Genomic DNA, 72089 nt, shown 5'->3' on the forward strand with positions numbered 1-72089 from the left:
CAAGTAGATAAATAGGTATCACCACAGTGGGAAGGTAACGGCATGACCATGGAAACCGTCTTCAGACAAATGCTGGCTCTATGGTTTGGAAACAAGGATAAGCACCGCCCCTTAGAGTCAGACACGACTGGACTAAATGTCAAGGGGAACTTTACCTAAGTCAGTTCTAACGTGAGCGCAGATAACACACAAACACACCTGTGTTCACTGATCATAACTGCACACACTTACTCTCAAGTAGGAGAAAAAGGTCTATGCAGCCTTACAAAACACCAGCTACTGCTTGCAGTGAGCATGCTAAGACGTATGTGAAGAAGCCTTCCAGATGAGTGAGGAGCTTCTGAAGTAAAATGAGCCTCATGTCTCAGGGCAAGAAGGCATTGCAAGGTACAAGCCACCTGGGCCTAGCAAGTTTGGAGTGTGAAACGGTCATAGGATGCCCTGGGCACACGTTGGTGCCTCAGTTTCTACAGGTGTGGGATAGAGTCACCCTAGCCTCAGCTCTTCAAGCAGAAAGGGGAGAAAAGCCATTTTGCTTAAACATTAGGAAGAATTTCTTGACAGTAAGAGCTCTTTGACAGTGGAATGGATTGCTTTGAAGACTGATAGACTCAGAAGCTTTTAAACTGTCCTCAGATTGCCACCTGTCAGGGAGGCTTTAGCTGTGGATTTTCTGCTTCAGCAGATTTTTTTTTCCAGCTCTAAAATTATGTGCTTTAAACCAAACCACTTGCCAGGAACAACTCTAGTTTCGCCTGCTGTGCTCCCATCATGCCTGTTTTTGATTTGTTTTCTTCTGACCCAACTTTGGCACTCTGTTGAACACTCTCCTGGCTACTCCCTGTTTGGATTACAACCTGATAGGGCTCTGATTTATCGCACAACCTTGACTACACTTTTCACCTACTGTAATGGCTCTGCTGGACTCAAGTTTTCTAGGAAGGATGAGCTGGAGTACCCTGCCCCACCTCACCACGACATGGGAGGGGGATTGGCTGTATCCTGCAAACCTGGGCTCCTGGGTGCCCAGAATACAAGTTACATAAGAAAGCTGCACTGTGCTTATGTCAGAATAGGAGGTTGGATTTCATGAGCTCCTGGTGAAGTGCTCAACCACAGGGCAAAACTTCAGGAAAAGAGGTCTTTTGGGATCTCTTTTAGGGAAAGCTGTCCCTCCCAATGAGGCCAGCAAACTAAATTCTGCATCTGAGCGGGGCACAGCAGCTCACTTTCTATAATTCTTAGGCTTGGACTCAGAGTTTTATTGCAGACAGCTGTCTCTTCTAGTTCCTGATTGTGCTGATTACCTGGCTGTGTATGAGAATTCTGGACCAACTTGATGCTCAGACTCTCCCCCTTGCTGTTGGTGACTATTATTTTGTTTAACTCTGGATTGCCCTTGGATTCTGACTTCATATCTCCTGCACCTGAATTTCCTGATGATCTGTTAGAGCTCTGTTTGTTAATCCCTGGGACTAATCCTCCTAGGAGCAGGACACCTTACTATCTGTTCCCCTTTGTACACGAGTTCTGCTTGGCATCTGGACTTTCTTTCAACTTCCAGAAAGACTGCCCTTTTGTTGGGTATAATAACTGTCTGGTTCAGAACTTACAGCTGGAGACCAGGGACAGAATGGCCAATGTTGATTTTATAATTATCATTAGCATTCTTTCAGTATACGATTTCCATCTGGCTACAATTCCTACCTGTTCATGGATTGCTGCCTTGTCATGGCAAAGGGGCTTGAGGAATTCAGAGAAGCTATGGGCTATGCCATGCAGGGACACCCAAGACGGACAGGTCATAGTGGAGAGTTCTGAATAAACACGATCCACCTGGAGCAGGAACTGGCAAGCCACTCCAGTATCTTTGCCAAGAAAACTCCATGGACAGAAACAAAAGGCTAACAGATATGAAACTGGAAGATGAGCCCCTCAGGTTGGAAGGCATCCAAAATGCTACTGAGGAAGAGAGGAGGACAAGTACAAGTAGCTCCAGAGCTAATGAAGTGCTTGGGCCAAAGCCGAAAGGACGCTCAGTTGCGCACGCGCCTGGAAGTGAAAGGAAAGTTCGATGCTGCAAAGAAAAATACTGCATAGGAACCTGGAATGTACGATCTATGAACCTTGGAAAGCTGGATGTGGTCAAACAGGAGATGGCAAGAATAAACACTGACATCCTGGGCGTCAGTGAACTGCAATTGATGAGAATGGGTGAATTCAGTTCAGACAATTATCATATCTACTATTGTGGGCTAGAATCCCCTAGAAGAAATGGAGTAGCCCTCATAGTCAACAAAAGAGTGGGAAAAGCTGTACTGAGATAAAATCTCAAAAAATGACAGAATGATTTTGATACAAATCCAAGGCAGACCTTTCAACATCACAGTAATCCGTTTATGCACCAACCACCAATGCTGAAATTGCCCAGTTCTTTGAAGACTTACAACACCTTCTAGAACTGAGACCAAAGAAAGATGTTTTTGTCATTATAGGGACTGGAATGCTAAAGTAAGGAGTTAAGAGATAAAAGGAACAATAGGTAAGTTTGGCCTTGGAGTTTAAAACAAAGCAGGGCAAAGGCTAATAGAGATTTGCCAAGAGAACAAGCTGGTCATCATAAATACTCTTTTCCAACAACACAAGAGGCGACTCCACAAATTGACATCACCAGATGGGCAATACTGAAATCAGATTGATTATGTTCTCTGCAGCCAAAGATGGAGAAGCTCTATACAGTCAGCAAAAACAAGACCTGGAGCTGATTGTGGCTCTGATCATCAGCTTCTCATAGCAAAATTCAAGCTTAAACTGAAGAAAGTAGGAAATACCACTTGGACAGTCAAGTATAATCTAAACCAAATCCCTTATGAAAACACAGTGGAAGGGAAGAACAGATTTAAGGAACTCAATTTGGTGGACAGAGTGCCTGAAGAACTATGGATGGAGGCTGGTAACATTGTAAAGGAGGCAGGAACAAAAACTTTCCCAAAGAAAAGGAAATGCAAGAAAGTGACTGTTCAATGAGGCCTTACAAATAGCAGAGAAGAGAAGGGAAATAAAATGCAAGGGAGACAGGGAAAGGTAAAGAAAATTGAATGCACACTTTCAAAGAATAGAAAGGAGAGGCAAGAGGGCCTTCTTAAATGAACAGTGCAAAGAAATAGAGGAAAATAATAGAAAGCGAAAAACCAGAGATCTGTTCAAAAAATTGGAGATATTAAAGCAGACCTGGGCAAAGTACGGCCCGTGGGCCACATACGGCCCCGCAAGTTGCTCCTGTCCAGCATGGCCATCACCACTGAGTGAGCCGAAGCTCCAGCTCCGGTCATCCAGCACGGCAATAAGCAAAACTCGCGAGATCTGATGCTGGGATCCTACGCATTTTGACTGTTACTCTTGAGCCACAGGCTGCCAAGCCTGCGGCTCAAGAGGCTGGAAGTGATCCTTGCACAGGCGACATGATGCGTCGCCTGCACAGAATAGAAGACAGTCGGAGAGGAACGCTGGGGGTGGAATGGAGGACAGGTGAGTTAGCTCTGTGTTGGGGTTTGTTTTCTTTCCCCTCTGCGGTGAACGAATTACAACACTCACATAGTTAACCCCCTAACACAGTTCAAATTTTTCATATAGAAATTAATTGCTCACCCCTTCTATTATCTATTAAAGGAACCTTTTGTGCAAAGATGGACATGATAAAGGACAAAAATGGTAGGGACCTCACAGAAGAAGAAGACATCAAGAAGACCTGGCAAGAATACACAGAGGAATTATACCAGAAAAATTTGGATGTCCCAGACAACCCAGATAGTGTTCTTGCTGACCTTCAGCCAGACATTCTGGAGAGTAAAGTCAAGTGGGCTTTAGAAAGCATGGCTAACAACAAGGCCAGTGGAGGTGATGGCATTCCAATTGAGCTATTTAAAACCTTAAAAGATGACACTGTTAAAGTGCTACACTCAATATGCCAGCAATTTTGGAAAACTCAGCAGTGGCCAGAGGACTGGAAAAGATCAGTCTACATCCCAGTCCCAAAAAAGGGCAGTACTAAAGAATGCTCCAGCTACTGTACAGTTGCACTCATTTCACACGCTGGCAAGGTTATCCTCAAAATCCTCCAAGGTAGGCTTCAGCAGTATGTGGACCGAGAACTCCCAGAAGTACAAGCTGGATTTCAAAGGGGCAGAGGAACTAGAGACCAAATTGCAAACATGCACTGGATTATGGAGAAAGCCAGAGAGTTCCAGAAAAACATCTACTTCTTCTTCATTGGCTACACAAAAGCCTTTGACTGTGTGGACCACAGTAAACTGTGGCAAGTTCTTAAAGAAATAGGAGTGCTTGACACCTTATCTATCTCCTGAAAAATCTATATGTGGGACAGGAAGCAACAGTTAGAACTGGATATGGAACAACAGATTGGTTCAAAATTGGGAAAGGAGTACGGCAAGTCTGTATATTGTCTCCCTGCTTATTTAACTTATATGCAGAATACATCATGTGAAAGGCTGGACTGAATCCCAAGCCGGAATTAAGATTGCCGAAAGAAATGTCAACAACCACAGATATGCGGATGATACCACTCTGGTGGCAGAAAGTGAGGAGAAATTAAAGAACCGCCTAATGAGGGTGAAAAAGAAGAGTACGAAAAAAAATGGTCTGAAGCTCAACATAAAAAAAAAACTAAGATCATGGCCACTGGTCCCATCACCTCCTGGCAAATAGAAGGGGGAGATATGGAGGCAATGACAGATTTTACCTTCTTGGGCTCCATGATCACTGCAGATGGTGAAATTAAAAGACGTCTGCTTCTTGGGAGAAAAGTGATGACAAACCTACACAGCATCTTAAAAAGCAGACACATCATCTTGCCGACAAAGGTCCGCATAGTCAAAGTGAGAGCTGGACCATAAAGAAGGCTGACCGCCAAAGAATTGGTGCTTTTGAATTGTGGTGCTGGAGGAGACTCGAGAGTCCCCTGGACTGCAAGGAGATCAAACCTATCCATTCTGAAGGAAATCAACCCTGAGTGCCCACTGGAAGGACAGACCCTGAAGCTGAGAAAGTGTGAAGGCAGGAGGAGAAGGGGACGACAGAGGATGAGATAGTTGGACAGTGTCATCGAAGCTACTAATATGAATTTGACCCAACTCCGGGAAGCAGTGGAAGATAAGAGGGCCTGGCATGCTCTGGTCCATGAGGTCACAAAGAGTCAGACACATCTTAACGACTAAACAACAACAATTCCTAACTCCAAAAAACATGTTTACATACACAAAACTCCAAATAAGCTGTAGCAGGTCTTAAAATAAACTACCAAAAAACAAATTTTTTGACTAAAAATATAAAGAAGATGTTGAAAAATTAATATTGAAAAAATTGAAATATCTAGGAGTCATTATTACCCCCCCAAAAAAACCCAAACAATTTGATGAAAAAAAATCTTTCTGTCCAGGGCACTTTAGAATTTATTTTGATAATTATTTGAGTTTATTACAACACTTCAAAGTAGCTGAGTGCTGCATTTGTTTCTTCTTTCAATTACACAGTTCTACAACATTGTGCAGCTTCCGGGACTGCCTAGTCTGAAAAAAGCCCTGTGGAATGCAGCACCTTATTCCATCTTTCTGGACTTTAATTGAAGTTTGAGAAGCTGAGGAGAGGCACTGTTGCCACAGAGACCGCTATACAATACAGAAAGACAAGACATAAACACACACTTTCCAGCCACCATACGGAAGGTCAGCATAAGAGTCCTGAATCTCACCCATGAGAATTTCTCTGACATTTCTCTTCCTTTGAAATACTTTTCAAAGGAAATTTCTTTTTCTATCAAATTGAATGCGAATGATCGAAATTCTCATGGGGTAAATTTTTGGCATAGACGATTGAATATACCGAAGTAAGTATTTCATCCCAGCTGTAGTCTTGAATGAAACACAGCTGAGTAACTGTTGGGAAAGCAAAGGTATATTTTCCAATATTCAGAGTAAAGAAACAAAACAAAAATAGACAAAATCAGATTGTGGGAGAAGCGATTGCCAAACTCTAGGTCACATTTCCATACACATCTGCAGCATCTAATAGACACCATACTAGAATTTCAAATATAACCAAACCCCTTCTAGCCACCTGTGTATTTGATGGGGTTTGGTTATTACTAATTGTACACAAACAGGACTGTAATTGCTTTTTTCCACATTGCATTGATTTTATGTACTTGCACTTATCTGATGAGTGAGAAAGATTTATGTTGAGAGGAAAGAAAATGGGCAGGACTGTGATATAAAAATGAACATAAAACAGATGCTTGGGGTTAAGGCTGTAAAGTCCACAGTTAAGCTTTGGTCTGTCAATTTCATCATGCAGACCTGGGAATTTGCTATTCCCACTTCCGGCCTTAGGTTTTAAAAAAAGTGCTTCGTTAAGATCACCCTTATACAGTATAACAGAAATACACAGGGGGTTGTGGGATTTTATGTGAGTTACAGTACAACTAAAATTCTTTGGGCTTTCAAAGAAAATGAATACTATTGGCTGTAGAACTAACTGTATAAAGATTTGTATTCTTGAGTTTTACAAGAAAACAGGAACAATACAAACTAACTGGATAGTATATATAAACATCTCCCTAGAGTTCAATGCATCAAAAAAAGAGAGAGAGAAAAGAAAAGAAAAAAGAAAAACACTCCTGCAATAAATTGCTTGAAAAAGCATCCTTCAAAGCTTTTACACTTCCAAAGTTATTCATTAACAAAACAAGCACAATATCTTCTTTTATGTGGTCCGGATCACAAAAGACAATAATTCCAACTGCAAAGACCAGAAAACACTTGAGTGAAGTATAACAACAACGCATAACACTATTACAAATCATCTGCCCTTCCATCCTCCCTTCCTTTGCACATGTAATCAGAAAGGTTGTTACTTAAATGAAGATGATTAGAGTCTAATTCCTGCTCCCTGGGAAACGGCATCTCCATTTTTTTCTGTGTATTTTCCTCCTAGACTCAACCTTTAAGGGCATAAGCCCTTTCTTCAGGATTCCTCACCCACTGAGTTGCACCAATTAGTCTGCAAGGGTTACGTGGCCAGTGAACACACAGTTTGCTTGATTTTGGTGCTTAATTTGCTCTAAGTATCATTCAGCCCAACTGTGTGGTTAAAGCCATATTGCACATCCACTTCTGCTGCTCACTGGGAATGCTTTCTTGCAAGACTGATGCACACCTAGCAGCAATGAGTCATCTGAATTGCTCCCCATCAGCACAAGTTGCTAAGTGTCCACAGCAACAGCTTAGCTCACCATTGTAAGGCTGCTGGTGGAATGCAGATTCATGAGTTCTGTTCATGGCAGCTGACTCAGACAAGAGTATCTCATCCAAAATGGAAAACAGCTCATCTGATCAAAAGTGTGTTTCAGTTCATGCAAGCAAACAGCTCCTCAAGATGACATGAAAAAGACCAAGACTGCTATACTATTAACAGATGAGCAGAAGAAACTACTTTGACAGGTACGACTACAAATTATGATGCAAACTACATTTGCTTGAAGTCCCTCTTCTATGCAACTATTAAAGACAAGACTGACTGGGTAGTTCAGTGGTTTAGTTATCTAGCTGTAGAGCCTGAGTTTGGAAGTTTGATTCCCCACTGTGTCTTGTGGGAGAAGATCCAGCCTGCATGGCCTTGGGCAAGATGCACAGACCCAGGGCACTCCCAGAAGAATGGTAAATCACTTCTGAGTACTCTCTACTTGGAAAATTCGGAAAAGCGTCACCCTAAGTAAGAATTGACTTTACAGCACATGATATGATTGTTGCTGTTAAAGGCATGGAAGTCCTATACTCTTTTTCAGGTGGTGACCCTGAGCACCTGAATCAAGCCAAAAGGACTATGGGCACTGCTCCTTTATATTAATTACTCTTCAGAGAGGCTTTTAATTGCAACCTTGTATGAACTTTTGCCTCCTGCCCTATCAATTTATTATGAAATGTTGTACCATCTCCATTTGTATCTTGTTATGGTTTTATTGATTGCTAACCACCCAGAATACTGCATTGCACTAGGGGAGCAATATATAAATTAATGGAATAAATTGTTCAGGTCTGAAATGAAAGAGTTATCCTAGTGGTGAATCCTTAGCATCCCCAGCATTTTGTTGTGCAATAGACATTAAAGTTTACCTATAGGGTGAACTAACAGAGGACAAATCTCTTGTACCTGCATGAAATGCAAATGAGAGGCAATTTGGCAAGTGCAGATTTTCTCAGCTATTTAACTCTCTGACATGGTAATCAATCACTAGCCACCTCCTCTTAGGATTGTTAAACAGTACAAACCCCTAAGGACGGTTGGGTTAGTATGTTCTGGGTCCATGTCTTTGCCTTGTAATGCTCAATCACAAATCCATTCTATTCTGTGTTTGCTATTTTAAAAAATAAAAAGGAAGAATTTAGATGTTTATTTTTTAATATCTTTTCTTACAAAATATGCATTTCTAAATGTATTTTATCTTTAAAGATGAAATTTACAAGATGTTTTCTTATTTCTTAAAGCTGGTAAATCATAATTTTGAACTGCTTGTAATTTACCATCATCCCATTTGCTCTGTAGCTACTTATAATAATGGTAGAAATTGTGGGTCACAATTTTACCAAGTGATTTAATTATAGGTAAATCAGATCTGTTTCCTGGCAGTCATCTTCAGTGAATGAAAGAAATGTAATGGTATTACACCAGCCAGAAGTTCTACAAGGTTGGACAGTGACATCACAGCTTTTGATACAATTATCTGTAAAACAGCAAGAGGAATAACAAAAAACAATAACAACAGACCCTTTCACCCTGTATAAGATCATTTTATGTAGCCTTTGTTTTCAAGGATGTCCTAAAATCCCTGAAGGACAGATAAATCCCAAAACAGCCAAATCAGAGAGCAATGTGGAAACGAGAACAATGTATTTAAAATAATCCTGTCTTCCTGAATAAAAACAACAACAAACCACACAAACTCAACACAGATGTTATACAAGTAATTATTATGATAATTCATATAACTAGGAATAAAATAAAGCATACTTGTTTACTGCTGCCTGTTATCCCCAGACACTGTAAGAAATGAGAAGGGAATTTTCAGAGGCTGTACTCTTGGTTAGATTTTTTTTCTTCCTATAACCAGGAGTAAACACAGAAATAAATACATATGGCACACAAGATGCATGTAAATGTTTTACATATTCTTTCTTAGCCAAGTCACCACAGGCTATGGAGCTGTTTGGGGGAAGATAACATTGAATTTCATCTCTGCTTTCTAGAGAGAAAAAGCTGGTAACAAAGAGCACAAGCTAAACTACTAAAAAGGTCCCTTGTAGGAACCCCATCCCAATGCTGCACAAGAGCTGGGTAACCTCCATTCATTTCAAAATCAGAAGGACACATCCTTCTGGTAAGGGAATAGGATATCATATCAACTTTACTGTGCAGAAATACATATCAGTCCTAAGCAGGGACTAGATCTTTAGGATTGGAGTGAGAAAGGGAGGGAGAACTTCAGTCTTTCTACTTGTATCAAGGTTGTCTTCTTCAGTGATTTCAGTCATCCATAGCAACATTAGTACAATTGTCATTAAGAAATCCCTATTCATTCTCTGGTTTTATCTAAAAGAAATCTGCTTTGCAGGAAATGGAAAGAGCAATTGACCAAACTCTGACATTCAGTATCTATCCAGAAGGTAGTGAATGCTGATAGTTGTTGTGGGTTTTTCGGGCTCTTTGGCCGTGTTCTGAAGGTTGTTCTTCCTGATGTTTCGCCAGTTTCTGTGGCTGGCATTTTCACAGGACTGCAGTAGGATCTCTGTCCATGCTCTGTTGCTGTTTGTTGAATAGCTGACTATTTATAGCTGTGGGAACAGCTTTTATTCTTTTCAGGAGATAGGGTGATGGTGGTGATCAGCATGTTTTTATTGTGGATGTATTGTTGTGATAAGGGGGAGAGATTATCTGACACTGTGATTGATGGGTGTCTTTAGCTGGTCTTTTTTGTGCAATGATTCCTGGTCCTTGTGGCTGGTTAGAGTTTGTTGACCTTTTGCAGGCTGTATTTTGCAGCAATCATTATGTTAGATTGCACAGGGAAGCCACTGAAATCCAAAAACACCAGCAGAGCTTCAACAAAAAAGAGGAAAGTCTAAAACTGAACAAGGTCTGGCTTCCAACACTGAAAAATGCAGCCTGCAAAAGGTCAACAAACTGGTGAAATGTCAGGAAGAACAACCTTCAGAACACTGCCAAAGAGCTTGAAAAACCCACAACAACCATCAGATCCTGCCCATGAAAGCCTTTGAGAATACATAGTGAACATTGTTTGTCAGTGGCACTGGATGTATTATGCACTGTGAAAGAGGATTAAAAGTAATTATGGATGCCTTTATCTAATGGTAAACTACATCAATCTCTACATAACCATTTGTTAAACCAACCACCTGAGCTCCTTGCCAAGGCCTAGCACTTGTTGCTTTGGATTTTTCAGCCAATGCCATAAGTTCTTACTGATGTTGGGTAACCTTCCTGTCATAAGAAACTGTGAGGTTACTACCTGAGACAGCATCCTTTGGGTAGGTAAAGGTAAAGGTTCCCCTTGACATTTAGTCCAGTCGTGTCCGACTCTAGCGCATGGTGCTCATCCCTATTTCTAAGCCATAGAGCCAGCATTTGTTTGAAGATAGTTTCCATGGTCACGTGGCTAGCGCGACTAGACACAGAATGCCGTTGCCTTCCCACTGAGGTGGTACCTATTTATCTACTCGCATTTTTACATGCTTTTGAACTGCTAGGTTAGCAGGAGCTGGGACAAGCGATGGGAGCTCACTCCATCACGTGGATTCGATCTTACGACTGCTGGTCTTCTGACCTTGCAGCTCAGAAGCTTCTGCAGTTTAACCCGCCGTGCTACCATGTACTTCTTCCTTTGGGTACCATGCAGCAAATGTTTAGGTATTTAATACATTGTGAGTATGGCTAAGATCCAACAGTGCACAACTACTGATAAAAGCTATTCCATCAGTGGAACCAAAAGAGGGATATTTTTGCACCCTATGCAGCCACTGTGCAACCTGAAAATACATGTTGAAGGACTGGAAAACTCTTCAGAGCAGAGTTTTCAGTACTGTGAAGAGCTGAGAGGGAACAAGAAGACGTATCAAGGGTGGCAATGGAAAGATCTCATCCTAGTTCCATTGATAAAACTGCTGCCACCAGTGGGTATATTTTAATTTTAACTGCCAGAAAGATAGTATGTGCTTGTGAGATATTCTTCTTCAGGTGCCAAAACAACATCACTTTCATTCGCTCTGGGAGTGGGAATGCCATGCACTGTTCTGTCTCAAGTAACAAAATGTGTTGAACCCACCTTGACAATGCAAGTGACAAACCTATCAAGAGGTGACATGGTTGCCCCTTGGAAATTTGTCCTCTATACATGGCATATTTTTGACAAGGAAATATTATCACAGGACACCGTTCTCCTCTCAACAGTCATGTCGTACAAATGCAAAGCATCACATCTTGAACATTTTTTAAAACACAAATGATTTTTTTCAGGATGTTTTAGTTTACCATCTCCACAAGGTACTTTCACCTTGCCGTGTCATGTTACCGTGTGACCACTGAAGGGAAATGTCACCTAGCAAGCTCTGAGTGATGAAAGAGAATGTTACAGCATGTTTAAAAACAAACCTGGAACAGTAGAGATTTAATCGGATAAGCAGTTCATTAGGCGGTTCTCTTCCTTTTTTCCGATAGAGAGGGCTAATTTATTACAGTGATTCCACTTGCTTGATAAAAGTCTGGATTTGGTTTACTTTGATGAGTAAAGATTCCAGAAAATTGATTTTACTGTAAGCAACATTAAACCCAAGGGAATATAAACGGTGTATGTAATACACATATTTTTTTAGTTATTACTCAGTGGATCACTGGGGAAATTATTTGTTTACCATGAAGAAGGGTTACGGCTTACATTCACTGTCTTGGGCAAGTCCCAGCCTATCTCTCATGGAGAAATAAAACAAAAATGTTAAGGTTCTGACTCAATATTTAACTTGTCCTCATGTTGCCTTTGGTATACAAATGTTCAGTTGCTTGGTAGCAGCTTGATTTAAATAACAATTCGGATTCCTCTTTTTTCACATTCCTTCTTTTTTTTTTTTAACAAAAGGTAAATATAATTGTTCCAAAGGCTACACTTAGATATCAAGGCTGTGGAGGCTAGTGGTTACTTCAGTTTAGGAGATTTATTTATTTATTTATTTATTGGATTTATATACCGCCCCATAGCGCTACAAGCACTCTCCGGGCGGTTTACAATTTTAATTATAAAGGCTACACATTGCCCCCCCAGCAAGCTGGGTACTCATTTTACCGACCTCGGAAGGATGGAAGGCTGAGTCAACCTTGAGCCGGCTACCTGGGATTTGAACCCCAGGTCGTGAGCACAGTTTTAGCTGCAGTACAGCGTTTTAACCACTGCGCCACGAGGCACTGCGCCACGATGCTGTGAATGCCCTCTGGTTTTCAATCTGTATTTTACAAGACCTATTTAAAGTGCTGAGCCCTATCCCTTATACCTACCTAATACACAAACTTAACTTGTCACACACATACCAAATGCTGCTTTTAAAGTGATGCAGCACATATTTATCTCTTTCCCCACTTCCTCAACCCCTCCACGTGTCCTCTGATAATCCTCAGAAAGAGCTCAGGATTGTTATGGGATCCTGAAGGTCAGGCTCCTCATGACAGCCACTCTAGCATGCTTCCTCCTGCAGGCAGAAGGAAGGTTATAATTCCTGACTGGGATCCTTCTACCTCCAGTACACTTTTAGCCTGTGAGACAGTGAATGCTCCAAGGGGTTCAATACTCAGAACATTTGTTCGGCTGTCACTAGTTCCCTCAAAACCAATATTAATAATTTAATAATAATAATAATAATCTTAAAACTGGAATGCTCAACGGGTCTTATGGATCATCAAGTCCAGCTCCTGTGGAGGAAGCAGAATGGGAAATCAAACTCCCAACTTCTGGCTCTGCGACCAGATATCTAAAACACTGAGATATCTAGCAGTTCAATTTCAGTAGCTTGGACAAAGCTAAGGACTGGATAGTACCATATCAATCCTTGGTCACCTTCCAGACAGTGGAAGATACCTTAGCCACATCACAATACTGTATTGGGAAATTAAACAGTTCCTCTGCTCCTCCCTGAAAGGGCAGAGGAAGGAATTTAAAAAAAAACAAACAAAGTTTATTATGACAATACTAATGCACTATAACACTTAGAAAAAAGTTTTAAAAACTGAAAACTTCCTCCTGGAAGTGGGAAGAGAGAGGAGGGAGCATGGAGGAGAGTAGAGGATTTTTTTTATTTATTTCAACAGGAAGGTGCACAAAATAGCATATCTGACCTCTACCTGACCTTAAGCCGACCCTATTTAGCCTGATCCCGCCCACTCTAATTGAGCCTGTGTAGACAAGCCCTTACTATGTTAAGGAACATAATTTCAGTCAGTGTCTACATTAAAGCCTAATCCTTGTACACTGGAATTTTCCAGATATGAGGATACAAAATTCACTCAGCGCAGGTGTTTGTTTTTCTTTAAAAAAAATACTGGTGGACAAGGGTTAATATAATGATTGATCATTTTTTGTAAACAGTGGGAGGGAAAATATTTATGACAATCATGGGGCTGGCATAAGTTCTCCCTCCACAAACTGGTGGCAAAGACTAGATAAAAATATACTGAGGTCCAAAGCTATGTCATATTTAAGAAGCCCCAGGTTGTACTTAACCTGAATTAGTACAATACAGTATGCACATATGTGTGTATTTGAAGAATTAGAGGCTGTAAGCTATTGCTTAGTTGGCTTGGATGTAAATCTGGTACTGTTGAGGGGCATGTTCTGGGATCAGAAGGTCTTGGGATCCTGTGGATCCAAGGCCTTTTTAAATTTGTACATGTATATATTTTGTCTTCTCTTTAGATCATATAAATCTTGCCCAATTTGTCCACAACCCATTGCCTATTTTTGATGATAAAGTTCCCGTATCAGGGAAGCAAGAGCTGCAGGATGTTTCACAGAGGCAGGGAGAGGGGATTTGAGGTTGGATCTCTCCATCCAAGGATGGATCACTGACTCTTACTCCAGATGAAAAGATCCAGCACATCCGATAACTGTAAGGATGCTGTCTGATGGGCCATAGGGTTACAGTTGTATTCATTGCAACATATTCCAAGGAAATATAGAACTAGCTGTGAAGGGGAGAAGGAATCACTGTTTTTATTTCTATTCAGGAGTTATGCAAAAAATAAATAAATTATTTTTGGGTAGCTAAACAAATTATGCAAAATTATAAACCATGAATATTTTATGTTTAGAACCCGAAAGCCTTTGACATTCTGCAACAACCTGCATCATACCCAGATGAATTAAGCAGAAGATAACTTTCTTTCTTTTTTTTTTCTGAAACTTCACTCCTGGCTGTTTTCCCCTCTTCAGGTTTTTTAGAGGCGCCTTTCCTCTACAATATTAATAAGAATGTCTCAGAGGGCTTATGCAATACAGAAAAATAGTTCCTGCAATTGGTTTTTTTCCCCTAGTTTTGTAGAACACTGGGAAGTTATTCCCTGTATAGTTTTTGATTTGATTTTGAAATTCTTATAATAACATGAAGTGAATTGATGTGTGCAAATGCAGGGATACATCAAAATTTATACAGTCTTCAGGGATACATCAAAATTTATACAATCCAAGGTATCTGTGGTTGTTAATTCTGAAAGACTTTCCTATAAGATACTGTGTTCTTTAAGAACATGGCCTGTTTTCCTCTCTCTGCTATCAGTGGTTAGTACTATGAAATTGTTATGATGGCTGCTGCAATGCTGGCATCCTCAGAAGGGTGTTCTAGGGGCCACGTGGCAGTTCAAATTTCTCTTCTCAAGGTAAAATGTGTGCCTATGGGGTTGTGCTTAGAGAGGGATTATATCTCAGATGCTCCTGAGGGTTCTGTAGAAAGTGTTCCTGAAGGCACTATGACTCTTATGAAGGACCACAACACCTCTGTTTTTTTTTTTTTTTAAATTAACTGTAGAGAAAAAAAGCTGCAGAATCAAACGCAACATCTGTGGTAAGCCCTTCTCTCTATATATGTGTTAAGTTAGAACTGACATATAGTCACCCTAGGAGGCCTTTCAATGTAAGTGAGATATTTAAGGAGTAGTTTTACCAGTTCCACTCCCCCACTGAGTTTCCACAGCTGAGTGGGTATTTGAACCCAGTTCTCCAGCATCCTAACCCATCACTCGATCCACTACACCATACTGACAATCACTAAGCTCTTCTCTAGGAATGAAATCTATGGGCCTGCTGCTTTGTGTCTATTGGCTGGAACTCTCAGAATTCTGCTGAGGAATTCTTGGAGAATTGTGGGTACAAAACAAGAAAGTGCACACCTTCAGATGTGAATTTTGTTTGGGAAGTGTCTTAATGGAAAGCTCTCTTTAACAAATGGGAATTCTGTTTTTAGAAAACAAGCCTCAGAAAGGGACAAAAAGTTATGGAAAGTTATGGATTTTGACACTGTTTAAACCACGATAAGCTTTATGTTGTGGGATGGCAACCGACACTGAATCAGGTACAATATGGTGAACTAATGTTCCATCTGGAAAATTGTTTCACAAGATTTTATGGTTCACATTGATTCACAGGGTGAAAACGCAGATGGGCTTGATTTACAGACATATTTCATACAGATGTATTTCAAATTCCAGGCAGCATGTATTCAAAAACCAGATACATGGATACTCTTGTTAACTGCTAATGTATTTTGATAAAAGCTTACCATCTGCCAGCAAGTCAACCGTGAACTAATCTTGTACTGTTCAAAGGATGCTTTTTCATCATTTAACAATTTTCAGGAGCATGTTTCATTGAACATTTCCAACTTTATTAATGTTCTATTAGCTGGTTCAGGAAATCATTTTGATGTCGCCACCATATTTCCTTGCATCAAGAACCTAGTGAGAGCAAACTATACTTTACAGATAAAGAGGTATGATACACATATTTTTATTGTGTTTATTTCAGAATTATTTGGTTAGTATTATTTTGACTCAGAGAGCCCAAGAGCCTTGCTATTCAGCCTTTACTTGCTATTCAGCCTTTACCTCATGTAGGCAAGTAAAATACTTTGAATTCATCCACTATATAAGGGGAGCAAATCTCAATATATTATATTGGATACATTTTGGTGTGGGTTGTTGCACTATAGTTTCATTTGTTTCCAGTACATGCAATTCCTGGGAATGGACTAAAATTGAGCCTTGCATCTGTCAAAGCTGCCAAGGCTCCTTCTTGTGTCAATTACTGGCATTGTGAAGTGGCTTAATAAGCAAGCTACTTCATGATATTGGCAAATTGAAAACTTCCCTTGCTTTTCTGTGGAGGGGCATAGGAAGAGATTTTTTTATTTTTCTGCTAGACTATTGCTGTTGCACTGAATCACTTAGATTAATTTTTGAAAAAAAAACTTGGCTTTTGTTTGTAGAGCCAATCGAAACTGTGACATCTTCTCAATTCACACTACACAGGAGGCAAAGAAACAATTTTTAAAGCTTAATCTAAGTGATTTACTGCATCAGTGATGGTATAGCACAGGAACAATAATAATTTCACTTTCTCTGTCCCTCCAAAGAGAAACAAGGGAAGTGATCAATTGACAGTGGAAGTGGGTCATTTGAGGTTGATATGCCATTTGGATGTGAGGATCAGCATGCTGCTCCTTCCCTTGACCTCAAGCACCCCTATTTAGTCTGCACCAAAAGGGCCAGTGAAGTTGCATCCTAAGTCTGATTCCTCCCTAATGCTTCTGTGTTGGCATGCCAAGGCTGGATTTTGAGCTTTACTAGGGCAGGGTTTCAGCTGTCACTCACAATCTCCTTTGGCACCAGCTGTTCAGCCTACTATATGTTGCTTTTGATTTTCCCTTTCCTCATTTCAGGTCACTGACCATTGTTTAACCCTACAAATTCAAATGGGATACAGAGGATCTTTTATGATGTTGCTGTACCCTGGAGGAGTGTGGGGTGGCAAAATGCAGGTCTTTGCTCTGCTTTATACCTGCCATTGACTCATACATATTCTCAATTCAGGGGATATTCTCTTCACATTTGACTGAAGGCAATGTAGATGTCTGCTCTTAAATATTTTCACAACAATAATATTAATGTTAAGAGTATTTACATAATAAACAGCATTTACTTATTATTTCAGAGCATTATTTGGGGTGGAGATATTTTGGGTTCTTTGTTATAATTTTTGCTAATTCTTTTTTTAACTAATGTTGAGAGCATAATGTGTTGTGTTACATAACTTCCTGTTCTACAGTACAGCAATGGGTAGAAAATAAAATGTTACTCTTGAAAAGCAGTGACTATTGTTGCTTTATTTTTATTGCTTTATTTACTTATTTTGACTAACAGTTTCTTTCAGTCTCTGCTCCTGAGCAACACAGAGACCACCTCAGTATCTGTATATAGAGCCTTACTTGAACAGCTAGCACAGCCGTTCTATCTGACTGTTTACTGGTCTGATAGTAGTCGGGGAAAAGTGAGGAGCAGAAGATTACTAACAGTAGTAGACTGGGAACTGCATAGATTTATTTTGATGGTCCCCATAGCTGCACTGTGAAGGAGAGTGGGAAAATGCAGGCAGCTGCCTTCATTTCTGTCACCAAACCAGTTTTTGCAGTGTTCATTTCCAGCTGTAGCTGGTTGTTTGTAATGCTAGCGGCGCTTAACTGCTCATTCATAATCAGCTATTCCTAAAATATATGGCATTCCAATGGGGAAAACCTCCAGCAATATGTTGTTTGGGGAATTCGGTTGCCACCATCTATCAGTCCCAACTCTCAGCTTCAGTGAGGACTGCAGCTCAGAAGGAAGAGGATGTTAGGAGGGGTAGGCTCACAGTTGGCATGAGTCCCTAGTGATTTAAAAAAAAACAGTTCTGGCACTCTGTCTTGCAAGCCCTGTCCCCACTACGCTACTGATGAAGAATGTGTGAATGCTTTCTTTCTAGGTCAGCCTGATTTCCAGTTTTATTTTCTTTGATGGGCAGCCACTCACCAAGGTTTCCTCTGCCATCTGATCCTTTTAACCTGAACCCAGAACCTCCTGCAAAGCTTTTTCTCCTTTGTTCCCTGTCCCTCATACTGATCCCATCCAGAAATAGGATCTCGTGTCACATCCCTGCAACAACGCAAGCCACAATTTCCATTTAATGCCATTGAATTTTATCCATGCTATGGAGAGTCTGATGCATAATGCTGTAATATAGTAAAGGTGAATAACAGAATTAATTATTTTTTTCAACCTCTTGCTGCTGTTTCTTTTTTTAAAAGCAACTTGCAGTTGATCTTCTATGTTTCCCTTGTTTATATGAATTGGCATAATCTTGTTTGGAGAATCTCAATTACTTTTCTGATTCTTTGTGCCACTGTAATAACTTGGATTATTATTAAGGACCGTCTTGTACTGACAACTCTTGATACTGCTGTATATAAAGCACCAGCAGCAGGCATAATATACAATACTTGTTGAATCTACTCAACTAGTTGTGTTGGGTAGCTTACAATCTGAACACCCTTTTGTTTCCATATTAGGTAAAATCCAAATTTTATTTCTTTGGATTTTGCCTGGTATGTCTGCACAGACTAACACGGCTACCTCTTCTAAAACTACAACTTTGATTTCCACAAAGCAATCTCCTTCTCTGAACTGCAGAGGAAAATCTTTGCAGTTAAAAGTGTTTTGGAGCAAATAGCAAAGGCCTGCTGGCTCAGCAAAAGTCCAGTTGATGGCTTCAAAACCAATAGATAAGATTTGATCTCCAAAAACAAATCTTATTTCCTTGTGAATATTTAAGCCTACCTGCCCAGTAATATAGCTGTTGCTTTCCCACCATGACATTCCAAACGTAAGAAATACCTGCATGCAAAATAGATAAGAAGCTACAGAACTATGGTCAGCTCTCATGGTGCTCTCATAGTTTTTTTTTCCTCACGTGTTTTAATCGAGACCTGCCCACTGATTGGATTGGTACCAATATACCTGGGATGTGGAAATAATGCAGCAATAACTCAAGTGCCCTCAGACACATTCTTATAGTAAGACATAATCTTCAGCAACTACAGATCTTTACAAAATGTTTTTCCCCTCACCACACTGCATGAAAGAAAAAGACAACACATGACAGATGTTATTCACACAGTTTAATGCACTGCTGGGAGCTAGAAGGAGAGTATATTAATTAATTGAGGGCCAGAGAAGAAACTGCACAAAGCAGGTTGCCCTGAAAACTTACATTTAGGGAGCATTATTGGTTAGGGCATAATAATTAGTTATCATTTATGTGAAGAATTTTGGCTACACATGTGTGGCAGGTTCATTAGTATGTTTCCAGAAGGGGAAACAAAATGCAAAATATACTGGCAGGACTATATTTTAAAATGCATTAGTTTTTGCATTTAGTTTTCCACACACTAACTTGCATATCAGTAATATCTTTAGGTGAGAGTTTTTTTTCTTTTCTTTGGTTTAAGTATCTGGGCAATTCTTGCAAAGAAATTTGCATATGCGTTATTTATTACTTTCATAACCCCAGAGGCAGATGTAATGTTAGTATCTAATCCATAAAACATTAGTTGCTTACACTGAATTATTAATTATTATTACTACCAGTATATTATAAGCCCAAGACCTGTTAATGGAACTAAAAGTAGAACTATATGATTTGCAAAATACAGCTTTTGCAGTTAGACATTAATAGAAATTAATTAAAAGCCCCCAATCTCCTTCTGAATTTGGAGAACTGCAATTAAATTGGTTCTAAGTTCAAGATAGATCAAATAGATTCAATTCACAGTTACCAGTATTGTTTCCGATATGGAAATAATATCTCTGTATACATGTGCACATAGTATGCTTGTGATAAAGAGGAAAAAAAGATTGGGTAAGGAAATACAGAGGACTAGAACTCACATTACATGCAACAGCTAGCTGAGGACCACAAACCGTAAGAGCACCAGATTGAAAAAGAAGTTATGTGCATACATGCATGCATGATTGCATATGTTATTTATTATTCTTATATGATCCTATCTTTCAACTGAAAATGGAATTCAACATGGCTCACAAACCTCTTAAATACCCTGTTTCTCCGAAAATAAGACCTAACCTGAAAATAAGCCCTAGTACGATTTTTCAGGATATATAGTCTCACACCCAAAATAAGCCCCAGTTAAGTGAAACCCTGCCCTCCACTATTGTGCAGCAACCAGAAAAAGATGACATGGCTGTATTTGAATAAATGTAGATTGTTGTACATGAAAAAAATTAAACATCCCCTGAAAATAAGCCCTAATGTGTTTTTGTAGCAAAAATTAATATAAGACCCTGTCTTATTTTGGGGGGAACATGGTAATAAAAACAGATACAACTACATTTACTAGTATACAACTACCATAAAACCATTAACACCAAGTAAATATGTTAAAAGTATTAAAATTGACAAAGGATTCAGTTAAAAACAACACAGCAGGGCAGTCTAAAAAGATGTGTTTTTACTCCTTACTTAAAATCAGCCAAAGAGGAAACAAATCACAAATGAGAAGGGAGTGCATTCATAGTTTAAGACCCACACAGAAGATGCCCCTGTTAGTCCATCACAAACTGCTGGTGAAAATTTTTGATGAAAGCAACAGAAACAGAGAGGGTGGCAGAAACTGGATGAATGCATGAGGTTGTCAGACCCTTTGTCTCTGCAATACTACTGCGCCTATCAATGTTGGATGATCTCTTTGCTCCATCTCCATGTTGGATATGGAAGCAACGTGTAAAGGAGCTGCAAGGAAGGTAGGCAACCCCATAGAGGAATTGCTGGATCACAGCTGTGAAGCATGCCATAGGTCTTGTTTTCAGTCTGTTTGGCACAAGAAATGACATCAGAGACAGCTGCTGCCACCTAGGTGCTCTCCCATAGCCCCCGCCTGAGATTTAAACTAGACATGAAAAACAAATGTAAATTCCCTGGGATTAGAATGTTCTTCCTCCGACAGGATGATCTTCACAGAGATCAAAGTTTGAGCAATATGACTTGCAAAAACAGAGAGAGCCCATGTTCACCTTCTAATGACCAATCACACAGTCAACTAGCTGGATTGAAAGGCGTGGAGTTGAGTGGAAATACGCGCTTAGACAGACAGATGTGTTTCACCACTTAAGTACCAACCATAATGACTCATCCACTGCATCATCCAGTTTGACCCCCCAAACTCCTCGTGCCCCTCTTGGGAAGAAAATGTGACAACATTTTATCCTCCTCCTGATCAGAGTTGCAATGATGTGTGCAACTGCATCTTTTTCAGATAATCAAGCTGTGCTTCTGCAAGGCAAAAGAAGTCACAGATGTTTAGATAGCAATAGCAGTAATGGGAGTGATGAAGCACGTCACCTTCCATAATAGAGAGCTTAGCACTATGTGGGACTTTATGGCCAGTTGCACATTACAGAATATCATTCACAGTTCTCTTCTGTTTGGGGATGCTGCCAGTTACTAAGAAAGGAAGGCTAAGTTCTCTATTGCAACTTGGCTAGGACATCCTGGACAGAATTATGGCAGAAGGAGATAATGCCAGAAATATACAGTATTCAATCTTTGGGCACAGTGTCCTGTTTCCTCCTTTTGCTTACTTGTTCAGGATGGATTAACTTTGCTTCCCCAATTTGGTATACAGAATATTCATTTCATTTCATTCATTGCTCTTTTTATGGGGAGTCTTTCATGGCATATCTATAAGTAGAGTCATATATTAAGATGGGCAACAATTGCTTTAACCCATGGTGATAAAATTTGAGGGTGAGAAATTTGCTGCTGGAAGGGTGTGACCCTAGCCTTTGATATTTCTTGATGGACTCCTGCCCCACAGAAATATGTCATCACCAGCTACTCCTCCCTGGAAAAAAGAAGACACAAAACAAGGCTCAGCATGGAACTAGTATGGCTATCATGAACTCCATCATCTGCACATGTGCCAAACTCATGTGTTTCATGCTTAAGCAACAGGGCAGTGAAACCCTAGGTGCCAAAAATGCTATTTACTGCTAATATGTGGTGGAGAGAATGAAGGAATGGGAAGGTATGCCAGGTCTAGCCCTACTGAGGCATTTGATAATTGTGAATAGTGCATGTGTGAAGAAGCTACAGATAATGAATGGAGCTACTCCCACCTCTCAACACTGCCATGTGTACCAGCTACACTCCCAAAGTAAGGCACTCAGTTTGAAGAGGGTTGCTCCTACCTATATAGGTTTTCCTGACCAGGATTTCTGTCCTCATGAACAAAATCCTACAGAAGGAATACATTGTAGATCTATGCTGATGTCTTGGGTAGGAGTGTGTGGCCAGAGCATGTGAACAGGTGAAGAGCCTTGTGGCACAGTGGATAAACTGCTGTACTGCAGCTAAAACTGTGCTCATGATCTGGGGTTCAATCTCAGATAGCTGGCTCAAGGTTGACTCAGCCTTCTATCTTTCTGAGGTCGGTAAAATGAGTACCCAGCTCGCTGGGGGGGCAATGTGTAGCCTGCATAATTAACTTGTAAACCACCCAGAGAGTGCTTGAAGTGCTATGCGGCGGTATATAAGCAGCACGCTTTGCTTTGCTTTAACATCAGAAACCTGAGTAGTCCTACAGAGTCCTTCAGAGTACTAAACATCTGAATAAGGGCTCTTCTTACTCAAGCAAAACTCCGTTGGCACAAGAGACCTTTCTACCCTTTTTCATAGAGCACAGAGTTTAGATTCAGATTATTAGATTAAAACTTTTGTGCTAGTTAGTTGGTTTTCTACCTGAACATGAACCTGGAAGCTTGCAATGGCTGATATTTACTCATGATAGGGACTCTGGGGAAAGACAGTAGTGTCAAATGGTATTCTTTAGAATCATAAAGGAACACATGATTATTTATTTATTTGGAATAATTTGAAGTTCCCTTTGCTTAATGAGTGGCCAACGCAATTTCAAATAAAACTGCAAACAAAACAAAGCATATTTGCTCCAGACAAAAGCTGAAACAGAAATGATAAAATGGAGAACAATAAAACTGATGAACCTTCTAAGATCATACTAGGAGGTTCCACAGCAAAAGACTACAAAACAACTTATAAAGCTACCTAGGCAGCTTTATATGTCAAAACCCATTCCATGAATTGTGGTAAGAAAGTGGGAACTGATTCAGAAACTGAAACAGTGGTTTAATGTGTTTTGGTGACTCACCTTCATCAAGCGGAGGCGGTGGGTTTACCACATTTTGCACCACCTGAAGCTTTAACACTCACCAAGGGCAGCTCCACACAGAGTTAAACCTTCAAATTCATATAGGGAATTAGAGATTAGTAATGTATTCTGAATACAGCCTCTTTACACAGCAAGAGTTCTTCCAGTATAAAGTCCTGTTGCTAAGAAACTGTAATTACAAAATGTCAAGACGAAGTATTTTTAAATAGGAAAATGTTTACTGTTGGAGGTACTTACCTTTGAGATTTTTGCCAAAAGCAAACTACAGCTTCCATTGCCCAGTTCTTTCACACAGTTATACATACTTCTCTGGAAGAGCCAAAAAATCTTTGTTGTACACTTTTAGAGAACACCAATCATGCATTCAACTATCCTGTGGCTTCAAAACTTTCAGATCTTCCAGGGTGGGGTACATTTATACACATAAATAAAACATTTCCAAAGCCATTTAGAAGCTACAAAATAAATCTCAGATGTTAGTGGGAGAAAAATATTTTTTTATGCAGGGCCCTCCTATTTACTGTGACCTTTTAGCAATCTTATGAGCTGGGTCATTTGCCCAGAGACTAAAGCCGTATTCCAGTGGTCCAAATAATGGTGACTGCCATTCATGTAATGGTAGGGATGGAATAGAATTTCTTGACCCCAATTTCATTGGAATCGACAAAAGTAGCCTTTCCTCTTCAGCTCCTCAGGTTTGTGACAAAATCCCTAAAAACGTATTATTTTGTGATGTGTCTCACAAATACGTTGTATCCTCAAATGCTCACAACTGAAATAAATGTTTTTGTCTCAAAAGCGTCACAATCGTTTTTGTTTTATTTTTGCTGCTATCACTAGTAGGCATAACTTCATGGCTTTGAATGATTAGTTTGGTATATGTAAAAAACATGGTGCGTTCTATTCTCACTCCTGCATTGGAAGGACATTTCAGTCCTGTAGTCTAGAGCAGTGGTTCCCACTCTTGAATTCCCAGATATTCTTGGACTACAACTCCCTGAAATGTTGGGAACAGTGGTGAAGGTTTCTGGGAGTTTTAGTCCAAGGACATTTGGGACCCAGTGCTGGTACATTGGAGACACTGGAGAAACCTGTTTCATGGTCAAAGGCCCATAAAAGGAGACAAATTACAATCTGTTGCAAGACAGCTCATTGACTAAGTCCCAAGTCTATCAGACAGTTACTTTAATCAAAGCAGTTATTACTGTGCAGCAGAACAAATCAACTTTCTGCAAAGCAATTCTAAAAATGGAGGAAGCCCACACAAAACATTTTAACTTTGAAACTTCAGATCAGCACCTAATTTGGCACAGCTGGAGCAGGCAGGCCACCCTTGCCCTGTACCAAATTTGTGGCTATTTGGACAAAAGGTTTTCAAGTTATTTTTTTTAAAGTAAAACTGTCTTCCAACCTCATTTAGAAATAGGTGACCCAAAATATCCCCAGATTTAAAACAGCTCATATAAATTGAAAAGACTAATCTTGCTGACTTTGAAGGAGAATGGTTGGTCCCACCTGCTTTTTTTAATTTGGAAAGATTTCGGGCTGCAGGGACTGAAATATTAATTATTAATATTAAATATTAATATTAAAAGAGGTATTTCAAAAGGGAAAAACAGTGACTTTGTTATAAACTGTGTGGTCCATGCTTGTCAGGCAATGATGCAATCTAATTAATCAAAACAACTTCCGGTTTTTGAATGTGGGCTATTGTGCTTCTCTTCCATGATTCAGTGGCCTGATATTGCTACACAATCACATGCCCACATTACCAGCAGAAAAAAGGATGCCAACCTTTACACAGAAAAACCAAAGGGCAGACTGAATGTTGACAACCCCAATGGCAGCAATCAATAGGTTCTACAAGATATCCCCTACCATTCAAAAAGTGACACAAAGCAAGGGAAAATCCCAAAAACTATATGAGTTAACAATCTTCAAAATGCTTTATCATTAACACTTCTGCTCATATCTTGTAAAACAACAACATCTCATGTTAGGTTGTTCTTTCTTCTTACTGCCCCCCCCTTCCAACAAGTTCTTCTCAGATTTTGCAAACTGAGAGCCACAGCTTCCCTTATTGATACAATCTATTTCCAGTTAGGTCTTCCTCTCTTCCTAATGCCCCCTCACCTGACCTTCCCCAGCAATATTGTCATTTTCTGGTCAGTTCTGTTTTCATTATACTGTATGTGCATGGTAGGATAGCCTCAGTTTACTCATTTTGCTCTAGTGGGAGTTCAGCCTTGACTTGATTGAGCACTCACTTTTCAGCCTCTCTGGCTGGCTGTGACATCTTTAAGGCTGTCCTACAACACCACACTTCAAATGAATTGACTTCTTTTTTACCTCGTATAGATAATTTTAACTTTAGTTTCTAGTGACAATTTTTGCTGACTCTGAGCTGCCACTGTTTTTTTATTTCAAACAGTGGAGTAACTTCTTTTGGATAACATGCACATAACAAGTTCATAGAGCTTTTGGTTTGATATAGCTTTTCTTCCTCAGTTTGCCTACTCCAAGGAAAGGGTTCAGAAACTGGAACATTGCTTTTTGGTCTACTTTTTGCAGAGTGGGGACAGCAACATTAGGTTATCTGAGAGGTTAAGGGGTATATATGTCATTAAGTGTTGCACTTATACTTTTGCTTCACCATTTCATTAAATCCAAAAAAGATCTTCACAATATTTGGCGCACAGAAGGAATATAGTCACATCCCAGGTTTTTTTGTTTTTGTACTCTCTCAGCAACTGTAATACAGTGGTGCCTCAACTTACGAACTTAATTAGTTCCGGAACTCTGGTCGTAACTCGAAATGGTCGTAGGTCGAAGGACCATTTTCCATTGAAATGCATTAAAATGCAATTAATCCGTTCCAGCCAAAGAAAAAAATACAAAAAAACCCACCAAAACCAACAACTCCACTTCAAGACCCATCAGAAACGCGATTGATCCCTTCTAGCCAAGGGGGGGGGGGAAGCAATCAAGCATGCAAGACCCATCGGAAATGCAAAGAAAGCAAAAAGCAAGGGAAGCATGCAAGACCCATTAGAAATGGGGGGGAAACCAAAAAGCAACCAAACCCCCAAGACCCATTGGAAATGGGAGGAAACCCCAAAAAAACAAACAACCCCCAAGACCAATTGGAAATGGGAAAAAACAATCCAAAAAGTAAACTAACCCCCAAAGACCCATCGGAAATGGGAAAAAACCCACCAAAAAGCAAACAACCCCCCCCCAGACCCATCACAGTACAGGAACAGAACCCACCAGCCCAAAAACACGTTGCAAAACCCACCTGCTTTTAGAAAGCAGAAAGCAGCACCTTACCTTACCAGGCAGTCCAAAGCCTCCTCCGATCACACACTCTCTAACTGCTGGGGCGAAAGAGCTACAAAGAAGCAGCCTCTTTGCCACCAATGGTTAGGAATTTGAATTTCCCACCTTTCCCCCCTGCCTTTTTGTGTTCGTAACTGGAAAATCTGGCCGCAAGCCGAAGCAAAATTTTCCAGCCTGAGGTGGTCGTAACTCGAAATGGTTGTATGTCGGGATGTTTGTAAGTCGAGGCACCACTGTACAGATAATGTGCTGATCTTAGGGGATCCTCTAGCACTAGATATGTGTACATGAAGGAAGTTACTCTTAGAATTTGTGTGTAGTATAGATATACTTAAACTTCCATTTTTAAAAAGCCAGGAAATGCAGTTCTTCAAAACTGGGGAAAATAAATCAAAATGTTGCTACGTTTTTATTTAGCACATCAAGAATTGGCAAAGAAACCAAAAAATAAAAAATAAAAAACCAAAAAACTGCAAGTTAGTTGAAAGAATTCGAAAGGATAAGTGGTTGGACAGGATTTGGGAAGTGGTGTTGCTTGAAAAGCTCTCCTGTAAAAACGATAGAGAGAGAGAGAGGCAAATATATCAATATATCCGAGGGAAGAAGTATGAAGGCAAGATATTAGCTTACAAACATAGTTGCTGAAATCCTGTTGCTTAATGCACTAGAGTAGACCCATTGAATCAGTGGAGATTTGGTGGGTCACCTCCTCCATAAGTGCCACTGATTCAAATGGGCCTACTCTAGTTGCAACTTATTACACTAAAGTAAGTTTCAACCAGAGTAGGCCCACTTAAATCAATGGAACTAATGGAGAAGTTGACTCCCCAAATCCCCACTGATTTAGTGGGTCTACTCTACTATGACCTATTACAGCACCAGGATTTCAGGCAGCATTCTATTTTTCTGTTCAGTGGCTGCTGTTTACAGTTTGTGTCCTTTATGTTTTAGTATAATGTGAATATAGTTCAGTGGTTTAGGTATCTGGTTACCAGTAGCTTCGTGTGGCATCCCAGCACCCAAGGCAAGTACTGTGCCCCCTAACCTCCTCCATTCCTTATAGGAGTGCCCCTAAGGCACTCTCCTCTTCCTCCATCATCATCTCTCCTTTCCTCATCTTCGCACAGCTTCTCCTTGCCTACCTCACACTGGGTTCAGTCAGGGTGTGGAGGGGGCTATGTTTCTTAAGAGAGAAAAAACTGCCTCAACAAATTTATTGCTTTTTGTCACTGAGCTAACAACAGAACCTCTTGGCTCATCCTTCCACTCCAAGAAGCATCATTGGGTTGCTTCTGACATGGACAAAGAAGAAGAATGGAAACAGCTTAGCAAATGCTACATTTATTTCTTGTTACAACCTTAGCTGGTCATGTAAACTGGTCCCCTGAGAAGTTGAAATTGTCTTCAACATTCTATTAATAATAATACATTCTACACGTGTGTGTGTGTGTGTGTGTGTGTGTGTGTGTTGATAACAGCTAGAATATCCTATTTCCCCTGTTCTTCAGCTTGAAAGGAAGATTAGTGTGTAGCCCTCATAGCTCCTAGACAAAGACAAAAAGCAGTACTCTGTGATCTTGGGGGTGTACCTCAGCAGAGTCTACAGATGAAATCAGTGTCTGCTAAGTTGGCTACCTGCTCAGTCACTAAAATCAGTCTCAACTATTAGAATTGCCTTCTGTGAAAGGTTGAATTATATTCTCTGTGTTCTTTTCTCTTATTGCAGTTTGCTTGGAGTTGTTGTGGAGCTGTGGGTTTTTAAAAGAGATTCAAAGAAACTGATGGATTTATTACTTCGATCAATCTATTTGGTATTGGAACTGAGTGTTAAGCAGTTTCCCTATTTATTTTGTTTGGTGTATCTAAAATATTCTTACTAGAAGGTGGACTATTTATAAAAGCCTTTTCGGGATAATTCACAATACTTGAAATCCAGTTGCTTAGCACAGTAAGTCAGAACTAAAGTAGGCCCATTTGAATCAATGGATCTTGTGGAGAATTGACTCACCAAATTTCCACTAATTCAATTGCTCCACTCTCAGGCAATTAACTGCACTCATTGATAGGATTTTGGCCATTATCAGATAAAAACATTTACTGTAAACAGGAAGAATCCATCTTGTGGAGAGTGGTTCATAATGCTGTGTATGTTTGTGTGTATGAATGTGTGATACAAGACTGTGGAGTCTGAAACCACTGCGAAGATGAACTTGAGTCACGTAGCTTTCCTGTCTTTCTCCTTTGGGTCACTGCTGCAGGAGAGTGTAGCAATGATCTTGTGCTGCCAGAGCAAATCAATACTCTGCAAGGTAATTCTAAAATGTAGGAAGCCCAAACAAAAATTATAACTATTCATCTGGGCTTCAGATCAGCGCAATGGGATATCAGTGTAGACCATCTTGACCATCAAGACATGGGTCTTGTCAGCATTCAGGCTGCCCTTTGCTATGTAAAATTTGATATCCTTTTTTCTTCTGGCAACACAAATATGATATTGTGCAGCAATATCAGGCAATTTCCTGGCATTCTGAATCTTGGATACAGAAGCACAATATCCTATATTCATAATCTGGAGGTTTTCTGAGGAGTTCATTTACTTTCTTTGGCTTCTGTTTTCTTTTCAACTTCATGTTCCAGCATTTGTACTGACCCCTTTTCCCCACCACACAACCCCAGCGGCTCCACTGCCAAACAGACAGTCTTAGCTGGTGGAAACTGACTCATCTGTTCTGGCTTGTTTAATTTCTGATGCAGGCTGTCTCAGTGAAACATCCTAAATCTCAAGATGTTCAACGCTATTGAAAAAGCTACATCTTTCTCCTAGTCACTGTCAGCTCTTGCCTTTATTTTGCCTACTACACAGCAGCAGAGCTAACACAGGTGTTTGTGGTAGTGGGTGCTTTCCCTCCTGAATCTCAAATTTATTATTTTGATATATGTAGACAAACATACAGTACTGAAATCCTGTTGCTTAGTATAAGAAACTGTGATTTTCAGTCTACCCCTACCATTGGGAATGGTAGCAGAAATACTACCCTAAAGTGTTCCTGCTGCCATTCTCAAGGGCACACTTGCTCAGTACATGCACACATGCCCCCAAGAATCACAGTGGGGACTTTTTAATCTGCTGGTTTGGGATTTTTTATGCTAAAGAATGGGATTTCAGCCATTATGTTATAGTGGCATACACTTTGTGCAAGACTTCAGGCAACACACCAACATGTAACTTCCATCCCCACCGCAAATAAATTCTTCAGCCATTATTATTGACAGAATCACAGGGGCACCAGAGGGGAATAATTTTTTAAAAGCTAAGGGAGTTGGGCATGATTTTGATAAACTGGGAAGAGTCAGGGAATGGAGCTTGTGAATTTGCAGAACAGAGCTTGAAAAGTTTCAGGACTCCTCGGTTTTTGTTCTGGTTGTTCTTGGTGTACTACAACTCCTAGAGCTAGCTCAAGAGCTATAGACCAAAATAATTATTCCAAGATCTGGCCTCTGTCTTTCCTCTCATAATTTGAGCCTGCCTACATATGCCCTAAAATTATCGCCATACGTGCTGCAGATGTAAACAAACTGCTTGTGTGCAAACTGTCTATATTCTATTTCATGGCATCTTTAATATGGAGGACTCCAACTTTGCTTGTTATACTTGTTCCTGTGTTTGAAACAGAATGGCATTAACATTTCTAGAAACATGATATGGAGTGGATGTTGTTGGGGGGGCTACTCTCCTCTGTGCTCACTACTGGCTATGGATTAGGATTATGGGAACTGTAGCTAAACAACTCTCAAAAGGATTAGGATTATGGGAACAGTAGCTAAACAACTCTCAAAAGGCCACATCTTTCCACTTCATACTTCTGCTTTAAAATGTGCCATGCAAAAATCAAAGGAAAACAATGCCCTGATTCATTTTTAATAATAAATATAACATAAGCATTAATTTGATCCTTAATTTGATCCTTTCAAGTGTACATTCCAGATGGAAGCAATGGCATGGAATCCCTGTGCTGTGAAGATTATAAGTATCTAATTGGAAATATGCTGAGATCATTGCTCATTCCATACTTTTAAGAATGTTGTTATGATGGATATTGCCAACAGTGAGGCTTAACTTCATACAGCAGGAGGCATCTTAGCTTTGTGACTTGTCAGAAGCACAAGGGTCAAGTGAAGTCATTGGAAAGAGGGGGGAAATTATTTAAAAGTTGACACAAGATTTGGTCCACATCACTGGATGTTCTAAATGTACAAGGTACTGAAAGGTAATGTAAAACCTGGCACAGCAGTGCATAATTTACTCTAAAAACAGCAGAAGAGCTAGCCTTTGATGAAGCATGAAACCTTCCCAGAATGGAATAAAGTGCAAAATGAAACAATTAACGGTTCTAAGGAAAAAAAATAACACAATACGTTATTATGGCCTTGTCTAGAAATACTAAACTTTTTCCATCTCAAACAATAAAGCAATATATAACCTTGCCGGTTAATAACTGCAAATGTTACACAAGTGAGAGCATCTTGATTAAATTTATTACAAAAGTGTTACCAGCATTTTAAGAAACAAAACATTTATCACAAAAGGATGATTTCTTCAATTAAGCTCATTAGGAAATCACACATCAATTCAGGCATAATTACAGAGGAATCTCTGCCACTCACTACAAGCCATTACCATATTAGCTTAAAGTTGAGTTAATTAATCTGTGATTTCAGAAAAGGTGGTATCCTAAATAGGAAGAATTAGCTTATACAAATGATGAGACTATCAATACCACTTCAAAAGACTTTCCCCCTCTCAGACAAAGGTGCATCTTTTAACGCTTTTGCATGAAAAGCCTGCTCTTTTCAATGAGCACTAAAGCTTTTCTTCCCATGTCAGAATCCCATATTATGGATCCAGTGCCAGGTACTTAATGAATAGTTGATAGTCCAGGCACGTTTGCTTGCGCCAGACATACTCATTGTTTTTAATGATCGTTGCCGTTTGAGATTGAATTGAAAGAGAGGAGGGCGGTAAAGCGAGGAGGAGGAAGCAAGTTCTGAAACTACTGAAAAACTCAATCCTCAGCAGCAAAAGCAGAAAATGAGATGGAGTAAAATGTTTTTTTGTACTAGTGTTAAAGCTCACCAGCCTTGCCATTATAAGAAAGGGTGCATGGTAGCAGAGGGACTTTCAGTCCCGTTCTTTTCTTTTCTTTTCCCAAAATTTACATTTCCAGCAAAAAAGTCTGACACTCTCTTAGCAGAAGGTCAGCATTCACAATGGCCAGGTCACTAGAAAACGTGAGGGTTTTGCCCTCTTTAACCTACCGAAGGATGTCTGAGTATATGCATATAGTGGAATACTAAGTCTGTGTGCAAACGTGAGACTTGTCTGTGCATATCTTGTAGTATGTGTGTGGAGAATCACTGCCTGCTGTCAATTTATTCCCTATTCTAAGCCCCAAAGGAATGTTTGCAAGCTCCCTGCAAAACAGAAAGGACAGTACTATTAAAAAGCTGCAATAATTAACTACAGCTTCTGTAAACTTACCAAAGTTTTCCCTGCTTTCTCTAAGGGAAGGGAAGGGAACAAAGGTAACTCTCTGCTACTAACCTAGGAGGCTGTTTGCCACAATATTTGTTTGGTACTGCTCAGAGATTTGGAGGAATTACTCTCTGGACGATATCTCCCAGAATCCCCCAGCCAGGAATCCCCTGGTACTGCTAGCTGGGGCATTCTGGGACGTGCAGACCAAAACATTTTTTCCAAACTCTGGCAGGGTCATGGATCTTTAAGGAAACCTCTTAGGCCCTTCTAAGCAACCTGGAGGTTCTGGATAGATTTGAGGATGCCAGTCACTTCTCATGTCTCCCAAGGAACTAAACCTCACCCATAGTGTTATGGTCAGATTCGACATCTGGAAGCTGCTAGTACATTTGTCTACATTTGTCTTCCAGTAACAGGATTTCGTCAGTGTGAACTACCAGTTTTGCAATTTAAACTTATGTTTCTCTCCTGATGACCAGTCATAAAATAAAGCTATCAAATTTGCATGGTGAAGCTAAGAAAAACTTGTGCTCAGAGAAGCAGATACAGTGGACCCTCGACTTACAGACTTTTCGAGTTACAGACTTCTGTATCTTTTACCACTTAAAGAAAGCTGTGCTCCCAAATGTGAGCTGAGTTTCTCCTCTTATTTGGCCCTTCTTTAAGGGCCTCGGTAGCTCTTCCCATGATTGCTATCTAGCTTGACCCCCTGCATGTTGTCTTTCCAGCAGCAGGCAAACCATATTATATTCAAGGATGTATTTGCTGGCTTGCTGCAAAAGGACTTTTCCTTGCTGTTGATTAGTCGTTTAGTCATGTCTCTTCGTGACCCCATGGACCAGAGCATGCCAGGCCCTCCTGTCTTCCACTGCCTCCCGGAGTTGGGTCAAATTCATGTTGGTAGCTTCGATGACATTGTCCAACCATCTTGTCCTGTCGTCCCCGTCTCCTCTTGCCTTCACACTTTCCTAACATCAAGGTCTTTTCAAGGGAGTCTTTTCTTCTCATGAGATGGCCAAAGTATTGGAGCCTCAGTTTCAGGATCTGTCCATCCAGTGAGCACTCAGGGTTGATTTCCTTCAGAATGGATAGATTTGTTCTCCTTGCAGTCCAGGGGATTCTCAAGAGCCTCCTCCAGCACCACAATTCAAAGGCATCAATTCTTCGGCGGTCAGCTTTCTTTATAGCCCAGCTCTCACTTCCACACATCACTACAGGAAAAACCATAGCTTTGACTATGCGGACTTTTCCTAGGTTGCTACAAAAAGGCTTTTAACCAGTTGGGTGTTGGGTTCCTGTAAATTACTGTTGATATATTCTGAATAGCATTTTGCATTAATCTGTCTTATGGTTCAGCTCTGCCGCTTTTATTAACCTATATTGTTATCATTGTTATTGTTTTGTATTGTTATTAAATCTTATTGCTAGAGTATGCACATATGTCTTGCTTATTTTACTTTCTTTCAGAGCAACTTTGTTGTAACAATCATTTTGACTGACCTAGATGCTGAAGCGTTATCAGTCATTTTCTTCACATTGCCTAGACTGGTACGTGGTGGTATGAGAGATTACTGTACATTTTTCTTTGCATCTTCATGAATATACAGTAGAAAAAATATAATAAAATTCACCCCCTTGTAACATTTCAATGTTAAGTGATTAATTGCTTAATCCTTTAACAGATTCCAATAAAATCTTAAATGTCTTGTCAAAGGCACAGAAATATGTAATTTTCCTCACTGATAAATCTCAAGCTCAACACAAAAAACTAAGTCCCATATATTTTAACAAAGGACTATCCTTTAAAAACCACCTTTAGACACATAAAGAGACGAGATATAAATGCATAAATACATAAATGGTTATGCACTGCAATAACTGCACAATGTGCTCAGTAATCCCAACAGCTTTATCCAGGATGTTATATCTATAAATCTAATAAATACAGCTGTATCACTTACTGCCACGATGGGCACATGCAGATAATTAGATTCCATCAAGTCAATTCTGATTTATGATGACCTTTTCCCAGGGTTTTCCAGATGTAGAGTGCACAGAAGTGGTTGACCATTCCTTTTTTCTGGGGGTGCCCTGGGACTATTCAGCTTGCTCAAGGCAACATGGGCTGGGTTTTCCCTTACAAGGTCTATTAGGGAATCAAACATCGGACTTCTGGTACCATGGCAAGATTCTCAACTCATTGATTTATTCTACTGTTAAGGAAATCACTATTGGATGCTAGATACAGTTCTGCCAGTATCAAGTTAGCTCAGCAGGGCTGTATTAGTGGTTTTGTATAATGTTTTTCCATCTGATCTTTTAGCTTAAAGGGACTTGGGAGATGCGGAAGCAGAATAAAACCGAATTCAAACCATGCCAGGTTAAATTGTGATGATCAGTAGTGAGTGGAGCCAGAGCCACTCCTCTCTCCCTCCCTCAAACAGTATATAAATGTGAGGGAAGTGTGGCTCTGGCCCCATCCACTACTAAAATAAATTAAAAAATTAAGGCCAAATAAAGATATTGGCACTAATGTATCACTTAACTTATCAGTTATGTTGACCATTTGCAAATGGGAGTAAACCATTTAATTAGTGTTTGAGTTAACTTGGTGGGTTTTTTGTTTCATTGGTATGTTTTAAACTAATATTTCTACATTAGTACTATTGCTACACAGCCATGGTAAGGTTCAGGGAAAGAAAGCTCTTGGCAGGCAACTGGATCAATAATGAGCTCAATTTAAACAAACAAACAAACAAACAAACAAACACCCTCACCAGCTATTCTGGAATGTTACCAAACCAGTTTCATCATCAGAGAGGAGGAATGATAGGTCTCCCCAAATAAGGATTTCTATAGCCTGGATACAACGTAAGGGTCTTTGATAACACACCATGGGATCTTAAGACCTCTCATCATTGTTCCTTGTGGCCTTTTTTTGAAAAGGGTGTCTTTATTGTTTGATTACTTCTTTAAATGTTCGATTTCATGTAGATAATTCATTGCATGGCATTTTGACAATTTTGCCTATAGGTAGTTTACCTCTTTTAATAGGAAAGCCTATGTGCATTAGTGAACCACTTGATATATTAGTTAGGTAAAATGGAGAAAGAAGGTTAATAAAATCAGCCATGTTCACTTATAACTCAGGTTTCTAACCAATGTATGCTGGTGCCATTAAAGAATAAAACAAATAATCTGTTTTTGTGTGTACATATCAACTTCATGTAACTTTTTTTACTGGCAATCTTTTCTGCTCTTTGTCAACCTATTCAACACCTTCCCTACTCTAACGATCCTCCCTGCCTTTAATATAACAATTTGCTCATGGTCAACTTTGTTAGTGCATAGAATCGAATTTAACCCCTGGCCACGTTGCATCTCGCCTTTGTGCTATAAATGTGCTTCATTTATCAATGTTCCAATGGCAACATGTATTTGACAAAACTGCAAAGGGAAGCAATACACCCTGCAACAGAGGATGATATGTTTAACAGGAGAGGGGCAAGTTTGGGCACAGGTGAAGAAAATGTGATGATTAAAAAAAAAAATACAATGCCACAAAAGAGGCAGTTCACTACTTTGTATTGAAATGAATTGGCTTTGCATAATTGATTCCAACATACTGGTAGCCTGAGGTCTGAGCTGTTCAAACCCAGAACGTATTAGCCATGCTGCAAAGACTGAAGAAATCGGTGCCATCTGTTGAAGGTTAAGGAGAGAATAACATTACTGATACACCACAGGCTCTAAAAGTAGAGCAGAACCACTGAAGTGTAGAACCCTATTATATATGTACGGCCACTTGCCTATCTCTTTCATATTTGCCTTCTAAATTGCTCTTCAGAGCAGTCTGGATGATACCGAATACTAAGCAGTATAATCGTTACATTTCATCTTCCCATTATAAGGATAGCTCAGCACCGACGGACTAGCAGGGCCCATAGTGAGGGCTGATGTTGCTAACATTCCTTCACAAAAACTGAGCTACGATTGTAACATAAATAGCATACAGCTTGCATACTCACTTGCTAGTTGCCAGTAATTATTTAGAATTTGTGCAATTCTTCAGCAATATCTGCATTTTTTGACGTTATAGGAATAACTTAAATGCTGCCCCCCACTCCCACTGCAAACACAATCATCACAATTGCTACTGAAAAATCAGCATTCAGAAGTGGGCTTCTATACATACTCCTTTCTCTGCTAAGGAAGCTGAACTGGCCAGCCAGACATAACACATAAATTTAGCTTTCAAACTGAAGATGCCCAGCTGAGGTATCCATATCAGCACATTATCGAACATTTAGGCTAGTATCTTGGTCAGATACTTGGCAGTGGATCCCAAACATTTTGGTCTTGTGGCTCTCTTCATTTATTCACCACTGGCTGCAGGACCCCTTGCTCGGAGGGGCCATCAGGGGTCTCACTGTAACCAGGAGCAGGATCTTGAGACCCCTCCCCAACCATCCCATCTTCTCTCCCCCCCCCCCAATATCCCACCTTCTTCCAGGTCCTGATGCAGAAAACTCACTAGGCCACCCAGCAAGTGCCTCCACTGGGGACCATAGAGATGAGACAAGGAGAGGAAGGCATACAACCTCCACTTGCAGTTCTTGTTTGATATAGAGCTATGAACAGGTCCTCTAATATCTATCTATCTATCTATCTATCTATCTATCTATCTATCTATCTATCTATCTATCTATCTATCTATCTATCTATCTATCTGTCTGTCTGTCTGTCTGTCTGTCTGTCTGTCTGTCTGTCTGTCTGTCTGTCTGTCTGTCTGTCTGTCTGTCTGTCTGTCTGTCTATCTATCTATCTATCTATCTATCTATCTATTTATTTATTTATTTATATGCCGCCCACTCTACCCAGAGGTCTCTGAGCTATGAAGAGCTCCTCTGCAGCCTTCACAGCTCTATGTTCCATCACTTTTCTCATGACACCCATGGCTCGGATCCCAGGTGCCCCACAGAGCCATGGGGCACAGTTTGGGAACCCCCTAGTGTAAGGGAACTTCCCTGCTCTGACAGACTTCTGTCACAAAACTGATCACGCACCTGCTTGTGGACCCAATCATACAACCAGAGAATGGGGTCCCTGCCAGAGCATGGGAACACTTACATGATTTCCCTTCCATGATCACATAATGCAACCGGATACGGGTCATAATAATAGCCAATTCTTATAATTATCACCATGTTATGTTACGTGCTGTCAAGTCAGAACTGATTTATAGCAACAGTAACAGGACTTTCACGGTGAGTTTTTTAAGGAGCAGCTTTACCAATTCACCTTCTCCGGTGAGCTTCCATGGCTGAGCAGGGATTCAAATCCAGGCTTCCTGAGTCCCTAGTCTGTCACTCTGTCCACTCTATCTCACTGAGTATCTATGTTATCACCATATCCCTGCCTAACCATGTCCCTGCGAACTACCAAACTAATTATAAGACTGCTATTCACAAGAATCAGTCGTGCAAAAAGGCACCCAAGAAGGGATGTGATTTCAAAGGCTGTTTTTTCCCTGGAGTTCAACCTTGAAAGAACTGCAAAGGTTGCTGAAACAATCAACATCATCTTGTAACAGGGAATCTCCTCAGAAAGACAATGTGATGACTCACCGCTTTTTTTCCGTTTAGTTTTTAAACCACTTAAGCTTGCAATATCTCATACAACTAAGAAATTAAACAATGCCTCACGAGGCCCTTTTCTGATAGATTTATCGATCGAAAGGACCCATATATATTTTTTTAAAAAATTGTCTTGCCTGCCCTAGTAAAGCCCCCAATTTACTCCCAACGTTGAGTCATGATTTTCCATATATATGCTGACAATGTTGAAGGGGAAAAAATAGAGGCCAGCTATGAGAACCTTTAAAACCATCTAGATATCGCTCTTCAGAGTGTCTTGTAGAAGCCGGGCATGTGGCAGCTCGGTTTGCCTTTCACAGCAGGTTTGACAGATAGTCAGCTGAAATTACTGTTAATAACAGCAATCATGACACAGTGTTAGAGGACCAGGTAGGAGATGGCAGTTCGTTCGGTCTGATTTCAGGAAGGAAGGAAGGAATGGAGAGTGAGGGAGGGAAAAGCAAGATGCATTTGCTAGTTAGCTAACTTTCCCCTTCCTCTTTTGGAGAGAGTGGGGAAAGGTACAGATATTGGGTTCTTTTTAAGAAAGGCGAGTTAGTAAACAAACAAACAAACATAAAATTTCTATGAAAAGAGGTCACTGTTAATAAAATTGCATCCAGTAAAACTGTGTTACTGTAACAGTTCACCATGGATTAATAATTTCAGAATTTTGGCTGGAAATAAGAAATTCATTTTTACCCCACATTGAAATACTTTACAACTGCTTTCCTGTTAGTTTCTCCCTGGTCAAAGAAAAGTATCCAAAACTGGGTGACAGTATTGATTGCTGCATCAGCATGGCTATATTCGCAGGGCTTATAAACCAAAGTAGGTTGTGGCATCAAACTGTTGTTGCAGTTCTCTAATCATCTGGAAGACCTTGGAATTCATGAGAGTAGCAGGCTTAGGCTATCTCGCCAAGTCTCCAATGCCCCTTTCATTTGGGTTTTCTTTGTGGTGGGATACTTGCCTGAAGAACTGACTGGGGGAAATATAGGACAGACAGTTTATGCAGTATTAGGCAGAGGAAAGCTAGATGAGGAAGAGAGAAAGATATTTTCTGATAGCCAGTGCAAACAGGTCCTGCCTGTCCTATTGTCTCCTTTCCAACCTAGTCTATAGATTCTGAAAGGCCAGCAAAGGTCTTTTGTTGCTGTTGAATCTGAGATCTCTAATAAACAAAACACATATTATCCACTTTCTAATTATAGATTATCTCTTGTTTCTGAAAATCTATTACAGTACTAGATAAGCAACTCAATAGAGCATCATTCTAGGGTTGGATCTGTGGGCCTAGGAAGTAAATACTTGAAGACATCTGGTGCCTAATGTATTAGGAATGTGCATTCCATGTCAGAGAGGTTAGGCTGGGAATTTTATTAAGTTTCTTGGCCATTGATCTGCACAACAGATTGCCGGAACAAGCTGGTTGAACTGATCTCAGAAGAGCTGTGTGTTGAATTCCATAACAAAACCTACTGTGCTTGAACTGTGAAAGTGGAAGAAAAATGACGTTCATCTCAAGCTTTGAAATGCTACCTGTTTTTGGACTGCAACTCATCTCCCAGCCAGCTATGTAGAGCTGTAGTTTAAAAAGTAATATTTCTGAGCAATGGCTGAACCTCAAGAAGTTGTTTTACAGTAATGGGCTACAATAATGGGTTACAAAAAGATTATGCATTCAGGGTTTCTCCTTTGCATTAACACAGCTTCTTTCAGCCTTGCTGTACTGGTGAAATCTTAATCATGGATGAGAGCTTGAAGTTCCCTTTCATGCAAGAAGAGCCAGTTTTTAAGGAAGCCTTGGGCAAGCTGCCCAATGCCAGAGTGCCCCCAGATGAAGAAGTGACTACTCTGCACCTAGAAAACCTTTGGACAAGCCATCATAGGTTGAAATTGGTTGCTGACGTGTAATTATTACTGTTACATACAGCACTGATGTTACCTGTCTGTCATGGGTTTGGAGGGAAAGTTCCAGCCTATGGGGAGTGGAAGGCGGGACATCAGGAGGAGGGGCTGTACTGTATATATATGTGAAGCCTGTGTGGAGAAGCAGAAGAAGCTGGAGAAGAGCTGAGAGAAGAAGCTTGAGTGGGAGTCTGTGTGTCAGACAGGGTACTACTGTGTGTCAGTCAGTACCAACCTGATAGGTTCAGGTGTCTGTATGGTTAGCCAGGACTGATAGGTTCAGGGTCTGTGCTTCAAGTTAAGTGTTCTGTGTGAACCAAACTGTGTGTATGTATGATTGAGACTAAGCCACGTTACTGTATCTTATTCACTTGATCCTTTTATTTTTCCCTGTGTGTTATTTAATAAACCTTGTTCTTTTATTTGTTTAAAAATCCATCCCTGGTCTGTGTGACTTCTTATAGGGAATGGTTGGTGGCAGCTTAGTGAAACTGTGGCATGTCCCAGTAGGTCTGGGTTTGTCACATTGATTGGTGTCCAGCGTGTGGGATACGACTGGTCCAGTTGTCCAGTGGTCCAGCAAAGCCTTGGCAAGTGTGCCCAGAGCAAGGGGGGGTCTAGTTAGGGACAATCTGAGAGCGCGTAGGTAATCTTCTAGGTGTGCCTCACGGGGAGGTGCGCTAGTAGAAGAACGTGTAACCTCAGATTGGGGACTAGATTAGGGAGCTCTGAGGCAGCCTGTTTTGGCGGGAAAAAAGCTGAGGCAAAACTGTGTAGTAGCAGTGATCTAGCCTGCCTGCTGAGAGGCCTAGCAGAGGGGGGTAGACTCTGGCTCGCAACTGTTGCAAGTTAGTGCTGAAGAACAGCAGTAATCTATAGAAAGCTGGTTCTGAGGCAAAAGAAGAAGAAAAAAAAAGTGGTCGCTTTATTTTGAGGCTTGACTTTTGAAAGCAGCCTGTTCTGGGGGGGGATTATGCCCTTGACTCGAAGCCAAATGGCAGAAATGGGTGAAGTGAAAGACCCCCAGGTTGACCAAGGTTCTGAGGATGAATTTGGCTCAGTGCAAGGTGACAGCACGGGAGAACAGAACCCAGAACTCAGGAAAATGCTCATAGCCCAACAGCATGAACTGAGGAAGAGGCAATTTGAAATGGAGGAAAGGGAAAGAGAGAAACAAAGACAATTTGAATTGGCATTGGAGAGAGAGAAAATGGCGTTTGAGTTAAGAAAACTGGAACTGATGAACCAGAACAATAATAACAATAGGGATTCTGAGGGAGGCCAATTGTCTAAAGCTGACCTGAAGAAATTCCCTGTGTACCACAAGGGAGATTGTCCTGAGGTGTTCTTTTCCCTAGTGGAAAGAGCGTTTGTGGACTTCTCAGTAAGGGAAACTGAGAAGATGACCATCATGCGATCTTTAATCAGTGGCAGCCTTGCAGAAGTCTATGCAGAGATGCCACAGGAACTGATGAAAGATTTTGCAGAGTTTAAAAAACTGGTGTTTGCCAGACATGGGATAAATGCGGAACAGCTGAGGCAAAGATTCAGGTCAATCACCAAGAAACCAGAGCAGACTTTTACCCAAGTGGGGGCCCAATTGGTGAGGCTGCTAGAGAAATGGCTATCTCAGGAGGGGACAGAGACCTTTCAGCAGCTCAAAGACTTGATAGCGCTGGAACAGTTCTATTCAGTCCTGCATGGGGAACTGAAATTCCAGGTGAGGGAAAGGAAACCTAGATCTGTGGCCGAAGCGGCAGAGATCACAGATTTTATTTACCAGATAAGAAAGCCCTTGGGTGAGGGGAAATCGATGGGGAAACCTAAAGAAACCTACAGCAAGTACTCTCAGGGACCAGGGAAAAGCCAGCAAGGGGGAGGGACCCATGGGGAAGGGAAGCCCTCAGACATGAAACCAAGACCTCAGATTTTGGAGGGAAAACCAAAACAAGATGAGAAAGACTCAAAATATAGCAGAAAATGTTATTTCTGTCAGGGAAAGGGCCATCTAATCTCAGAGTGTGAGAAATTAAAGCAGCTAAAAGGAATTGTGCCTCAGGATTCGAGTGGAACCAAGCCAAAAGCTGTGTTCTGTGTCCAGAAAGAGCAAAGCTCCTTGTCACTGAGGGAGCCTGTTGCCATGGCTACTCAATCTGGAACAGTTACATCTGCTGATCAGGCTGAGGAAAATGGTCCTCTTGTGGAGGTCAAGCGCTGCTTGCTCGTGAGAACAGATTCTCAGTTGTTTGAAACCGCAGGGGTGGACGTAGGAATACTTGACCATCAGTATCGGGGGCTGAGGGACACTTGTTCCCAGGTGACCCTGTGCCATCCAGATATTATTCCTAGGGAATATGTAATCCCAAATGAGAGCATGAAGGTGGCAGGGATTGAGGGGCAGGTGATCTCACTGCCAGTAGCGGAGGTACCTGTGAACTTTCAAGGCTGGAGGGGAGTTTGGCGGCTAGCGATTTCATCGACTCTGCCAGCAGCCGTGCTCGTGGGAAATGACCTGGCTGAACATGTGAAACGGGTGCTAGTGATTACACGTTCACAAGCCACCGCGGGGACAGTTCAGGGGGGTACTGATGAGCCAGAGACGGAAGCAGAGGGGAGTTCAGAAGCTGTGGTGGAAACCTTAACCACAGACAGCCGATTTGGCCAAGAGCAAAAGGCAGACGCCACTCTCCAAAAGTGTTTTGAGCAGGTGACTGACGCCCAGCTAACACCTGAAACCCCAGTGAGATTTCTAGAGAAAAAGGGGATTTTGTATAGAGAGACCCTGAGGAATATCTCAAAAGGGGGAGATGGGATCCGAAGTCAGCTAGTGGTACCTGAAAAGTATCGCCCCATGATCTTACAAAGGGGGCACTCTGACATGTTTGCTGCGCACTTAGGGGTGAACAAAACACAGCAGAGAATCACACAGAATTTTTACTGGCCTGACATAGGGAAGCAGATCAGGGAGTTCTGTAAACAATGTGATGTGTGTCAAAGGCAGGGGAATAGCCGCGACAGGACCAAAGCAAAGTTGTGCCCTTTGCCTGTGATTGACACTCCATTCAAATGCATAGGGGTGGATATTGTGGGACCTTTGCCCAAGGCCACAAAGAGGGGGAACAGGTTCATCCTCACCATTGTGGACCATGCCACGAGGTACCCTGAAGCCATTCCCTTGACTAACATTGAAACTAACACAGTGGCAGATGCCTTGGTGGGGTATATGTCCAGGATGGGATTTGCCTCAGAAATAATCACAGATTTGGGCGCATCGTTCACTTCGAAGCTCATGAAACGGTTATGGCAAATCTGTGGAATTAAGCACAAGGAAACCACTGCCTATCACCCTGAAAGTAATGGGTTAACTGAGAAGTTCAATGGGACTCTAATGCGCATGATTAGGGCTTACTTGGCAGAGAATCCAAACAATTGGGACCAGAAGCTGCAATCCCTTTTGTTTGCTTATCGATCAGTGCCACAAGCCAGTACCGGGTTCAGTCCGTTTGAACTCTTGTTTGGGAGAAGGGTGAAAGGGCCCCTTGATTTGATCAAACAAAATTGGGAGCAGATCACCCAGGATGACCCACAAGACGTTGTGACATATATAGACTCTTTAAGGAAGGACCTAAAGAGAAACCTAGAGCTAGCAGCAGAGACCCTGCAAGCTCAAAAGGTCAGAAAGAAAGCTTGGGATGACCACAAAGCTAGAGAGAGGCACTTTGACCCAGGGGAGGAAGTGCTTTGGCCTAGGCCCTGCAAAAAGAGCAAACTGCAGCTGGGTAGCCCAGAAATAAAATATTTGGGTCACATAGTAGGGGGAGGAGTGATCAAACCCTTAGAGGCCAAGATAGAAGCAGTTCGTGATTGGCCTAGACCCAACACCAAGAAAAAAGTCAAATCATTTCTTGGGTTGGTGGGCTACTACCGAAAGTTCATCCCGAGGTTTAGCGAGATTGCGGCTCCGCTGACCGATTTGACGAGGAAGACGACTGATGACCGCATCCCATGGACCAGCGACTGTGAGGAGGCGTTCCAGAGGTTGAAGGAGGCGCTCATCAACTATCCAGTGCTGCGTGCTCCAGACTTCGACCGGGAGTTCATCATCTACACCGATGCGTCTAACAGCGGGGTAGGAGCAGTTCTTTGCCAGGAGGATGAAAATGGTGACCAGCATCCAGTGTCCTACCTAAGTAGGAAACTCCAGAAAGGTGAGAGACATTTGGCAACCGTGGGAAAAGAGTGCCTGGCCATAGTCTACGCGATCCAGAAGGCCAAGCCTTACATCTGGGGAAGACATTTTATTCTGTGCACTGACCATTCACCACTGCAATGGTTAAAGACAATGAAAACCCACAATAGTAAACTTATGAGGTGGGCTTTAAACCTGCAGGACTATGACTTTGAAGTGAAGGTGGTCAGAGGGTCAGTGAACTGTGTTGCTGACGCCTTATCAAGAAGACCCGAAGAATGAAGACGGCGAAAGAAACATGGACTATGTATATATTTTGGTGACCAAAAGTCAAATGTGTCTGTTTATTAAACATGTTGGTTTGTATGAATAAAGGTAACTTGATGTATTGTTAATGGTAAATGTTTAAATGCCTAATAGAGTGTAAGTATAAGTAAGTATGGTATTGTATGTTATTATATGGCTGTTTTTGTTTGTTTTGGGTCCAGGTTGTTTTTTGGTGAAAAGCACCTTAGCTTTCCCCCTACAAAACAACTTATAAAGAGGGGAGGTGTTACATACAGCACTGATGTTACCTGTCTGTCATGGGTTTGGAGGGAAAGTTCCAGCCTATGGGGAGTGGAAGGCGGGACATCAGGAGGAGGGGCTGTACTGTATATATATGTGAAGCCTGTGTGGAGAAGCAGAAGAAGCTGGAGAAGAGCTGAGAGAAGAAGCTTGAGTGGGAGTCTGTGTGTCAGACAGGGTACTACTGTGTGTCAGTCAGTACCAACCTGATAGGTTCAGGTGTCTGTATGGTTAGCCAGGACTGATAGGTTCAGGGTCTGTGCTTCAAGTTAAGTGTTCTGTGTGAACCAAACTGTGTGTATGTATGATTGAGACTAAGCCACGTTACTGTATCTTATTCACTTGATCCTTTTATTTTTCCCTGTGTGTTATTTAATAAACCTTGTTCTTTTATTTGTTTAAAAATCCATCCCTGGTCTGTGTGACTTCTTATAGGGAATGGTTGGTGGCAGCTTAGTGAAACTGTGGCATGTCCCAGTAGGTCTGGGTTTGTCACAATTACTATTATGATTATCTCTTTACATGGATAAAATGCCACACAGAATAATCTCAAAGCAACAACACATTATATAACTTCAAATGAAATAAGTGTTTGTGTTGGGCATTTTGGCTGTGTTTGGTCAATTAGCACATGATGCAACATAGAACAGGACGGCGGTGTTCCTATGAACTGAAGGGAGGAAAGCCTGTGGCAAATACTCTAATTGATAAACTAAACACAAACCAGAATAATAAACAATTATTAATGCTTTAGTTTACTGAAACTAAAGCGTAAGCCACTATGGAGCATTGATTAGATTGTTGGACTACAATGGGGAGACTTGAGTTCAATTCCCCACTCTGCCAGGAAAGTCACTGCATTACCTTGAGCCCATTACAGTCTCTTACCCTGATTTACATACCTCAGGAGGTCATCAAGACAAAATGACAAGGAGGAGAGCCATGTGATTGCCCTTGAGTTCTCTGGAGGTAGGATATAAATGAAACAAATAATATTTTAGAAATCAAAAGTGGACAAGAAATTTAGATAAGGAGAATTAGGGAAGCATACCTTAACCTCAACATGTTTTAGGCTATGATGCTATTAACCATGGATGGGGTATTTGTAGCCTCCCAGAACATGCTGAACTATACCGTGCATTAATTCTGACCATGGATTATACTGGCTGAGGCTGATGGAAGACTGTCAACAAAGACCATAGGTTTCCACCTGCTGTACCCATTCATGTGGGACCACCCCTATTTAGCTCATGTTTCTCTTGAATCTGTCAACGATCTGCTCTTGCTCAAAGTCTTGGGTAATTGCTCTGAGATGATTTGGCCTGCACTCTCACTCAGTTACAGATCTGAATTCGATGTTTGTTATAAGATAGTTTTGTCCACAGCAATGGTAACTGAAATATTATTTACACAACCAATTATGCTAAGGTGAAAACAGATGCAAAGAAAGGGTTTGATTTAACACATTTTCTTCCCCACCTTCTTAAAAGTAGAATTTGGAATGTTTCATGTTAAACAAGTTCTTAGAATTAATACATAAAAACTCTTTCATACTCCAGGGAGAGAGAGAGAGCAGCTATCCTTTCAGATTTTTATTCACTTGTGGATTAATTTTTCCTGAAGGGATGTTTCTCAACCCTATAATTATATTTTTTTTTACTGAATTTTTTTTTAAAAGTTTTGCTTGGCCCGTTTCAAAAATAGAGGTTTTTTTGTGGGTTTTGCACTGAGAGAGAAAGCTGAGCTTAGATTCAGACCCAGCCTCCCAAGGTCAGTGCCAGAATTTGTAATTAGGCAGCTCTTGTAAAGAATTGTTTGGGAGTTTAAAAGAACTTCTCCCTTGCTGTTAGCTGAATACCACAACAGACAGAGTTCCCTGGCAGCAGCTGTGCCATTATTATCTGTTATTCATCTTCCTTCTTATTATTTCCCTCTTACTCAATGCTAACTCTCACCAAAGGCATCTTACCTCCAGCAAAGAGAGCCAAATACCACAGCTTACTCTACTCACTACACTGTCTTGAGAAAGATCAGACAGGGATTGCTGCAAAAACAACACAACTGGATGGTCTTTCACACTCTCTCCTTCATATGTATGTTTGCATGTGCGTGTGGTTTTTTAAAAAACTCCTGATTGAAAAAAATCATCTTGCTTTCAAGTACCAACTGGTCAAGAACCTGGAGAATTAATTTTGCACCTGGGAGGACACAAAAACACAAACAGACAAACACAGTCAGCATGTGGCACCACCTGCTGGATACTTCTGGGGTCTAGGATTACCTCTCATTTCTGTAAGACAAGAGATATTTCCTATTAGCAGGAATTAAAACGGTACCACCTGGAATGCACCAGTTTCATCTGATTTTGGAAACTAGGGAAAATGAGGCTTGGATATTACTTGGGTGGGAGATCATCAAAGTATAGCACACATATTGTTGTTTAGTCGTTAAGTTGTGTCCGACTCTTCGTGACTCCATAGCACACATAGATCTATTTTATTCAGAAAACAGGTAAAGGAGTGGTTTCCCCTTTCAGGAATAATTGGTGATGGTTCTGAGTTTATCTAATATATCAAGATTTAGGACTGGGGGATTCTAAGAGTTGTAATTGGCACAGTTGCACTCAACATTTTTCAAGTACTCAAAATGGCAGATCCATGTCTCTATGAGTAATCCAGAAATGTAGGCAGCTATGAACAAATTAGTCATAGCAGTTTTAATCTCCACCAATTGCACGTCTTTTGTAAAATTAATAAATCTCAATTGTCAATCCACATATCCACAAATACCCTGATAATACAAAATTTCAACTCTGTAAACCCTAGCTCCACTACACTTCTAGCTGTAGTTCAACATGTCGGATGGGCACCAAAATTGGGAAACGGAGGGTTTGTTTACATGGACTCATTTGGAGCAGGCTGGGGTGGGTTGTTTATGTTCAGTATGCCATTTGGTACAATCTCTGCATCCAAATGGCATAAACACCTCAAGCAATCCTATTTGGTCTGGCTCCTTCCTTTTTCAGTTTCCAAGATCATGAAGTGGCTAAATAAGACAGCCATTTCATAATAGCTGAAAATTAAACTTTTCATCTGCTCTGTGAGCAGAGGAAGTAGAGGGTGTTTTTTTTTTAATTGGATCATTTATTTTAAAAAAATGAAATAATTGAAAACTTCCTCCCGGAAGCTGGAGGAGATAGGAGGGGGCAATAAGGCATTTTTTTCTTTGTTTCTCTTGTCTTAAAGGTCCAGTCAAGAACATGCAGCTCAATCCACCACAAAAAAGTCACAAAGAAAAGAAAATATCCCTCTCCTTGCCCCATCCTGTTTCCCCCCACTTCCAGAAGGAAGTTTTAAATTTGCTTTAAGGGACATCAGTCCTGCCCTAATATATTATTTTAAAAAAACCTTTTACTTCTTCTGCATGGAGCAGAGGAAGTGTTTAAGTTCACAATATCATGAAGTGGCTCTTTTCTTAAGAGGCAGTTTGACAGCTCTAGAGCTCATGTTGTTTCATTTCCAGAGACTGTACACACTGGAAACAAACCAAAACCAGCATGATCTTACCCACAGTGAAAAAGTAAAAGCCCGTGGCAGGGATCCAGAAAGATATGGGTAGGAACATTCTGCGGATGGACTAGATTGCTCCAATTAATTACATCATGTGATTGTCAGAAAAAGGAGTGAACCAGCACATCCCCACAGTGGATAAAACAGCAGAACAAATGCCCATCTGATTGCAACCTGAGTTATGGAAACCATTCTTTCAACAGTATATTAATTATTCTTTTGCAATGAAAATAACTGCTGCATAGCTCAGTGGTTTAGGTATCAAAGTGTGGAGCCAGAGGTTGGGAGTTCAATTCCTCTCTGTGCCTCCTTGACAGGGGCTGCACTTGATTCATAGGATCCATTCCAGTTCTGCTGTTTTAAGATAATTATTATTAAAATTAGGTTGCAAACCTCCTCAACACTGCAGCTGAGGAAGTTTGCAACCTAATTGGCAGTAAAATGTCTATGAAACACTTTCCATAATTAAGCTTGCCTGCCCCCAACATAATTATTCTTTCAATACTCAGTTGTGATGGTCTTGTACTCTGAAATTTTTGATGGGATGTGATTGGCTGATTTTCTGTTAATATCACCACTATGTCAATTGATTATCCTATTGATCTGTTGTTCTGGGAGGGAGATAGGGAGATGTAGTTTAACAATGTAAAACATTGTTAAACTGTGTGTGTGTTTAGTCATTTACTCGTGTCCGACTCTTCGTGACCCCATGGACCAGAGCACGCCAGGCCCTCCTGTCTTCCACTGCCTCCCGGAGTTGTGTCAAATTCATCTTGGTTGCTTTGCAGACACTGTCCAGCCATCTCATCCTCGGTCGTCCCCTTCTCCTCTTGCCGTCACACTTTCCTAACATCAAGGTTTTTTCCAAGGAGTCTTTTCTTCTCATGAGATGGCCAAAGTACTGGAGCCTCAGCTTCAGGATCTGTCCTTCCAGTGAGCACTCAGGGTTGATTTCCTTCAGAATGGATATGTTTGATCTCCTTGCAGCCCAGGGGACTCTCAAGAGTCTCCTCCAGCACCACAATTCAAAAGCATCATTTCTTTGGTGGTCAGCCCTCTTTATGGTCCAGCTCTCACTTCCATACATCACCACAGGGAAAACCATAGCTTTGACTATGCAGACCATTGTTGGCAATGTGATGTCTCTGCTTTTTAAAATGGTGTGTAGGTTTGTCATCGCTTTCCTCCCAAGAAGCAGGTGTTTTTTAATTTTGTGGCTGCTGTCATCATCTGCAGTGATCATGGAGCCCAAGAAGGTAAAATCTGTCACTGCCTCCATACTTTCCCCTTCTATTTGTCAGGAGGTCATGGGACCAGTGGCCATGATCTTAGGGTTGTTTTTTTTTTTTATGTTGAGCTTCAGACCATTTTTTGCACTCTCCTCTTTCATGCTCATTAAGAGGTTCTTTAATTCCTCATCACTTTCTGCCATCAGAGTGATATCATCTGTATATCAGAGGTTATTGATATTTCTTCTGGCAATCTTAATTCCAGCTTCAGATTCATCCATTCTAGCTTTTCACATTATGTATTCTGCAAATAAGTTAAATAAGCAGGGAGACAATATACAGCACTGTCGTACTCCTTGCCCAATTTTGAACCAATTAGTTGTTCCATATCCAGTTCTAACTGTTGCTTCCTGTCCCACATATAGGTTTCTCAGGAGAAAGATAAAGTGGTCAGGCACTCCCATTTCTTTAAGAACTTGCCACAGTCTGCTGTAGTCCATACAGTCAAAGGTTTTTGTGTAGTCAATGAAGCAGATGTTTTTCTGGAACTCTCTGGCTTTCTCCATAATCCAGCGCATGTTAGCAATTTGGTCTCTAGTTCCTCTGCCCCTTTGAAATCCAGCATGTATTTCTGGGAGTTCTCGGTCCACATACTGCCCAAGCCTACCTTGTAGGATTTGAGCATAACCTTGCTAGTGTGTGAATGAGTACAATTGTATGGTAGTTGGAGCATTCTTTGGGATTGGGGTGTAGACTGATCTTTTCCAATCCCTGGCCACTGCTGAGTTTTCCAAACTTGCTGGCATATTGAGTGTAGCACCTTAACAGTGTCATCTTTTTAGGTTTTAAACATTTCAACTGGAATGCCATCACCTCCACTGGCCTTGTTGTTAGCCATGCTTTCTAAAGCCCACTTGACCTTACTCTCCAGAATGTCTGGCTCAAGGTCAGCAAGCACACTCTCTGGGTTGTCCTGGACATCCAGATCTTTCGAGTATAATTCCTCTGTGTATTCTTGCCATCTCTTCTTGATGTCTTCTGCTTCTGTTAGGTCCCTACCATTTATGTCCTTTGTCATGTCCATCTTTGCACAAAATGTTCCTTTAATAGCTCCAGTTTTCTTGAAGAGATCTTTGGTTTTTCCCTTTCTATTCTTTTCCTCTATATCTTTGCACTGTTCATTTACGAAGGCCCTCTTGTCTCTCCTTGCTATTCTCTGGAAGTCTGCATTCAATTTTCTGTAACTTTCCGTATCTCCCTTGCATTTTGTTTCCCTTCTCTTCTCTGCTATTTGTAAGGCCTCACACTTATTTCTCAGTACTGCTGGTGCCAGGGGTGGGCCAAAGGGTCAAGCCTAAACATTAGCAGTCAAGCCCTAAAAAACTGTGGGTGAAGTGACATGTTTGCAAAATCAGAAAACAAATTAGCTCCTGGTAGCAATTGCTCTAAATTTGTAATCAATAATTACATTGCAGTCATTCCAATTATTTTGGAATGATTCCAGTTGCTGAAGTTAGGAAAGGGAGGATAACCTTATCTTGTGCCATATGCTTTTAATTTCTTGCCTTAGTGTTTGTACTTTCAGAACTTTGGAGTTTGCTTGTTGATGGAACTCCAACTTCTATATGCTGCTTATCCAGAAGTACAATATCTAACTTCTTAAAATCAACTGCTGGTGGTGATAGTGGTGGTAGTAGTCAAGATTTATATCCCTACAGGTAAACCTTGGTCATAAAATGGCTAATCATTTGTCTTTTTTTTATGGTGGAAAAACCTAAGGGAAAATAGAGGCGGAAGCCATGGTATTCATAATAAGTGTCCCCACTTTGTTTTTCATCAATTGTGTGGGATTTTAACTTGAAGTACAATTCTTTAGACACCAATGGAAAGAGCCTGAAGCAAAGAATGAGTGCACAATTGGTTTTTTTAGACAGTACATTCCTGTGAGCACAGCACAAACAGGTGAACAAAGTGGGAACATTCGTATCATATATTAATTTTCTTAGATCCATTACAATGAGCCATTATGCTCCAAGAGGCATGCAAAGATCCATTCATCTGAAAGATCTTTAATTATATACTTTCATAAATGCATTCCCCAGCTTCAGAGTAGCAAATAATTTTCCGTGCTTCCTAAAAAGCATTCTTCCAGAATCATTTTTCATTGTTAAATCAAATTTGTATAATGCAGCTTCCACATATAATGGAAAAAGGTTCTTGGCAAAGAATATTACTGCAGGATGTAAATGTATTGATTTGGACTGGAATTTTGAAACTACATTGAGTTGTAATGTAGGACTGTTGGAAAACCTAAATCTTTTTCTCATAAGAGCACAGACTGACTCACTTCCTTCTCTGCAGATACTGTATATTTTTTAAATGTACTTTCAGATAAAGCTGAGATTCCACAGCTGAATCTCTTAGTCTGGCAAATGTGTTGTTACATGCCATTTAGTTGCTTCTGATTTATAATGACCTGAGTAAAATTTTTGTGGTATGTAAAATGTTCAAGGAGTGGTTCAGCATTGCCACACATACACACTAGTGAGTTCTCTGAGTCCTAGCTTGACACACTTTCCACGACTACACCACACTGACTCTCACAATTTAGTATGTGGCGAGTCTCAAAATATAATTTCCACAGTCAAAATAAGTCATAACCCATTTCAGATTTACAAAGACTCCTAGGATACATGACTAACCCTCAAAATGGCTTGCATGTTAGTTCTCGGTCAGTCCCTCTCCCTTCCTGGCCTTTTACAATCAGTGTGAGGCAGATGTGATGATTGTGAACATGTGATGTGAGCAGTGACAGGAGACAGTCCAGTTCACTAATCAACAGGCTACTCTGTTCACCTGACTATCTAACTGCTGACATTAAACTACAGCACCCTTGATCCTGGCAGGAAATGGTCATTCTGCATGTGCTCATAAGAATCATTTGAACTTCTGTTGTTCAGTTGGGCAGGCAGGCAAAATGGTCAATCTGTAATAAACAAGCATTACTTCCTCATGCTAGTTCAGGGGTATCAAACATGCAGCCTGGGGGCCATTTGCGGTCCGCCGGATGATAGTTTGTGGCCCCTGCCTTGCCTGCCCCTCCAAAGTGCCCACGTGGCCTCTGCTGTCAAGAGTAAAAAAAAGCCTCGCCTCACTCACCGGCTCTCCCAAGACAGCTTGTGTGCTCCTCCTCCTCCTTCTCCTCCTTGGAGCCCCAGCCAGGCTAAGGAAACTCCTGGGCAGCTTCCTCAGGCTTTTGCTCCACTTCGCAGAAAATCTGATGCGGCCCAGCCTCACCCAGCCTCTGCCTCCAGCAGCCCCCAAGTAAATTGAGTTTGAGACCCCTGTACTAGTTGGTCTTACTCTTGTAACTGTACTTTCTTCCCCCTTTTACACAATGAACTGAACATTGGTAGGAGTGGAAAGCCTTTGGGTCAAAGTGGCCAAGACATGGCACACAGACTGAAGGCAGTCCCCATCCATTTTTGCAGACCAGAATTATCACAGATCCTTCTAGGTGTTTCCTCAGAATTATAAATACAGGTCAAGAGAAGATGTGACAGTCTGAGAATCTCTGGGAGCAATAATCATTTTTGAAGCAAGGGACACAGTCTTGCTCTAGATAAAAAACAGTGTTTTAAATATTTTGTTTAAACATTGGAACCTGAAAGTGAACTTCCAGTCACTTTTGATTTAAAAAGAGAAAATACAGGATTTCTAGCCCATGGTTGATCTCAGAGAGAAGGACTGGTCCCTGAATCTGGCAGTGTTGCACATCCTTGCTTTTTAGACTAAAGAAAAAAAAACTAATTTGATTAGAAGTTGATGCAATTTATTCTTTAATTAGGAGTAGAGATGAGCATGAACACCTGCTTCATCAGTTCATGCCAATTCATTTTTCAGCTGAAGAGAGGTTAGGCAGTTGCCAGCCTCGCCTCCTCTGGTGGGCACCCACTCAGAGGCAGTGCCCAAAGGAGGTGGGGCAGTGAAGCCAGGGCACTGCCTCTGAATGGACGTCTGCCAAAGGAGGTGGGGCTGAGAACCACCAAATACATGTTCAGCTGAAAAGTGAACCAGCATGAACTGCTGAACTGGCGGTTTGTGCCCACCTCTAGTTAGGAGTAATAATGGTAGCAGACCCATTGTTGTATAGTGGAGAGAGTAATGGACTAGGACTCTGGAGAGCAGGGTTAGCCATGTAAACTCAATGGGGAAGTGGAACTGTAAAAACACTCCTTAAATATCTCACTTACTTTGAAAGGCCTCTTAGGGTCACTATAAGTCAGTTCTGACTTGATTGCACATATCTAAGTAATAGTAGCAGTGGTTCCAGTGTGAAAGCCACTAAAACTTATTTTCGGTTTTCAAACAGCATATTCAAATAGATCAAGAATGAAAACTAACTCAAGCTGCCCAGAGACCTTTAGGTAGAGTGGGCGGCATATAAGTTAAATAAATAAATAAATAAATAAATAAATAAATAAATAAACAAATAAATAAATAAATAAATAAATAAATAAATAAATAAATAAATAAATAAATAAATAAGATTGGCATGGTAAATATTTATAGACAGTATCTTACGCCCGCTTTCACCCCTCTAATTTCAGTAGATGTGAATATAAGGAAGACACAAAAAATTGTCTCATTTTAACAGTTAATAGTAAAATGCTGAAATACGAGAAGAGGAAGGGAAGAAGATTACATTATTAATCTAGATGAGGAAGAACTTGATTGTAAAGTCTCATCTTCTTCAAGCTAAAAATAATATGACTATCAGGAGTACAAGCTTTCCAGCATGGTCTGGCAAGAAGATTTTTGTATAGTATAAAAAGGTGAATGTGAATCTCAGCTATAAATCCTATTTAACAAAAAACAAGTATTGCTAGAAGAGAAGTAGTTAAATAAAGAAATGAGTATCCTGTTGCCAGCTCAACAGAGTCCTGATTGATAGGTATCAATGGATGTGTTGGGGAATAATATACAGTGATGATAGAGTATAGGTTGCTCCCAGCTTAGCAGAAAGCAAAGATTACAGAGAATAGTGCCTCGAGGAACAGCGACCTGAAACCTTAGCTCTTTAATTACTGTATGTGCATAGCACAGTGTAAGAGGGAAAATGATTAGTAGGATCAAAGGCAAAAATCAGCTCTTAATTGTATTTTGGTTTCCTGGGGTTATGTAAAATGAATTATCAGATTTCACTGATCATGAGATCAAAGTGTTGCTGCTTGGTCCCTTTCATTAAGAGTGAGTGATTCACTCAGTGCTTTAGCATCTTTAGTTTTAACTCTGCACCCCAACACCACGTTTCCCAATGTATCACTGCACACATAGAATGCCTGTTTATACATAGCATTTATATCTCACAATCTAGGGGATAAACTATGGTTATGAATGTCAGCAGTGACCAGATATATAACTGCTTATTTTTAGAGAGCTATATGCTATCATGTACAGAATCTAGAAAAGATACTGTCCTGAACTACAAGTCCCAGAATCATCCAATCAGGTTTCTGATTATGCTCAGGAACCTCATGCATATGTGGGGTTTTCATAACGAAGAGTAGCAAGGATGGAATTTCCAAATTGTCTGGACTACAAATATCATAATTCTCCATCTTGGGAGTTCTAGGCACCTTCTACTCACCAGACAGTGAGGCTTAGCTAGCTCAAGCTCTACCCAAGCTTCCTTCTCAGAAACAAAGTTCCCAGCTAGCATCAGGGCACAAACAGAAAGCTTGGCCTAGCTAAGCCTCAGAGCCTTCTAGTTTACGTCTTTCTCGTACCCTGTTTCCTCAAAACTAAGACCTAACCTAGTATGATTTTTCAGAATTCTCGTAATATAAACCCTACCCCAAAAATAAGCCCATATTAAGTGAAATCTTGCCCTCCACCATTGTGCAGCAACCAGAAGATGACATGACTGTATTTGAATAAATATAAATTGTTATACATGAAAAAAAAATCCCCTGAAAATAAGCCCTAATGCGTTTTTTGGAGCAAAAATTAATATAAGATCCTTTCTTATTTTCGGGAAAACATGGTAGTTGCATCAATCACACTGAGTAATTTGTAAGATGGCTCCTAGGTGGGTAGAACTCCCAGAATAGTGAGTTGTGGTATCTGTAATTGAGAAAATCCAAAAACTGAATCACTAAAGGGTAGTGTCTGTGAACAAAGTTGTCTGTGCCAACAAAGTTGTGTGTGCCAACTGTGGATACCATGGAGAGTTCCTAAAGTAGTAAAAAAAACAACAGCAAAACTATTGAGAAAAATCAATTAAGATGAAATTTTAATTAAGAATGACTTCCAGTAAAAGGAAAATAAATAAACCATGAGTGGCATGAAATATGCAAACTATGAATGTACAAGCAGAGCCTGCAAGAAAATGCTGCAATATAGAGTAGTCCTGTCCATGGCTGTAGTCAATCGTACTTTATAGCAAGTCACTTAATGGCATACTTCCGTCTTCTATTTTATTTTATTTTCCCTAGGCTGCTCTAGAGTTTCCCAACATTTTAATTTCAAGTTTGAAGTGAGTGTTTCTACAAACTGAGGGTTTCTCCAGTACCTAGCTCTGTCTTCTTCGTAGATTGTGCTGCTTTCGGTACATAAAAGAACAGTCCTTGGAAACTTGAGTTTACTATTAGTATACTATATGCAGATCAACTCAACCTTTACACTGCATGTTCACAGAAATTTAATATGCCGTGATCAGAAAGATCTACCTTGGGAAATTGATCCCTCAACTACTGTAGGACGTTCAGCATGCATGGAGAAATGGATAAGAAACTGCATTTGCCTACTTGCATTTAAAAGATCTCATTGGAACTCTTGGTGAAGCATCAGCTCTGGTTGCTGCTGAAATAAATGTATGGGGTTCCCAGGTGGCACAGACAAACAGTCAAGTCTTCACAAGGATAACGAGAGTTTAACTTATTCATAAGTGGTTAAGTTATTCCTGTCACTGATATTAAGATGATACAAGTCATGAAATGAACTGGAAGCAGGATGATATTTCATTTAACCATGGTGGAATTTCCTTTAGGCTCCTTGGTCAAAATGCTCACCCAATGCATTATGGTATCTTCTTTTCTAATAAGTTACCCCACCCTCACAGGATTCTCAGTTGGCTCATTCCATTTGCTGTTCTGTTAGCGTCAGCTGTAATGGGATTGTAGTGTTTGTTCTTGTACAAAGAGGGATTGAATTGTCTCCCAGGAAAGGCAATTCCATTGATGCATGGTGAGATATTTTGAATTAATTCTGACAAGAGAGTTCCAGTTTTGTTGGCTGAGTTCAGCAAAGGAGAGATCAGAAGGCAAAAAAAGAGGAAGAAAAGCCACACAAAAAAACTTAACCACAATTTGCTTGACTTGGGAACACAGACGTGGGATGAATTTTTTTTCATTTCTCAGTGCTGAGACTACTCCTGAATTCTCAGTCTAGTCATTCTTTTCCTGAAAAATTACAACTTTTTTCTTAGCCTTGTGTCTCCTTGCCTTCATAGTTTTTCACATTGCTTTTGGAGTCAGACTTCAGCCATCTATATTAAATTGATTTAGGTCACTAGAAGAGAAACAGGTATCTGTACTAGAACAATTTGTGCTTCCACAGAATGCCTCAGGCCTTCTGGTTGCAACTGATTACAGCTAGTATGCGGCAATAATGAGTCTCCTTGTCCAGATCTCCCAGATGTCTTGCACATATCCTGTGAGATATTCATATTTATTTATGTATACTGTATATCAAATGTATTTTAACAAACCTTTCATCCTGACGTATCAGAGCAGTATGAAAAAAATGCAAGCTACAGTATAATACAATAAAATCATGAATGATCAAATAATCAAAACAAACTAGACATATGATATAGTAGGGCAAGCTAAACAAACCAGCACAGTGTTTTAAAGTGAAGTATTATTAAAATGAAGATAGCTTAGTGGTTTAGGTATCAGCTGAGAGTTTGATTCCCCACTGTGCCTCCTGGAGGAAGAGCCAGCCCGTGTGGCCTTGGGCAAGTTGCACAGTCCCAAGGTGCCCCCCAGAAGAACGGGATGGCAAACCACTTTTGTGTACTGTATTCTCTACTTAAAAAACCCTGAAAAGGGCTGCCATAAGTTGAAACTGACTTGATGGCACACAATTATTAATATGTACACTGAAACGAAGAACCTCCTCTGAACATCTTAAAAGGGAGGCAGGTACAGTGGGGTCTCTACTTAAGAACTTAATCCGTATTGGAAGGTGGTTCTCAAGTTGAAAAGTTCTTATGTTGAATCTGCATTTCCCATAGGAATGCACTGAAAACCATTTAATCCGTATCTGCTCTTTTCCATCCATAGAAACTACAGTGGAACCTCTACTTAAGAACTTAATCCGTTTTGGAATGGTGTTCTTAAGTTGAAACGTTCTTAAGTTGAAGCAAAATTTCCCATAGGAATGGACTGAAAACCAATTAATCCGTTCTGGCTGTCTTTTTGTTATGTAGAGGTGCGTTCATACATTGAAGCATGAGTTCCCATAGGAACTAATGCAAAGCTGGTTAATACGTACTCTACCACTAGGGGGAGAATTTTTTTTAACCTAAGATGACCTAAGGCCTAAGATGACCCAAGGTTAAAAAAAGAGCAGGAAAGGTTTTTTTTCCTGTTCTTATCTTGGATTTCTGTTCTCAAGTAGAAGCAAAATTTAGCAAATGGAGCTGTTCTTAAGTTGGATTGTTCTTAAGTAGAGACGTTCTTAAGTAGAGACCCCACTGTATTCCAAGAAAAAGACATGCTTTTCTGTTGAATCAGAAGAACCTCTCGTCTGTTGTTGTTTTGACTTAAATAACAGCCTGTAATGCTATGGCTGTTTACAACACAGCTATACAAGCAACACTTTGCCTCCCAGTGAGCTGAATACTCAATTTACCAACCTCAGAAGGATGGACGACCGAGTCAACTGTGAGCCGTCTACCTGAATCTGCTGGGATCGAACTCAAGTCATGAGCAGAGGCTTGACGGCAGTACTGCTGTTTAAGCACTGCACCATGGGCCATCACAGAGAAATCTGTGTGGGGCAAATTTTTTTAATTTTAAACACCACTGTTTTGATAATAACAGCTACCAAATCAGAGGTATCAGGTACAATTATAATCTGTCTGTGTATTTAAGATCTGTGATTTAATGTTTAAAAATGCTCATTTTATCCCTTGAGTCCAACTCATTTGCTTTGGTGAGTGGGTATGATTTCTCTCTGTAGTTTTATTCAGTACCTGCTTTGTCGTTTAAAGAATGACTTCTCTCTCTGGCCTCAAAGCACACCAGTTGCTACTCATCATATAGTGAATGTTTATCATATCTGCAGATACTCATAGCAGGAAGGAAATTCTACATGGTGTTAGAGTAGGCCTGCATCTTTATCAAACCTATAGCAGTTTTCACAGAGGGCGTGTAGCTGAGGGTAGACACTGCTGGGAGCAGTCTTTCAAGCCTCTTGGAGTTGGTCTTGACTACCAATTTGGGAGAGAATTGAAGGAAATTGGAGCAAAAGCTTCTTCACATGTAAGCAGTGAATCAGAAGATGATAGAACACGTCCTATTGCACTGCATTGGTGATAAAGCCTTGGAAATGTATTATGATGTGCAGAATGTATATGCAAGCTGAATGAAGAAAACCCTGGTAGAAGGTCTCAAAACCTTTGAAGATATGACTGTGAACCTAGGAAAAATCCTGTTTTTGGGCCTTATCAATTTTGGCAATTTAGATTTAATGAGGCAGAGGAATTGTTTCATCACACAATTGAAATGCAAAGCTGAAGACTGGGAGTTTGGATCAGCGGATGACATGTATAGGGACAAAACAGCCTTTCACATTCCTGACTGTCTGTTGAAAGAAAACTTCTTGAATATGCTGATCCTACACTTGCTCAAGCAGTAGATAGTTGCAAAGCCAAAGCCCTACTTATACACAAATGCTTGTTACTATTAATTTGTGACTTTTCCAAGCTTTTAGTTATCTGGTTCACTGACTATATGGTCCTTTACACCTGCCTGGAAATAAGTTCTACCGAACTCAATGGGGCCTATTTCTCATTAGATACAACAGGGTTCTACTAGGAGTCATGCCAATTCCCTATAGAGGCTACACAAGGGTCAGATACCATGATATTCTTACCCAATTTATCCTTAACTATAAAAAGGTGCAGAAGACTCCAGCTCACCTTCCTTACAGTATCATCACACATACACAACCAACACACACCCATTTTTTTAAACAAGCACCATCATTTGACATTGTGCAGATTTTCTAAACTGCCATTCACTTCTGTTTCCTTTCAAATACTCTTTCGTTTGTTGCAAACTATCTCTCTCTTCCTTGAAATGCATAACGAAAATAGTCTATGCGAGGGGACCTTACCACAGCACACTGACTATAAATTCAACGTGGGGGAAATAAATAATGTCAACTATTTGAACATGTGATTTTATTTGGACAGTTCAATGTGTAAGTTAAAAAAGTGAATACAAATTAGTCATAAAATTTGCTCATCTATTATTCACTGAATTTTCTGTGCTGTCATGAACTGAAATATGTTTTTTATGGAGTAAGAGCTTTTGCAGCAGGGGTGATGTTAAAGCTTACACTTTGCTCTGTTCCTTCAAAGGTCTTTGATTTGCCACTCTTGATACTATTAAAAAGCTGTGGGTCAGCACTGAAAAGTGTATCTCATAAAACAAGTTGAGATGGCAGACCATGTTCACTTACTAACTTATTTTCCCAGCATTCTTCCTTGCTTGTTCGCCATAGATACTTCACAGGTAGGTCTCAGTCTTCTGAAGAATAGTCTTGATAGCTGTATTGCTCTCAGCAATATCTGTAATTTATGAATATAAAAAAATCCACAATGTCTCTCATTGTCTTTCCGGCACAGATGTGCTTTAGGGCAAGGGAGATGCTTGGATAATGGAAAGGCAGAGTGCTAATAAATCTCCCAGCTATGAAAGCGATGCTTACATCTTCCCTTTAAAATAAATTCAACACTTAAATTCTAAATCACATCTTTAGAGATCACTGAGGCTGTTATTGCTATTGTTGTATCAAATGTTTGCTTAGTAATATGCAGTAGCTTATGCTTGATTTAAAATGAATCTAATTAAAAGAGCATCTGACTCCCTCTCCCCCCTCCTCAGCAAACAAGAATAAAATCAGTAAATCACCCACAACCCCTCTAAAAAGGTGCTGTTTGAGATGAGTTGTTTAGAATCATTTAAGTCACTGCGATAGCAGGAGAATGGCTGAAACTACAGCAATATGCTGTGAAAATGTCTACTCCAGTATAAATAACATGATCCCAATCTGTGCAGACTGAAGGAAATTAAGACCGTAGAGATTGATCCACCAGAACAAGCTGAGGCGCCATCTATTCTCATACTGTGAACAAAACATGGTGATCACAAAAAGAAATACACACAGTCTGTTGTGGGATACTGGACCAGAGGGAGATCTTTTTTCGTCCTTCCATCCAGCTGGTGATCAGTTTCTGCTTTAAAGCATAAGAACTGAAGGCAGCAGTAAATTTCATCCCAGCGACAGCAGCGAATTGGATTGCATCTTATTGCCCTCAACCCACCCTTCACCTGGCCTCCTCAGAACTACAGTTCTGCTGCCTGTAGCTAAAGATGCAGGTTCTTTTTTGTAGGTGCCCTCCAAAGAAATCTTTCAGCTTTCATTCCCTGTCATGACACAAGTTCTTCATCTATTTTTAAGATTAACTGGCAAGGAGGTAATCTTTGGAGAGTCTAAAAATAAATGACAACTATTCTGTGAATTTTCAAAAGGAACCAAAACCCTTCTGTCAAGGACCATGTGTCTCATTACAAATCTGCCTAGTTGTTTATTTATTTATTTTCTTTAAAATATTTAAACTCCACCTTTCTCCTTAAAAAGACCCAAGGTGGTTTACATCATTAAAAGACAATATTAATGCTAATAAGAATAAGTACACAAATAGATCAAACAAATACCATACTAAAAATATAACCAATCTCAAACACATTCAAAGTGATAAAGTACAACAATCCAATTAAAAACCACATTCAGGTAGCCAGTCACTCAGGGAGAGCTTGCCTGAAGAGCAAGATCTTTGCCTGCTTGTAGAGGACATTAAAGATGTTCATGTGTTCAGGAGACATGCTCTTGAGAATGCCATCTTGCATAGGACAGCTCAACAAGGATACTGGAGCAGCCTTTCTTCCTGTCCAGCTCTTAGACTGTGGAGTGCACTCCCCTCAGAGTTGAAATCAGTTCCTACTCTTCCTGCTTTCACGAATGATGTGAAGATGGCCTTTTGAACCATTTTGCTGCATTTCTGACTGTTGTGATGATTTTAATAACATTGAAGGTTAGGATGATTTCCATGGTTACATTTGTCTAACAATTCTTCAATTGTTTTTAACTGATTGCTTCATTATTTTGACTATTTTTAAAAAATTCGTTTTAAAGTTCTTTTTTTAATGATGTGTCTTATCTGCCTTGAGCACTCTATTTTAGTAGGAAAGCAAGGCAGAAATATAGTAGTAAATAAAATAAAATAAAAACCATTGTAGTTATCAGATCTGGCCCTACTTCTTCGATGGAGTGAAGTGGAGACCTCCGGCAGCCAATACTGGGTATCATGAGAAAGCAACCAAACATATAATGTAAGTATACTTCTACTGACATCTGCCAGGAAACAAGTACATTTGTAGGATTTTCTGCCTCAGGTGCAAGAATAATCTGGCTGGCCTGGAGTACTATGCACCTTAATATCTGGTAGTGGGAGCACCATTTGCTGGTTGGCCACAAGCAGCAAAATACCCAGGGACTCCCTCTCCTACCTTTCTGCCTTGCATCACATTTCGTGTTGCCACAGGAAACCAATCTTCAAAACAGCAGGTAAGAATGTTCTGAGAATGTTTTCAGCTCATAAAGTGCATAAATGTTTTTTTCTCTCACCAAAGGAAAGTACAATTTCTTGAGGACAAGGTGGTATAAAATTTAATATTAACTGTGTTGTGATTTCTGGGCCAAAATATGAGATAATTATCTGAAATGGCATGACTTCGTTGAAGAAACAAAAAGTTCTGTGGAGCTGCCCTGTCCCCAACTTTTTTGCTTTTGGCATGATTGCCAGGCAGAAGTTGCCACTAAATAAATAAATAAATAAATAAATTTTTTAATAAATTTTTTTTAAAGGAACTACAAATGAATGTCTGCATGCCACAGTATGCAGCATGCTTTACTCTAAGAATTGGAAGTAGCCTGGAATAATCCACACAAAACTGCTTATCACCTAGACCACCTTTTCAACTATAACCTGTGACATACCGCTCCCAAAGAGAAAGAAGTACATATTTCATTTTCTGTGAATGTGAAATATTCTTGCACAATATTCTGGGGAGGAGGGAAAATCAAACATTTGAGTCACTTCAGCAGAGTCCCATGGTATGTTTGCCCATGAACTGTAGAACTATTGATTTTTAATGTACTTCCGCCTATGGCCCAGAAAGCAAATTTTAACATTTAAATGTCATAAATATGTATATTTTACTGTCAAGCATCCTCTCTCGGTCAAAATACTAATATTTCCATAATTCCAAAATTCAGTTCTTATTGCCCAAGCACTTAAATTCAGTTCCAAGCTAAAAGAATAACAGACTAGCAAACTCCAATAATAAGTAAAATATCCAATATTAGACACAAATTTATTCTATATTGGCAACTAAAATACATTATGAGAAATCCATGCAGGTATCTCACCATCATAAAAACGCTACCCAAATCTGCCATAATAGATAAACTTCTTACTCCTATGAAGGCGTCCCGTTAAGATGGACAAGTTTATTGATCAACTGATAAGCTTTTCTCTTGATAATTTATCCCATGTTGTTGGTGCAAATGGGTGTTTAGGACCACATAAATTAAAGCGTAGTGTACTAGTATCCAGGCCAGCTTGTGGAATGATGCTATCTATCTTATCTGTCCATCTATTTCAGGCAATCTCTCCATTTTCAGACTATAGAAAGTTTCCAGAGCTGCCTGCACAAGTGTTAAATTATGCACATCTAAAATGCAGCAATAAATAAAAATTAAGCTAGAACACTAAAACCCAAAATGGCACAGCATAATTAAATAATCTAGCAGCAAATAAAAACAGCAAGTTCAACTGCAGATAAAACAGTGAGTAAAACAGCAAATAAAGTTGCAAGAGCACAACAGAATAAAATCAGAATTAATTGTTCATTATAACACAGGCTTTTTTAAAAAAAGTTTTCACCAGGAACCTGAAATTCAACAAAGACACTCGGAAGGGTTGTCTGGTGAAGGTACTGTATTGCAAAAATAAGATACTGCCACCTAAGTGCTTCTCTCACTTTGTCTACCTCAGATCTAATGTAGGACCTCAGACAAAGATCTTAGCACAGGAGCAGATCAATGTCAGAGAGCCATAAGTAGGGTGAGGTGATAGGGATTCTTATCCAATTTGCTCAAGGAAGGGTGCAGACCTATGGATTAGTGTTTTCTGATGGAATAGCCACAAACCCATCCCTGTGTACCTATTTCAGCTTTTACCTGTTCTCCCCAGCACTAGGAAGACAAAATAGGTCACACAAACACATATATCCAATATTTTTTTTACCTGCTCAGACCCAGGTTTTCCCCCATCTTCTCCTTCTGTATATTAACCTCACATGATGCCACCTGAACCAAAAGCTCAGTGAGCATCCGAATTGTTAAGTACAGATCTGAGTAAAGCAGTTGTCTCAGGCAGCAGATGCTAGGACATTGACTGCAAATTGGTTTTTGTTCAGGAAAAGACATGGGGAAGGGATGCCATCTTGTTTTTCATCTCAGGCAGGAGAAAAAAAACCCTCTTGAGCCACTCTTTCTGAGCAAGTTCATGCTGGAGCGTTAATGTTTAAGATTCATTAATATGACTACAGTAAACAGGAATCAGTCAAAAACAATTTTACACAGCCCTAGAATCTACCTGTGGAAGCACAATCACTGGTCTCTTTTGCAGTCTAACCAGTATTTGGGGCCACTCCTTAAATTACAAATTTCTTAGCTCTAAGGGAGCATCAACAATTGCAAACCCAATTATTACATGAGCGGGCAGTCCTTCAGAGAGCTTTTATATACTAGGGTAAGAGGAAGCTCTGTGTAGGAAAATTTGTGTTTGGCTTATTTAAGATTTCCACAGTTCAAAATGCAGAGATTGTTCTTATCATTAATCATTCTCCTATTGACAGCTGTAGCACCATTAAAAAGTCTTGAGAGTTTAACCATCGATATAGTACAAGAAAAATTATTATAAAATATTTTAGGTTTGCTGTGACATAGAATAAGAGTGGTGGTTGCTTAAATCCTGTTTTCATGGTTATTTGGAACTGCAACTACATTTCAGTTCCAAATGGCTCTGGCTTTATAGTCATCACATGTTAGCACAACCATCTGCAGTGAAAAATCTATGCGTGAATAGAGGCCAGTATATAAGGCAGGGGTCTCAAACATGCGGCCCGGGGGCCATTTGCAGCCCGCCAGATGAAAGTTTGTGGCCCCTGCCTTGCCTGCCCCCCTGAAGCGCCCACGCATCCTCTGTTGTCAAGCGTCAAAAAAAGCCTAGCCTCGCTCGCCGGCTCTCTCCCAAGACAGCGCCTCTTGCACCCTCCATCCAGAACTGCAGCCAGCTCACCTATCTGCCGGCTGGCAGGCTGCAGTTCCGGATGGAGGATGCAAGAGGCACTAGAGGAGATCCGGCGAGCGAGGTGCACTGTCGGCCCTTTCCCCCCAAGTGCCCGAGCCTCCGCCGAGCAATGCCTGAGAGCGGAGCTCGCTCCTGGCCGTCTTCAAAGAGCGCCTCCAAGCTGCCAACAGCAGCAGCAGCTGCTGCCACCTCTTCCAGGGAAGTGGCTCTCTGGCTCTCTTTCTCTCTCGGCATCCCCAGTACCAGCCCGGCCAGCGGCCGCCTCAGCACCCGGCAGTGCTTCCTCCTCTTCCTCTTCATCCTGCTTCAGCTACCTGGGCTCACTTTGCAAAGTTTACTCCCCTGTTGTGGTGGGGGTAGTTGCTGCTGCTTACTATGCCTTTTTTTGAGGGGGAGCCTTCAGAGGAAGGTTGCCGGACCTCCGTGTGTGTGTTTGTGTGTGTGCGTGCACGCGCATCTGTGGGGGCCCTGCCCTGTTTTGTTTAATTTCATGGGTACCGGTGGGAGCATTTCTCCCTCGGCAAGGCAAATTCTATGAGTTTTTAAAATTTTATGTCGTTCTCCCCTGCTAGGTGGTAGCTAGTGCTCCCTCCCTTCTCCGCTTCTTTGTCCTGCTGCTGCTGTTGGTAGTGAAGAAGGAGCCCCAGCCAGGATAAGGAAACTCCTGGGCGGCTTCCTTGGGCTCTTGCTCCGCTTGGCGGAAAATCCGATGCAGCCCAACCTCACCTAGACTCTGCCTCCAGAGGCCCCCAGGTAAATTGAGTTTAAGACCCCTGATATAAGGGCTTCCATGCAACTGAGACAGCTGAGCATTGTGTATCCCAATTACTGGGAAACTGCTGCAACAATAGATTTCCCTCCTTCCCCACTGGAAACATATCCAGACATCACAGGGACAGGCAGAATGTGAGCCACCAGGAGCATGTCCAGAAACATGGTCATACTGTCCAGTAATTGTAAAATTTTTTCTTTTTGTGATATATGTTTTACAGTCAAATGCAGCCACAGGACCTGAATTAATGTGTCTTTTATATCAGATATACTTATAGCTTTGTTTGTTTCAGTATAGACTAGGGCTGTAAGAGTTCTAGAACTTTAGTCCTTCATGATGGTGGATTATTAGGAATTCCAAAGAGGCAGTGACTAAACAGGATGGGCAAAACTTGTACTGATTGCACAAAGTTGTTTGCTGTGTGTATACGCCTCATTTTTCTCTCAACATGTGCATTTCTAGTTTGTAGCAGTATAAATTACAATAAATTATGCACAAACCTCTAGAGATTTGCAACACCCTAAATGATCCTAAATATGTGAACACACAGCAACTGCCTGTGATCCACTACAATGTACATGAAAGGTCAAATCCCCTTTTTGTTCTGCTTATCCCTGTGCACCATTTGAGTGGTCTTATTGTAGGAAATAACCACAAGTGTCAATCTCTGGTGCATCACCTAAAAAATTAATAAGGCGTTCCTGAGACAGACTTCCTCAACTGTCAAAAACGTAACTGTGCCAAACAATGAGGCCTTGAGGGGGTTGAGGGGAGACGTTCCTCAGCAGAGGTGCAATCGTTACCATGTCAGGCTCAGGCAGAAGCAGCTTAGGAAACATAGAAATGTGCTGTCAATTTTTAAATTTTCTGAGAGGAAAAGAAGGGAAAAAAAGGCACCCACACCTCTATTCAGTGGTAGGTCTTTGCCTGCTTACCTTATCAACCAGGCATAGACAAAGACAAAAGAGGAAGAAAAAATACAAGGGAGATCAAATCTGAGGTAAGATCATTTCCATTCTTCATTGTGGAGATGTGAAAGGGATAAAGGGACTCCTTTGCAGACCTTTGCACATGTAAGCTTTATTTGCAGCAGTCTCCAACCTCAGTGAAGCCAAAGATTTAACGTACAGGTTGCTGATTTACTACTAAAGTGGAAGAACCAAAAAAAATAATAATGGAGGAATTCATGTAACCAGTGGTTTGGGGGGGACATGCTCTTGGCCAGTATCCTACTAAAATCAATTGCAGAATAATACTTCTTCTATGGAGTTCCTGTATGATCTAGAGCTTTACCATAGCACAAGCAGAAAATGACACATTCAAAACAACCAAGTGAATACTCACTTGCACAAGTTTCAAAATAATCTAACCACTAAGGAACGCTAAGGATTTTGTCGTTTACCTCAGTGCAACCATTGTGATGTTGTAACCTCTTCTGTCATTTAGATTCCCACTTCATCACTGTATACATACATTTTCAGATTAGTTTAAAGAAAATTCTGTATATATACAGTTTATATACCTGGATATTTGAAAAAAAAAACCATGATGACTGGGAACAGCTTCTTTGAACCTCCCTCGCTTTCTAATTAATTTTCTTTTTAATCCATCCATATTTACAATGGAGGGCTTACAGTCCCCTCCTAAAGAGCTCCTCAGAGAACTATTGAAACCTACACAGTCCGTTTGGCATCTTAGACTCACATGTCACGACCAGTGTGGAAGACCTATCTTAATTGGTAATTTCATTTTCGCTGTAAAAATATTTTCCCCAAGCATGAATAACTAAGAAAACCCTTCTAGCAAGTAGTTGAGGCAGATATTATTTCCTTCAAATAGGAAATAGGTTCTAGAAAAAATATAATTCAGTGGTCAGAATCGAATCCTATCAGTTTACACCAGGGGGTATGGCTTCATTAGCATAATGGTGAATTGATACAAATTAAGAAGTCAGTGTAGACATTTGTGGTTGCACACCAGTAGTATGACTTGGCATGCAACAGCAAGTGCCTATGCTGATTTCAAAAGCTGCTGCAATTCACACCTAAAATGTATGCCAACAGAGATACTGTATGTTGGCATAGTTTTTCAAATGGATTCCAACTGTTAGCTTAGATTCAGAAGAAGCTGACAGTGAGTGCGATGAAGGCTATGTTGGAATCAATGACAGATTCTACCTGTGCTGGAATTAAACAGAGCCAGCGGGAGAAAAGGATTGAAACAACAAAAGAAAATCTGTAAACTGAAAAACTTAACATGTCCCATGTGATTATCTTCTCTCTTTTTCTATTGGCTGACTTTGAGGTACAACAGCCAATGGAAACAAGCTATATGACAAATATAAAACATACTTGATATCCTTTTTTGTTGTCACCTTTTGTGATCCTGCTTTGTTTAGAAGAAGGGTGGGAGATGTATTGCTCTCCTGGTATTCTTGGATTACAGTTCTCATCAGTTCTAACCATAACAAATGGTGAGGGATGGGAAGAGCTGAAGTCCAAGAACATCTGAAAGAGAACATCTTTCCCATCCCCGGTTTAGCATGTAATAATGTACATCACACTATTTGTTCTGATTTAGGGTAAGCCTTGCCAGGCTTTTCTAGGTAATAGAGTATTCAAATGTGCTTTACCATTCCCTTATCTTGTGGTGCTCTAGGACTCAGCAGATTACCCAAGGCTACACAGGTTGGCTTTTCTTCTGGGAGGCACAATGGGGAATTGAACTTCTGATCCACAACAAGTAATCGAGTTCACTTAAGTATCCAGCCAGCAATCATACAACATAGTGCAGTCTAAACTAGACCTAGGAAACATTGACTAGATAGGCAGGGTATAAATAAATAAATAAATAAATAAATAAATAAATAAATAAATAAATAAATAAATAAATAAATAAATAAATAAATAAATAAATAAATAAAATTTCTTACTGTCATCTCCAGAATGTTCCAGCCAGCATCACCACCATGATGGCCAGATAACTCTGGGATTTGTAGTCCAAATAAGTAACTCTTCTGGCTCGTCTGTAAACTAGAAGCATGTTGCTTTGAAATCAGTGGTTTTATTTTTCAGTAAACATAGGAAGCATAGGACTGGATAGCTCAGTGGTTTAGGTATCTGGCTCCAGAACCAGAGATTGGGAGTTTGATTTCCCACTGTGCCTCCGGCAAGAACAGCCAGGCCATGTAGCCTTGGGCAAGCTGCACAGTTCTAGGATGCCCCCAGAAGAAGGGAATAGTAAACCACTTTGAAGTATTCATCACCTTGAAAACTTTGGAAAAGCTGGAGTTGACTTGACAGCACACAATTATTACAATTAAAACTAGGAAGGACTGGGGTGCTGAGGAGAAATGTTAATTTGTTCTTGTTAAATAAAAAAATAAAGGAGAAAACTTACTATTTTAAAGAAATCATTTCTGGTGTCATCACTATAATCTATTCCTTTTTAAAATTACAGTGTGAACAAACTTTGCATTTACAAAATATGCTATGCTTGTATGGAAATGCAGTCAGTATGGTGTACTTTGCATGAGCATGGTGGATGAAAACTGACCTGCTGTTCTACTTTTGTTCACCTTAATATAACAAACATTCATAATAAGCACCTTTGAGACAAATGAATTTTTCTGGAATGTTTTTTTAAAGATGTCCTCTTTGATTAGATAGTCTTTGTACCCTGCCTACAATGAAGGCATGGTACAGAGTTGCTAAATAGTTACAGTACTGGTTCCTATGAAGATTGATAATAATAACAGAAAACAAAAATTGCATTGTGACTACCAAAGCAGTTTATAAAAACATTATGCTTCTTATTATTTAGATGCTACTGCTCTCTGTAAAAAGCCTAAGGTTTTAAAGAACAGTATGGCAATAAAATATATCTTCTAATGTTCTTTGCAGTTCTACACAATCATTTTGAAGACACAAGAGTCAGCTTGATGCATGGCTGGCCCGGTATTTCAGTCACCCAGGGGATGGACAATGTGGTGGTGTTTACCCCTCTAATAGCATAAACATCTTCATTAGCATAAATGCTAATACAAATGTTTTTACATTTTCTGTCTCCTTTGACATAATATGATTTATATAATGGATTCTTTATTGCATTGTTTCTTCTGGCTCCACAGCTGATTTAATCCAATATTTCTGATAGTCACAAGCCTTATACATTGTACAATTTATTATTTAATATTTCTCAGAACTTGAGAAGTTGTTTTGCCCACCTGAAATTTCCAAGCCGGTGTAAAGTTTTGGATTTGTTTTATTGATAATAGACTGCTGATACTTTCTTGTCCAAATAGTACAAACCAAGAAGGAAACAGAGAACACTTAAAATACCTTGGCTGTACTCTTGGTCTGTTTTTAAGAGCTTCTCAATCATCATACAAATGTGGGGTTTAATTTCCCTTTAAGTTACAGAAAACCAACCTAGGTGTGGAGGTTGCTGCTTCCAACATTATGCAGACAGATACAAAGTTATTTACAAATAAACAAACTGATAATGGATTATATGTAAACTGAGAGGATAAACCCTATAATTAGGCCCAACTAGAGTAGACTGATTAAATAAATGGGACTTTTCTAAGTGTTGCCTTAACAAATCCCATTGATTCATTACTTTACTCTAATTTGGATTAACAATTGGATTTCAGCCAGAATGATTTAGTTCTTATTCAGATGGTGAGTGAATATTTGTCCATGCTAATATTTTTGCCCTTCTGCACTAGTCAAGGACTGGATACCATTTGTAGAAGCAAGCATTCATTCCCCTTTACAGTGGACCCTCGATTTACAGACGGCTCGGCTTACAGACTTTTCATGTTACAGACTTCTCTGGCTACAAAATTTAGGTTCAACTTGCAGCCAGAGAATCGACTTACAGACCAAGAAGAAAACCAAAATGGAACAAAAACGGAACAAAAATGGCCAGTTACGGATTAATCAGTTTTCAATGCATTGTAGGTCAATGGAGACTCGACCCACAGACTTTTCGACCTGCAGCCACCATTCCAATACGGATTAATTCCGTAAGTAGAGGGTCCACTGTACAGGATTAGGGTCAACACATACAACAGTGTGTTGTGAGAATCAACTTCTGGGCAGGAATTCAAGCATCTACTCTGCTAAATGCTGACTCCAACATATCATAAACAGCACATCCCTGAATAAGGATGCCTATCCAGTTAGTGCAATTCGAGGCATTACAGTGGGGCTATCATTAAAAGCAGAACCCCCTTAAGAATTTAGACTAATTTTTTAAGCCTAACTTTATTATTTCGTCTTACTGTAAGGGACGTGGTGGCATTGTGGGCTAAACCGCAGAAGCCTGTGCTGCAGGGTCAGAAGACCAAGCAGTCATAAGATCGAATCCACGCGACGGACTGAGTGCCCGTCGCTTGTCCCAGCTCCCGCCAACCTAGTGGTTTGAAAGCATGCAAATGTGAGTAGATAAATAGGGACCACCTCGGTGGAAGGTAACAGCGTTCCGTGTCTAAGTCGCACTGGCCATGTGACCACGGAAGACCGTCTTCGGATCAACGCTGGCTCTATGGCTTGGAAACGGGGATGAGCACTGCCCCCTAGAGTCGAACACGACTGGACAAAAATTGTCAAGGGGAACCTTTAAACCTTTAAAAAACTGTAAGTTCATCCTATCCTATAGGTTTCTCAGCTTCACATCTTGCAAATTAGCTTGCTGTTCTTTAACGATCGGCCATCAAGATAGAAGCATGTTTCATTTCCAAGTTGATTGTGCAGAGGTCTTTGAAGGTCTTCATTTTAGGAGAAAAAATGTTTTACCAACCTTCAAATTGCAGAGTGAGAGTTTTGGATTGTTTGGTACCTAACACCACACAATATCAGTAAGTGATACAGCTTTTCATGGATCTTGAAATATAGCACAAGAACACAGCTTAGAAAGCAACTTGCTTCAGTACAACACTTGATTTTTTCTCTTTAGTTTTCCTTTTTCCCATCTTGAACTTCTAAATTTGTTGATTTAATTATGTGATTATGGCGACTATTTTTATGATGTTTTATAACTGCTTGTAAGCTGCCCCGAGTAGACTCTGTCTAGAGGGGCGGGATAGAAATCGAATAATAAAAAATAAATAAATACAAGAGTACAGCAGCAAGCAGAGAAGGATGGGCTCATTGTTGACTGGCCTTGTTTGGGGGGGGAAGGGTGAG

General features: G+C 40.4%; 1 long non-coding RNA gene across 2 annotated transcripts; it reads right to left on the reverse strand.

Annotated features, from left to right (window-relative positions):
* Positions 1-4265: 4265 nt before the first annotated feature.
* LOC140707566 (uncharacterized) lies at positions 4266-60364 on the reverse strand. Of its 2 annotated transcripts, none has more exons than XR_012087704.2 (5): positions 60146-60364; positions 23652-27301; positions 23394-23482; positions 9082-21499; positions 4266-5684 (listed from the first exon to the last, which is right to left on the reverse strand). It is a non-coding gene; the product is annotated as an uncharacterized LOC140707566 (long non-coding RNA). The 2 variants fall into 2 exon arrangements; XR_012087703.2 differs by having other exon boundaries at positions 9082-22070.
* Positions 60365-72089: the final 11725 nt, after the last annotated feature.

This window comes from Pogona vitticeps, chromosome 5 (genome assembly GCF_051106095.1).
Source record: "Pogona vitticeps strain Pit_001003342236 chromosome 5, PviZW2.1, whole genome shotgun sequence".
NCBI lineage: Eukaryota > Metazoa > Chordata > Lepidosauria > Squamata > Agamidae > Pogona > Pogona vitticeps.